General features: G+C 27.5%; 3 protein-coding genes and 1 long non-coding RNA gene across 6 annotated transcripts in view; all 4 read left to right on the top strand.

Annotated features, from left to right (window-relative positions):
- Nucleotides 1–8,955, top strand: part of LOC107441223 (uncharacterized) — a 14,154-nt gene extending 5,199 nt beyond the window's left edge. The window contains exon 2 of the long non-coding RNA XR_001583713.3: nucleotides 6,843–8,955. This is a non-coding gene — a long non-coding RNA (uncharacterized lncRNA). The remainder of the gene's footprint in view (nucleotides 1–6,842) is intronic.
- A 9,661-nt stretch (nucleotides 8,956–18,616) lies between these two features.
- Nucleotides 18,617–19,072, top strand: LOC107441226 (nuclear receptor subfamily 4 group A member 3-like). The gene has a single exon (XM_071178128.1). The coding sequence runs from the start codon at nucleotides 18,617–18,619 to the stop codon at nucleotides 19,052–19,054; it is 438 nt and encodes a 145-aa protein (XP_071034229.1). The 3' UTR covers nucleotides 19,055–19,072.
- A 13,064-nt stretch (nucleotides 19,073–32,136) lies between these two features.
- LOC107441224 (uncharacterized) lies at nucleotides 32,137–49,577 on the top strand. The gene is made up of 2 exons (XM_016054400.3): nucleotides 32,137–32,494; nucleotides 48,659–49,577. The coding sequence occupies exon 2, from the start codon at nucleotides 48,668–48,670 to the stop codon at nucleotides 49,130–49,132; it is 465 nt and encodes a 154-aa protein (XP_015909886.2). The 5' UTR covers nucleotides 32,137–32,494; nucleotides 48,659–48,667; the 3' UTR covers nucleotides 49,133–49,577.
- Nucleotides 49,578–68,285: 18,708 nt separating this feature from the next.
- Nucleotides 68,286–72,089, top strand: part of LOC107441220 (spidroin-1) — a 10,672-nt gene continuing 6,868 nt past the window's right edge. The window contains exon 1 of one of the 3 annotated variants that reach the window (XM_016054392.4): nucleotides 68,286–68,441. The gene's annotated coding sequence lies outside the window, so the exon portion shown is untranslated. Of the gene's footprint in view, nucleotides 68,442–69,965; nucleotides 70,079–72,089 lie in introns of those variants that run through there. The other 2 variants (XM_016054391.4, XM_016054393.4) reach the window with 2 other exon arrangements.

Here is a 72,089-nt window from a genome sequence, read left to right as displayed (position 1 = left end):
TTTTTTTTTTTTTTTTTTTTTTTTTTTTTTTTTTTTTTAATGATTACAAGAAAAAATGTTCCCTTACGACTCATTGTGCGCCAGTGTTGGGTCTTACAGTTGCGCATCGTTCGCTTTTCACTTCCGATCTGAAATTGAGCTGAAGTCTTGCCACCGTCGAGACCGAACCTCAGATCCTTCTCGCGTCTCGTAAAGTTCTTATACCCCTTTAGTTTATATGAGATTTCTTTTAGAATAATAATTTTTCTGACAAAGAGATTATCCTAAATACCATTTTTCAGTGATTATAATTTTTTTTGACTATAAAAATTGTCTGTTAAAAAATATTTCCATGCTAAGATTTATCTTGAATAAGAAGGGACATAAAGGATAGCTTTGTTCTTTGATTTTAGTTAAAAAATTTTTCTTCGAAATTGATTTTTTTATTATAGCAGAGTAGATTTTAATCTTGAAAAAAATTTGGCTTTTACTATCTTACTACAATTATTTTAACTGACATTGTAAAAAGAATAGTGTAATAATTTCTATGAAATATAGTTTTCTGCGTTTAAATATTTGTGTAAAGCATTAATCAAAAATAAATAATAGAATTACGTATCTAGCTACAACGGAATAAAAAAGATTGTTTTAATTTTATTTTGATTCGCAGTAATTGAAAAAGAAATACTTATTTTTTAAAAAAAACTTAAATTTTAAAGCTATGGTGCTGCCATCTATTAACGTATAATTTAAACTATTTTGTCTCATGTTATCACCATCTGATGAATATTAATGGTGGTTAACTCTACACTAAACTTAAACTTTCAATAAAAAAAGGATTTAAAAATTAGAATATTTAAATAAAAAGAAAAATTTGCCTAATTTTAGATACTGGTAGTTTTGGAGTTTACTTATTTTAATAATTTATTCGAAATGATTTTAATGCAAAAATTGTAATTGATAAAAATAATATAATTTCTTGAACAGTATCACTCATGTATTATTACTTTATTTTCATGTAAAATATAAATAAATTGATACAATTTTGCTTTAATAATTATTTAGGAAAAAAATTAAAAGTAAATAGTTTGAAAGTGTTTAATTTAATCGTAGTTAGTGTTTGAATATGACAGAGCAGCTGCTAATAAATCAATCATATTTGACAAAAATTCCTAATTTACTTCTGTGAGTTTAATTCTTTTGATATTCATTACATCAATCATATAATGAAAATTATATTCTCGATGTATTGAGTGTTGCTAGTAAATGTACATGAAAAATACCAGTGCTATTTTTGTAAAACTATATGATTTTACCAGCATAAAACTTGTGCTAATATTGTTCAGTCTTTTGTTGTTTGCGTGGGAATTCTTCCTTAATAAACAGCATAAGATCACCAAACAAAAAAAAAAAAAAAAAAAAAAAAAAAAAAAAAAAAAAAAAAAAAAAAAAGAAAATAGTCAACTCTAAAGACGTCATAAATAATATCATGTAATAGAAGTCGGGTGTGATTATAGAGGGGAGGAATTTTTATTTTATTTTATTTTCGATAGAGTCTGCTAAAGAATAGTAAACAAATATTTAAACCAGTTTTAACCAATATTTAATCAGGTATTATATTGAAAAAATTTATAACGATATATTTAACTGCAATGGGATAAAAAAGTATAGTTTCATTTCTTTTTGCTTCTTTGATTTTAATTAACTGTAATTGAAAAATATATGCTTATTTTATTTAAAGAATTTTTGTTTTGTCGTGAAGTTTCAACGCTGCCACCCTTAGCAAAGCATTTAAATTAATTTAGTTACCCTGGTGTCGCCATCTATTGCACATTTAAGCTAACTCTACAATAAATTTTATTTTGTTCTCCTCAATAAACAAATGTACTAAAAATGGAAATATTTAATTTAAAAAAAAAAATATATATATATATATGTTTATTACAAGTTACTGCTAGTTTTAATAAGGACCTCTAACAGTGTGATGATTTCAAAAATTTGGATGATTCAATGAATCTGCAGCACTAATTTCATAAATCCAAAATTGTCACTGACCTCAACTCAGTCAGACAGAAATTATTATTGTAAGAAATCATCCGAATCTTACATGCATGTAGCAAAATTTGAAAATATAAAGACTTAAAATTAATAAAAAAAGCTTAAAAGCACTAAAACTTGATGTTTTTTTTTAAATTTAAGTCGAATTTTATGCAATAATACTAAAAAAAAACAGGAATACTCATAAATCATTAATAGGTTAAGCTTGTAATTAAGTAAGAGAAAGAAAATATTCTTTACTTTGTTCCTTGCGGTATTTTCTGAATTCGCATTTTTTTTTAAAAATATTTATTAGAAAAACCATTAAAAATGTTTTTTTTTTTTTTTTTAAAGGAAAAAGAATTTTCAGAAATTTTTTTCTCTCATTTTGTTTGTTTCTTTTTAAAAACAAAAATAAAACTTCGATCAAAAATAATTTCAAGATACTGTAATGATCTCTGCTGAACTTGCTCACTTATTGGTGGGTTTCTGCTACGGGGGTCTGCAATATCTCCCGTCTTGAGCACAACAGAAAATATGTGAGACATTTTCGAACATCGAACAAATTATCAGTGAGTAAATTACTTAGTGGATGCGACAATTTTTTGTCAGGGAAACTTATTTTACGATTCTAAGCTCCCCTAAAGTTTTTTATATCTCAAGACGAACCTTTACCCAGAGCTTCAAAGCAATAAGAGATTTTATATTTATTAAAATGATATTATATTTATTGAAAAGGATATTATAGTTATTAAAGCGTTAAACATACCAATTTTAGAGTAAAGCGTTAAACCAATCAATTTTAGATTAAGGCTACAGTGGACGTTCAAAAAAATTTTTTTTAATTTTTATGCTACACTAAAACTTTTTTTATAACTTATGTATTCTATCAAGATATGCCCTTGCAAAAATTTTTGTAAAAAATATTTGGACCATTTTTGAGAAATTTAAAATTTTTTAAAAAAAATTTCATCAATTTTAAAATGCTCCCAGCGGCTTAAATTAAANTTTAGATTAAGTGATTAAACTTTTTAACGTTACATGCTCTTTTCATCTGATACACAGATTGATTAAATTCGCAGGGTCAATATCATGTTGAAAAGGTAAAAGATTTGATCTTCTCTTGCGTTCCTTCTCCTTAAAAATGAATAAATAATTAAACTAAGAAGGAAACTGCCTTATAACAGTGATATCTATTAATTATAATATTATAAAATAAAAGTTTTAAAGCTTTAGTTTTTCAAATAGACTTGAGATAATATTTCGATGGATCTCTTATGAAAGGTGGTGGATTTCTTATAAACGGGGGGGGGGGATATTCATCGACAATCGGAGTTAATTTTGGATATGATACACCCTAGGTTTTTCGTTCTAAGTGCGGAAAAATCATAATTATTTTCTCCTTCGTCTACTTGAAAAACGTAGTTTTAAAATTTTTATTTTATTTTATAATTTTTCACTGTTTAATTTTAAGTCTATTGATTTGTTTCGGTTGGAAAAAGAGTCCAAATACATTGGCACAAAAAATAGTGATTATATTTACTTGCCTTTTCATGGAAACGGTTGAAACTTCGAGGAAATGAATGAAATTTTAATGTCAGCCAGCACAGTATTCTACCTCAGTTTTAAGCAAGCTGACTATTCGTAAAGTGGGGGAAATTTGTATTGATGTTAAATTTTTAACGGTAAGTATTAGTGATCGAAAATCGTTGGTATTTGCATTGTCATTTGGCACAACCTCTAGTTAAAATTTTGAACACACTATCTAATTCGACAAAGCTTTGATTGACAATAGATTTCTTTTAACACTAATAAAGAGAAAAAAAATTCAATTGTAGCAGTCGGGTAGCGAATGAAACTTATGCTATCACAAGCGCAGAGATTCGGTTGAGTTTCTATAACTCTAGTTAGTCGGAAAATGGTTGGAGTTTTGAGTGCTTACAAACTCTATTTGATTATACAAACGATAATAAATTCTACTTGAAAGGGACAGGAAATTATGTATATTTTCATTTTTAAAAGGTTTGAAACAACTGTAGTGATTTAAGCGCTGTATCTAGTCGGAAAGTGGTTGAAACTTCGAACCTAAGATACCACCCATACATACAAGAAGACAATTTATTAAAAATTATTGAAAATATAAGCCTTCAGTATTAAATGAATAAAAATAAAAAGACTTATTAGACCCGAAAATATAAAGTTCGCTCATATAAGTTCTTTTGTAAATTTAATGACTTATACTAAGAATATCAAATACCAAATTAATTTTTTTATCCTCATCATTTTCGCCCATATATTTCTTTCTAAATTCTTTTCTTATCACCATAAAATAACAATTCCAAATAATTGCATTCTTATAAATAAACAATTCATACAATGCTTTACAATCTACGATAAGATATAAAGATACATTTAAACAAGTATTTCCATTGACATTTTAAAATAATTGCTTACTATATTTACACACGATTTCATTTTTTAATTTTAATAAATAAAGATCCCTTAATAATCCATTCAAAGAATATTTGATATCAAATGTATTTTTTTATCCTCATTATTATTTTCGCCGAGATTGTTTCTTTTTTTTTTTTTTATCAACATCCCTGAGTTACCGCGCAACGCTGCTCAAAATACGACTATTTCTCATAATTTTCTTCCTTAAACTGAGAGGAAACGTTTAAAAAAAATATATTTAAAAGCCAACCGTTTTATTATGCTGGGAGAAATGTTCACAAAAAAGAATTGTACGAATTGTCCCCATCTCCAAAAGGATAAAGAGTCGAGTATTTTGCGTTTGGCATGTTTTACCTTAGCAAGCCTCAAAAATGTCCGATTTGCGACTTGTGTGTCCTTACTTTTCCTTTTACGCTTTGTTTAGAATGAAAGTGAATGGGGTTCAACGCCCACACGAGCTCGAGATTGGCTTCGTTTGTTTGTCTTTTTTTATTTAAAAATATTTGAGTGAATGTCTGGAATTAACTTCTGACTTGTCGCCTAAGGGGGATTGCTCACTTTTTGCTTGTGTTTTCTTTTCTAGATTTGTGATAAATGAGGATAAAAATCAAAAATGATAAATTTTTTGGACAATTTTTTTTAGGTTATCTGTTCTTGGGAGTACCCGGACGTAAAATAAATATTGATGAATGATTTATTTAGAGATTGGGTTGTTGTTGTGAATATTAAAACATTTAAAACACATAATTATTGTTTTTTTGACTTTCATTAAACAGAAAATTAAAATAATGAATATATATATTGAACTATAAATTAATAATGTATTCACAGTTTCTAGTAATGGGTCGAAAATGAAACACTTTTTTTAAGTTGACAAATATTTTTAATTTTTTTGTGAAACTAAAAAAAAGTATATTTTAATTTAAACCTTCAGGAAACATTTGTAAAATTTCAAACGCATTTTGTCAGTTTCCCGAAGTCCTGCTGTAACATTAAAAATTTAACAGCTTCAAAGACATTATCATTTAACAATATTTTTATAAAATTTTGAAAGTATTTCTCGAATTTGTATTATTCTAACGCTAATTTGATTCGAATAAATTAAGGAAATAAAAAGAATGAGCATATTTTAAATTTGTAGTTTATAAATCTAATGTTTCGTTACTGAAAATAACATTGATTTAAATTATCTAAGATTAAAACATAATTATTTTTTTAAACGAATGCTCTTAAAACTTAATTCTTAACTTAATTCTTTTTTATCCGCAGTTTCGAAATTTATGTAAACATTTAACTCGTTTTTGCTGTAAAAACATATTGCCTTTAACATATTATTTAACAAGTAAGTTTAATTTTACTTACATTATGTGTATTCCTTTATAAAACACAAAAATAGATGAAATTTCTGTTTCTTTTTAATACATTTAAGTCATTAGAATCCTTCTAAGTTTTTTTTTGTTAAAATTTCGCCATATCTTTGGATCCAAAAAAAAATTATTTCATTTATAAAACCTAGTAATCCAAAAGATAAATCTTTGTTGAAAGTTATACTTTATTGTCTTATATTATTTAAATTTCATTTTGAATTGGTAAAATTTTATTATTTAAATTTTGTTATTTAATTTTTGAATTTTATCTTAAATTGTTGGATTCTCAAGTTGAAGCTGAGCTTTTCAAACCATATTATTTTGTATGACAAAATTAGAAAAATCGAATAGTTTTTGAGAAATATAGATTTAAAAAATTCATGATTTTCGCTTAACTTTTGCAATTTCTCATTCAAAATTACACAGTGAAAAATAAAATAAAACTTCCTATACAATATTATACAAAATTGTTTTAGATCAAAATTGAGTTAAACAAAAAAATTATAAATTATTATAAAATTCTTTTACGTGAAATTATTTCGAATAAAAAGTTTTCTAACAGTGCACACAAAATTTTTGGATTATTTACATTGTTTCAGATACATGGGAAAATACGCTAAGAATTAGTATTACGGACTTCATAATATAAGAACATTTATAAACTGATAAACATGTACATTTATAAAAATAAAAAATTACAAAAAATTTATTTCATTAAAATTTACTTGCTAAATTTCTCAAGATACTTAACCTACTTAAAGATTGGCATATGACCTCCCTTTTGCAACTTTACCGTCTTTGACTACCTCAGATCGAATTTTTCGTTTTCTAAATAAACTTTATCAGTCTTACTTTAGTCATGATTTTGCTTCATTATGTTTACATTTGGTTGTTTTTTTTTATATTGGTTTAAATAAATCCAGTTTAAGGATTGCGAGTTCGAAAATTTTATGCCAATGTATAACCCTATAGATTTTAATTTACTGAAGATATATCTTTTTCCAGAAAAACCATGAATACTTTCAAATTGTACAGTGCTATGATAAGCATATTTCTGCTTCTATCAAGCGAAATATGGATAAGTGTTAAGGCAAGGCACCATGGTCAAGGAGGTGGCGGCAACTCAGGTATAGAAATGCTTCTAGCTGCTGGAATTCTCGCCAAGTTGTTGAACAGGCATCATGGGCACCATCAGAGTCATCCGATACCTATCCCGATTCCAATTCACCATCACGGTGGACATCATCATGAAATTCACCATGGCCACCATGATCATCATGGTCACCACAGTACTCAATATTATAATTATGCTCCAGCATATGATCCACAATATTATGCAGCTTCATCATATTTACCAGTTTATTATTAACTCATAGTTAATTTTTGTTCTGTTATGTTAACTTGATGTATTATTGTTATGATTTAATTTTAAGAAAACAGCAGATTCATCTGCAAAATCTCTGATAATTATAAATTAATGAGAAGCTGAGATGATAACAGAATTGGGTACTTGCAAGCGGCGTCACGCGTGGATCAGCCATTCAGGTTTGACACGCACGCGTGATGTCTCAGGTATTAAATGAAATATGATTCGAATATTGATTCAGAGGGATAATAAACCCAAATTTTAAAGCTGTAATGTTAAAACATCATGCACAGCCACGTGATTAGATGAGAGTATCCAATTGTTAAGCTAATATGAAAATAATTTTAGTTAACGAATTAATTATAAGGTTATTGTTTGTTCACACATAAATAGCTTCTGTATTAGCTTGAACTTATACACTAAGGAAGCAAAAGTCATTGAATACATTTTAATACCTTGTTGGAACTCCGCTAACTCTACGAAATGAAATAACACGAAATGGTATTGACACAACAAGTAGTTGAAAGCCTCTTGCAGGAATATTCAGTCACGCAACCTCAATAGATGTCCATAATTGCGAAGGTGCTGCTGGTGCAGGATTTTGAGCATGGACTGGTTCTCTGGAATTGTTCAGAATGATCTTCAAATCAATCTCGAACAATTAAGACCCGGTGACATAGCGCATTGTTCTACATAAAAATTCCATCGTTATTTGGGTACATGAAATCTATGAATGGCTGCAAGTGGTCTCAGATTAGCTGAATATAACCATTTCCAGTCAATGATTGGTGCAATTAAACCATAGGACCTAGTCCATGCAATGAGAAAGCAGTCCACCCTCAGATTATGGAGCCACCATCTGATTCCACAGTAAACCGTTGACAACTTAGGTACATTGCTGGGCTCTGTGAACTCTCTCGAATTCTCGAACACTTCTATTACCATTTCCGGCCCCACATAGATGCTTGCGGTTATTTCACGCAATGTCTGTTAACACTGACAAGTTTGTGCACACATTGGTGGCCTGGGTCCTTAATTGGCCGGCTACTATGTTTTTAATAGTTACCATGTGGTTATCTCTGAAATTAGGTATTTTCGGCACATTCTTGACATTGTAGATCTAGGCATGTTGAATTCCCTTACAATTTCCAAAGAGGAATGTTCTATCTATCTAGCTCTTATTACCATTCCTGTTAATTCTCGTCTTGCTCTTATAATTGCATCAGAAACTTTCTCAGATGATTCACTTGACCACAAATTAAAGTTCTCTCAGTGCCCTCCTGCCTATAAAGAGTTTACACGTGATACTGCTGTCAGTTGTATATGTGCACATAGTTATCTCTTGACTTTTGTTACCTCAGTGCATAAAATGATTCAATGTTTTTAGATAAACCTATAAAGTATTATAAGAATTCATATAAATATACATTTCTAACTGAAAAAAAAAGCTGAACTGATAGCTGAGAAAAAAATATTGTTTCGCATTTAAAATTAACTAGTCGTTATTTCCTGAACTTTAAGCTTTATGATGATTTAATTATCAATCGAAACAATATGATATAAAAATTTTAATAAGGTATATTTCAAGATACATATACATGTGTATACATTTATTTTATCATTTTACTTCATTACTAGCATTGAGCAGCCATTACATTATGGCTCTAATGTTCAGTGTGTAGACGTTGTAAAAATTGTACATAATAATGATTAGATTATTTTATCATTTTTGTAATAAAGATTTTAAAAATATCTAAAGCCTCGTAATATTTTTTTTCTTGTTAATTAGGAAAAATGAAATATTCAAAAGAGAAAAATTTTACTAAGTACTTAGAAATAAATTTTTTTTAGTTACATAGAAGTTAAACAAATAAATACGTACAAGAATAAAACATGTTGCTAAATATGTGGGTAATCTGAGCTACAATATTGAAAAGCAGAATTTCTGATTAACTGTAATTCTTTTGGTTTTCCCAAGCAGGTTTGTTGATTCAGCTGGGGAACTATTCACCATTGCAAAAACCTAATTCAACTACACTGAGAAAAAAGTATGGTTAAAACTACCGGAATGTGGTCAAATTTACAATGTTTCGGTACTTTTAACCGAAGTGCTTTAGTAATAATTTTGCTAAATTAACGATAAAATAAGGTTTCATAATATGTGACAAAGTTTGATAAATGCTGTAAAATTGGTTACTTTTATGATGATACCTTAGTATGAAAACAGTTCTTTTGGTTCAATTTAATTTTCAATTATGTACTTTTTCTTATAAAATGTGTAGTAATAAGAGCAATAATTTTGAAAACCATAATTTCCTGCAAACCATTGCCATATTTACGGAAAAAATTACAAATGAATGGTTTAAAAACAATATATTTAGGTTCTAATAGTCGGACATTTTTTTTGCCTGAGATTTTACTACCACACAATACAGTAATTTGACTAGAATTCTTTTCTGCGTATGTATAGCAGTTGTCTGTGTTCTAGGACAAGAGGTAGAGCGGAAAGTTAACTCTGGATTATTGAACAACCGATTTCTAGATCCATGAATCATGTTGAAATATATTGCATGACGATGGCGATGCTTCGTAAAATAGATTTTTTTTGGTAGATATATTCGATTTACATTATTCGACCCTCCACCAAAAAGAGGTCGATCATTTAGGATTAGCTGGAAAACATTGGTAACTGTTACTTTAGAGACATTAAATGGCTTACAATTTTTTTTCTTCTTAAGCGTTTTTTGAAGCTCAATCGTCAAGGAAAATAAAAAAAGCCATAGTTTAAGTGCCTTACACTTGAAGCAATGTGATAATAAAAAATTTATATCATCTTGCCGTGAAGAATATTTTGAGCTTTAGAACGAACCAATAACTTAAATATTTAAAAAGTTATTAAACTTTCTTTGAAATCTCCAATTTAGCCGCATTTTTTCACATAGACTTTCGCTAATTTTTATGAGCCCTGGTATTGTAGCGTTGGAGCAAGATTTTAAATATTAAAGAATTAGATCACAAACGTTTTTCACTTTCACAAAACTGTGGTTTTTCTCCATTTCGACGTTATGCGCCATTTTCAAAATAAGCGCTGACAGCGCTGGCTTTAGAGAAGCTAAACTTGACCTAACAGTTGCAAATTAGCGGCAGTTATGAAAATAACATATTTTTCGCAAGAAAAGCATCATTTCATCTTACGACGAAGCCTTCAAAAAACAGATTTAATCTTTCCATAGATAACGTGGAACCATTGCCCTTTATAACGGAACAGAAAAATGTATTAAAAAACAAGCAAGCATTAAATAGGGACATTTTTTTCTGAGTTAAAATATTATGCACTATAAGTCATCACTGTAAACCAAAAGATATCAGAATAAAAAAAAAATATTTTTCTTTGCAATTTAGAAGTAAAAAATATTGTAATTATCATATCTTTTTAAGTTTTATAAGATTACTAAATTATTTTAATGTGATGGAATCTTAAACTTTACAATTTGATAAAAAATTATGGTTTTGTAAATCCAAATCTGTCTAAGATGGATCGAGTAATTTTTTAAGAGGGACTTATATAATTTGCCGAAATTAATTTCAAGTTTTGATTGAGTAAAGGCAAGTAATCATTTCGACTTTTATTAAATGAATAATGAATGTATTTATGGGAACTAATTGATTTATTTAATCGCTTCCTTCTTCCGAGGATGTGCATTGAGCATAAGATTATATGATGCAGGGAAAGTATAATGATTGCTTTAATAAAAATTCTTATAAAGGAAACGCATTTCATCTAATATCAATTAAGGAACAAGGGAAAGGAAATGTTTCAAAACGCGTAACAAATACTTGTTTAACTAATACAAATAAACGTAAAATACATTAGAAGACCCAATATTTTCCCATTCTGTATATTATTCAAAAAAAGTTATATGATTTTCCTACAGTCAGGAATCTTGACCTTAATTTTTAACGTTTTAAACGCGTGGTAAAGTTCTGATTTTCAAAAATTATTTTTAAATCTGGATTTTTTAAAAAAATACTCCTCCCCGTTTAGGTTTCTTTTTCTTTTCTTTTCTATTTTTTTTTTTTGGAATTATAAATAAACCTTGCCTCACACTATTTCTCAATACAACTTTGAAACAACAAATTCCCTTCGATAATCAAAATCAAAACTAGTTAATTTTTACGCTAGCAATAATTAGAAGAAATTGTTAATTAGCAATAAATAAAATCTTTATTAGAATATGTTAGATTTAACTGATTTGAGAACTGTTAAAAAAGTAATATTGAAACAATACTTTAGAGCATTACATAACTTTACTCTGAGAAAAAAAATACGGACAATAGTCAAAACTGCCAGAATATCGTCAAATTTCTTGCGTAACTCTCTATGGGAATGCAAAAAATAAGGTAATTTTTACTTAAGGGCTACGGTAATGATTTTGTTGAAATTAATAATAAAATATAAGTTCATTACATTTAAAAAAATTGGTAATTTATCATGAATCCTTAGAGCATGGCATAAAAACAGTTTATTCGGTTAAATAAAATATGATTTTTATATCTATGCTAATTGGTAAATGAGGTAAAATTAGGTAATTTTAATCGATAATTAGGTAACTTTAAGGCGATAATTTAAACAGTGCTAATTAAGTTTAAGATAACGTAAAATTTTTTATCTTGTTAATATCCATTTTATTTAGTAAACACTTGTTAAATTATTTTCCTTCATATAAAGTTTTTACTATATTCTTCTTTACTCTAAAAAAAAATCTAAGGAATACAGATCGTATGACTAAAGTAGGTAGAAATAACAAATTAGTAATTTTACTCGTGAACGATTCTTACAACAGCTCAAATAGCAAACGATTTTGATTCTTTTGTGTTTAGTTCTTTTATTTAATAAAAATTTCAATACAAATGCCAAGATTTATATTTGGCAACATATAATATCTTTCCTTTTTGTTTCTTTTACCATCAACTCAAGCGAGAGCTTATAAAATAAAGATTTCTGTAGAGAATAATGAATTTTTCTACCAAAAAGTTATATGGAATATCATATATAAATCGTCTATACTTATACTTAAAAAAGATCCGGGAAAGCTCAGGGGATAGAGCCTTCGCCTTCCAATGAGAAGAACCGGGTCCGAATGAATCCCGGCGATGGCTGATCGATACGAATTCCGCATCCAGCTTGCACAGACCGCAGTGCTGTCGTAAAATGTACTCAGTGGTAGATGGATCATGGGTTAGAGTTCCCTTACCATCAGGCTTACCGTGGGAGGTTCTCCTGATCTTCCTCTTCGTGTAAAGCAAATACGAGTTAGTTCCATCAAAAAGTCCTTCATGAAGATAATGTTCTCTTATTACTTAATCCAGGCAGTTCTCTTGTCTTCTGGATTGGGTTCAAAATTGCAAGGCTAAGTAGTTGAACATTAGCAGTCGTAAAAGGAAAAAATCGTGTGTAAATGACTTCATTAACAAGTCAAATTCCATCGCTACAATTACATTTAATTGGGCAGCAGGTTTACTCGCACTGTATGTTTTGCTACAAGTTTTACCATTGATAATTTTCCAATGGTATATTTATTCCGTCATAATCCTTGTAAATTTTTCTACAGCTACATGTTTTTAAAGCATTTCTGCAACAGCCCGTAGTGGATCAGGGGGAGTTACAATTCCTCCTAAAGGCTCCACAATTTCAAGACCAACGGCATGATTATGACAATGTGATCAGCATTGCCTTTAATTCTCAGAATAGCTGGTACTCATCTCTCAGAATCTGATTAGACTTCAAGCCGCTACTAGAAATTGAAACTGAGTTTTTTAGTATGATAGTTCAGGGCCTTTCCCTCTGAATCCTGGTTTGTGGTTTGCTTATTTTTTCTGACAAGGTGGAAAAGGGATGTGAGCAATGCTTAGAAATAAGATACTGAAATCCTTTTTTTTCAAAATGTAAAAAAAAATGCAACTAAAAGAATTAAAATTTGAAATTAAAGTGAAATTTTAGAAAAGAAAGAGTCAAAAAAATTTTTTTTAAGGATTTCAGAAGTCAAACTTTTTCAATGAAAATTTATGAAACACTTTTTCTTCTTGCCAAAATTTGGATTGGCTATGAATTTTGTTTCTTTCTTTCTGCTAACAACTATAACTTATAATGGTATCGTTTACAGAGCTTCCATTCAAATTTGAGCATTGCAACTAGTAGGGAATTAGGCAGAATTTCATGAAAGATAAATTTCAATTGGCCAATAATATCTCAATCAAATTTTTTTCTAGCACTCAGGAAGCTATTAAAACTGTTATTGTCATCCAGCACAGATATCCAGGTAAAATTTAAGCACTCTAGCTAGTTGGAAAGTGATAAAAAATTTGACAGACAATAAGCTTCCATTGTAGTAATTTGGAGATAAATTTTTACTATAGCAGTTAGAAAACGATTGAAACTAGCATTTTCCTCAGGTAGAATAATCTGGAGGGATTTAGGCTCTTTAACTAGAAGGAAATTTATCAGAACTTCTATTATAAGATTACTAGATCAAAAACTAGTTAATAATATTGGTAAAGTTTACGATGGTTATCCAAACTTCTTCTTAGAAGTTGAAATAACATTGAAAGCTCAATTTTTCTACTTAAAGTTTTATAAACAATTTCGTTCTTTACATCATGAACTAGCTAGTTGACAATGTATAGTAAAATTGTTGATAATTATTCAAGCTTTTCTTACTTGCTGAAATAATATTGAAATCTCGTTTTAACTATCAAAATCTCTCTCAAATATATCAAAAAATAATTTAGGCTCTTAAACTAGTTAATAAAAAAGTAACAAAATTATGACAGGTATTCAAACCTTTCCTACGTATTGGAATAATATTTTTAAACTCATTAAGACAGCTAAAAATTTTAAAAGCAATGTCGTTTTTAAGAACCCAAACTAGTTAAAAAAATGCAGTAAAATTGATGACAATTATCGAAACGTTTCCTACTTTCTGAAATAATATTAAAAATTCGTTTAGTCCCCTAAAAATTTAATAAACAGTCTTGTTTGTGAGCATATAAACTAGTTAATGAAAATATGTAGTAAAATTGGTGACAGTTATTAAAAAAAATTTTACGCCTTGAAATAATATGGAAAATTCGTTAATCTTCTAATAATTTTATAAACAATATCGCTTTTAAGCACATAAACTAGTTAATAAAAAATTTATTAAAATTGATGACAATTATTTAAACTTTTCTTATGTGTTGATATTGATTTAGTCAGCCAAAAAACTTATAAATATTGTAATTTTCAAGCACTTAACAAGTTAATAAAAATGTAGTAAAATTGATGACAGTTATCCAGAAGTTTCTTACGTGGTGAAATAATATTTTTAAACTCGTTTACACTACTGACAATTTTATAAACAATATCGCTTTTAAGCAGATAAAATAATTTATAAAAAATAGTAGTAAAATTTATGACAGCTATCCAATGACATATTTTCCCAATAAATTTTGTAAACAACTTAATTTTTAAACACATAAAATAGTTTAAATTAGAATTGATGACAGCTATCCAATTATACATGCTGCGTATTTCTTCAATAAATTTTATTAACAATGTCATTTTCAACAAATTCTAGTTAGAGGAAACACACTTAATTTTTATCTATAAAATGCATCGCAGGACAATCTATAACACGACATTTTCTCACATAATTTATTTCCTGAAAATTATCTTAAAAACGCATTCCCCTTTTATTTCGTTTCCCATCAATATCTCATAAATCGATTTAGGAAAAGTAAAAACACCGAAAAGTGAAAGTATTAGCATGACATGTCGTTCTAAAACGTATCTACTTAAACCCTTTCCTTAATTCTAACAATTCCCAAAAATAGCGTTGGGTGAAGTGTAGCCGACAGATCGGAACGTTGAGCACTTATGTGGCCCGCGGGTTCGCTAAATAAGTTACTAACTGGTATCTAAATCCTCTATTCAAATCCCTTTGTCGTCTAAAGACCCGCAATTTAACACTGCACCTTTCCTTAATAAGGAGTGGCATGTATTTTTAAAGAGGAAGGGGGAGGTGTCGTTCATATAAATACTACTTTTTAAACTTTTGAGGGAAAAAAACTTAAATCAGTTTTCATTTGGATATTTGTGCAGTAGCCAAGTTCGGATAACCTTTACAAAGTAAGTAAATATTTACGAACGAATGTAGTTTTAACTAAAAGTGAAAACAAAGAGATAATCGAACTATACTTGTTCAATGTTCATAAAAAAAATCGGTTCTATTTAAGGCAATCAATTTTTCATTTTATTGAGCCTTTAAAACTGTAATGTATATAAAAAACGTGGTAATAAGGATATAATTTGTTTAAAACATATAAATATACTCGCTTCTGTAAGGCACACTAAACAATCAAAGATTTCTTAAAAGTTTCTCCATTTGTTTCTATTACTTTAATAAACATGTCTTCAAAAAGCTAATATTTTTTTTAAAAAAAGAACATTAATCTTTAATTTGTTTGGAGTATTACATATGACAAATTTTGAATTTAAAATAAATAAATACAAAATAATACTTAACTATTCATTAAATTATTCTTGATATATGTTGTTACCCAACAAATGAAATACAAGTGAGAATCAGGCTTTTAATTTTAAAAGAGATTAATTTCATAACTCAAAGTTTTTATTCGAAATATATTATCAAAACTTCATTCGTCAATAACGTTTAAATAAAATTTTCAGTAGAAGTTTGGAATTGTCGCAACGAAATGCAATTTTAAAACTATTTTATTAAAACAATAAAGATATTTTCGCATTACAATAAAAATAATGCTTTAAATTATCATAATAGAATATGTCTCTTTTTATAAGTTTCTGAAAACTCTTTATTGCAATGTAATATCATCAGACTTATGAAAAACAAATGTTTTGCAGTTTTTTTATCTCAATTAAATATTTACTATTTTAAAATTATTAATTAATTTAATTACAAAATAATTGACGTTTTCAGAAGCACTCAATTTCTTTATTTATTATAGATACGCTATTAGCGAAATAATTTTCTTCCCTTTAAATTGTAATATTTTAGAACAAATATAAGCATAAAAAAAGCAAATAGATCTTTTTCAACAATGAATAAAATTACTTTTTTAATTAAATTTTGCGGGACCAGTATTACTTAGAAACGAAACTATTTTAAATATCTGGACAAAAGTTTAAGATACTGTAAATTGCCATCTGCATTGTTTTTAAATGATCGCAGTAATGTTTTTCTTAAAAATAAGAGCACTCTGTATTACCTGAATAATGTTTCGAAATGTGTTGTATTGAAAATAACAGTAATATTTTGCTATAGAACGTACATATTTACTTACAACTACGATACCTAATGATATGCACGGACAGCTTTCATTTCAAAAGATTATTTTCTTCATCATAATTATAGTAGCATTGGCGATTTTTTCTCCAAAGTGCCACTTGTTCAGATGGAGCTGCATTAAGTTTCCTTATTTTTTATTTTTTATTGTATATTGCGTTTAAAAATAGTCAATTATAAACTTATTCCTATACATTTAAGCCAGTTTATACATATTTTGAATGGGAATGTACTAAAAAAATGATTTGCGTAGTTAAATTAATATGTAATTTAAAACCAATTGTTAGCATTCTGGAACAGGTGTGCAAATTAGAATTTTTCTCTCAGTTTTCACTTTCAGTAAATAAATCTATATTCCGAAAAAAATAAAAAAATTTGAAATATTTATTTGAAATAATATGCAAATTTATGAATTTTTTATAATTAAAATTTAGGAGACTGATCACTTTTTACTTTTTGGTTTACTATCAGCTTATTTCAAATTTATGTGCATTATCACTTTAAATTCAACTTTTGTTTGTTACATTTACAAATTTTCTTAAAAAACTGTATTTTGCTGCATGTTTGATGCAGCTAGTAATCGTACATTGAATTAAAGTTTTAATGAATCGAAGACAACTGATATTTGAATTATACAAAAATTTCATTAACGGAGTTTCAAATACTGCAGATTGACGGTATTTTCCTGGCTGTCAAATTTTAAAATATTTTCTATATTTAAATCAGTTAAGTCAACATCTTCTAGATGAGAGAAGGCATCTGCACAGGGTACCATTAGCGAGAAATCCAATCCCTCAGAAGTGCGAACGTATTGACATTTTTCACATAACGCTCACTGTCCAGTTTAGTAGGCTGGACGCAGTGACCTTTTTCAATATCTCTCATTGCGTAGTTTATGTCCGTTACGTCGGACTACTAGATTGATCCGTCCAACCAATTTAGCTTGAATTATATCATTGTAGTAGATAAAAGCATAAAATACCTAAATAAAAATGTATACGTCTTTGTAAAATGTTTTTACAAGTAATACAAGTACAAATAATTGATTCGTATGAAAAATTAATTTCAATTCTTTGTTGTTCTGAAACTCAAATTTGTTTCGAAGTTGAAAGTAATTTTTGTTCATGAGTATTTAGATGTTGTTTATTAAAATCCTGGAAATGACAATGAAAATTGGTTTTATATAATGTCAGTAATTGAACTTAATTTCAATATCAGCAACTATTCTATTTTGATGAAATTAATGAAACTAAATATCTTTTACCTCCAAAAATTAAAGGAATTTAACTGATTCTACTAAAAAGAAAAATCTATTTCCACCAACAATTTTTTGGAGAAAAAAAATAATATAAATACATAGATTGTTCCAGACAGACTGTCCTATATGATAAGAATTACTTAAAGAAACAAAATTAACGCATACTCATTAGGGGTTGCTGTTTAATTTTAAAAAGGGAAAAACGCTATTGAAATCTGACAGATAACTATTCAGAAAAGTGGGTGTGCAAAACAGCAAAATATTTCAGCAAATATTTAACTTTGATCTGTTATTTTATATGATCTATATATTCAGGTAGAATTTTGGCGTTCTTTCTAATAAAACTCTTTTAAATCCTAATTGTTTTTACTAGCAATAGAACTGTTCTTGGTGTTTTGTACAACCGCTTTTCTTATCATAATATTTTAACCCTTTTTTTAACGTGATAACACGTAATAATATTTTTTTACCATAACGTACTAATCATAATGCGTTTTTTGTTGTTTAAATATTGATCTATTATCCCTAATATACATACTTTTTTTCTTCATTTTTGATAAATTAAGTGCAACTATTGAGAAACTTTCTGTGCTTATAAACTTTTCCTTTCTCGTTACATTTTTGATAACTTATTCCATACACAAGACATTTTAATTTATATTTGCTCTTGCAAAATATACCGATGCATCAAAAGTTATAAAACGGCTGAAACAACTTCTCCAATACAGATGTTTTAGTGAAATTTAAAGAAAAGAATAATTAACCTTTTTTCGTTTCTTTTGCTTAGGAAAAAATGAACTCCAGAACTTTATTCGCTTTGTTAGTAGCTTGCTGCGTTCTCTCTGGAGATTTCATCACTCAGGTTATGGCCGGACGACACCATCACAACAATCAAGGTATTGAACTTTTGTTAGCTGCTGGTATCCTAGCAAAATTGTTACGTAAAAAGCAGCATCACCATCACCATGGACATCATCATCATGGGCACCATCACCACTCTGGATCAGGAATTGTTGAAATGCAAGTACCCGCTCCTATGGCTGGATACACCGCCCAGACAGCTGGAGCCGCAACAACCTATTCCTCTTCTGTGGAATATCCTCAAATGTACCCTGCTTCCTCTCAGTCCATCCCTGTACCCCCAATGCCTTACGGAGCAGCTTCAGCAGCTGGTTATATTGGATTCGAACCTCAACCCATGGCTTTTGTACCACCCATGATGGGCCCTTGAGCACTTATTTGAGCTGAATTCAAATACATAGATATATATTTTTCATCCTAGCATAGGTTTTTACGAATTGAGTCATTACGCTTGGCTCTCATTGCTTCTTAAAAGCTATAAACTGAATTAAAAGATATAATATTAGAGCAATAAGGTTTAAACATTAAGCTAGTTTGGAGTAAATCGGCTCATCCTTGCTCTTTAATCTCAGTTTTAATAATTTAGTAAATCTTTTAATTGGGATATATTAAGGTGAAGCGCTAATTAGTATACATATTATTCCTTTTAGAGAGAATTAAAAAATTGGTAATTAATGCTTAAATTATTTTTTTTTTATTAATAATCGTTTTTTTTTTTTGACAGAAAAAAATATCTTTTTCACTTCTTACAAAAGTTGTATGTTCTAACACATATTCTCAATTTTTATGTTTATTTATATATATGAATAGAAATATCTATTTTTAACATTGCTCTCTATTGAAATTTATGTTTTCATATCTATTTGTGACAGAAAAAAAACAGGTCTCCCGCTTTACTCGAAAGGTCAATGCATATTCTAACTTTTTATATCCTTTTTGTATAATTTCTTTTTTTCTTTTTCTTTTTTTTTTTTTTGCATTTTTTTTTTTTTTACATTTCTTTCTATTTTTTGTATCTATATTTGACAGAAATATATATATATCGGGTTTTTTTTTATTAATGTTAAAGAAATTTACTCGGATTCTAAATTTTTATTTCTACTGATCTCTCTTAAATCAGTAATTAAATAATTTAAAATTTCACAATATCTTTAACACGTTAGGAAAAGCATTTTTGTAATTGAATTAAATGGTCAATAAATATATCATATTGAAAACTTATCATATTAAATAAAAGTAGTTGTAAGAGTTGTATATAGTAGATCTGTAAATATGCTCTTTTGTGAGTTTGTAAATATAAAACTTCGCAATTGTAAATAATTCACATGTAAATTTATGCAACTATGCATGAGATGGTGATTTGGCATGTTATAATATATATGGTACAAATATTATTATGATAACAATGTTGTTTTTATAGTTGCATTTAGTTTGTGTATCGAAAAAATATAATAAAATGAAAAGAGAATTTCTGTTGTCTCTTATTTTTAGGCTATTAAGATACCAAAGTTTACTACAATACAGAAAGCAATATTTATTTTACTATATGGCTATTCAAATGTTCCTCCTTATTACTTATTTTCGAAATTGCTTCAAAATATCCATTATTTTTCTCTGAAATGTCGTTGTTTTTAACAAAAAGAGGAAAGAAAAGTTTTAAGCAGAAATATCTTTGTTAATGAAATCGATTTATTCGAAGAAAAAAGACAGTTTCACAATCATTTTCTTTAAATATACTTCTAATTCTCACTTCTATTTTATGAATATAGTTCATATCTCTCATTTTATCATTTTGTATATAATTTAGATTTTAATTGGATGCCTGCAAGTGACATCATTGTAGATAAATTGGGGCATTTGCTGATTTAGAAGCCAATTAGGTTCGACACACATTTTTGAAGGTATCCGAATAAATCTGATTTAAATCTCATAGTTAGGCATAATCACTTCATTTCCTCTCGATTTGCAGTTTCAATAAACTTTTATGTAATTTATCAGTTACAAAGACAAACTTATCTTCTGTACTTTGTTGATGTCAGCATTTAGAAGAAGCAGCGTCTTTGTGCAACTCTTTTTTCAAAGTGTTACATAACATATTTGTCAACTTTTTCCAAAGGCATCAAGACTCTAACCTTTGATTTATCTACCAGTAAAAGCAGTTTTTTTTCAACATCACAGTTTTTGGCAAACTAAATTTCTATATTTAGGGTAGCACAAATTCTACTCATTATTCTCATAAGCAGAGAGCTTAATCCTGGTACTTTCGCATTTCTTTAAGTCGAATTTTTATATTTTACAAAAAAAAAAAACTATTCTAAATCGTTGACACTATCAGCACATTTAAGTTAGTTGAAAGAAAATTTATAATCCTATCTATTTTTCATAACAACACTTTTTGCTTGGACAGATGATTTGCAAAATAAACCTTGTGGCATACCGTTTAAAATTTTTCGCCAATGAGATGCCTGCAAGTGACGTAGTGTGGGTATTTCCATCCTGATTGGTCGTTGAAACGTGATATTTATTTACGCTAGCAACTGTTCTCTCCATTCTATTTCGAAAAAAACTAAGCACGCCAAGTATCAATTCCTTTAAGTCACACATTCTATATTCTTTCACAAAGATTCTTCAGCAAAGATTTCAATTCTTTCCCTGCATATTTCTTGCTTAACAAAAAGACAGGCACGAATTCATGTAGACCATAAACTAATTATGCATCGAAGTTACCAGGTACACAAAACAGAAATATATTGCAATAAAATAAACAAATCTAAATAAAAGACGTACACAAGAAAGAATTATATTTCAATGAATTCTGTGCGTGATACGGCACTGTATTTAGTTAACAATCTAACTTATGTGAAGAAACGTAGCTCAACTTCAACGCACCATTATGCTTATAAACGATCAACTAGCTCTGGCGTCATAGGGCAAAAGGGTGATTATCTGTAACCTTCTTCTTCTTCCTGCAGTGCAAGTACCCAATTATCTTCTGATTTATTTGTTTATTACTTTCAATGCGATACCTACAAATGGCGTAGTGTGGGTATCTTGATTCTGATTAGCTGTTGAAACGGGGCATTTGTTTATGTTGGCAACTGTTCTTTCCATTCTATTTCGAGTAAACCAAGCTCACCAAGTATCGATTCACAAAGATTTCAATTCTTTCACTATACATTTCTTAGTTAACACAAAGACAGGCACAAAGCTATGTAGAACATAAACAAACTAATTATGTATTGAAGCTGCCGGGCAATTTAAAAGCAAAAATATGTCACGGTTACAATAAAATTCGCAAACAAAAAATAAATCTAAAAAGAGATGTAGACGAGAAGGAATCACATTTTAATACATTCAATGTGCGACAAGGAGTTTTACTTAATTATTTTAATGTTAATTGACATTGTAACTTATGTGGAGAAACGCAACTTCAACTTGGAGAAACGTCGACTTTAACACACCATATTGTTTATATACGATCAGCTGGCGCTGAGATCATAGGTCACGTGTCTGTGTATAAGTGATCGTCTTCTTCTCGAGTTGCAAGCATCCAATTTTGACAAAGAAGAACAAGCTTATAAAAGCAAAAATTTCGTGAAATGAATACAGTTTCCTATTTCTCTTGGTATTATTATTATTCTATTATTATTATTATTATTCTATTGCTATTATTATTATCCTATGAGAGGTATAAAATAGCAACCATCAGTAATGTTTGCGAGCTATATAGTTCTCATTACTCAAAAAGGAAGTTTACATCATGTTCTTTAATATTTAAATATTTTTAATTCGTTATGTCTGAAGTTATCTGAAACTACGTGTCATGTTTATAGTTATGCTTTTAAAACACGTTTCTATAAAACTAAATAACTTAAAATCAAAGAAAATTACATTAAAAAAATAAATTATGTACGGGGAGGCAAAATTAAGGCATAAATGGTATTAATTCGTTTAGGAGAAGCGTGAAAAATATCCAAATTATTATTAATGCTAATGACGGTTAGTTAATTATTGAAATAAAAAACTATGTACTTAATGGCAAAACTGATGGAGAAATGGTATTTATTTATCCAGGGGAATGGTAAAAAATTGCCTCCAATGATGATTAAATTACTTTGGCAATGTGTACTCATCGAAGTAAAAAAAAATTAACTATTGCTAAAAGCAAAATTAATGGAGAAATATTACTATTTCTTTTAGCGAAACGTAAAAATTCTCCATTGCAATACCATCATTGCGTAATCACCATTACGCCAATGATGTTCAATTAAATTTGGAAAGGGGTGCTAACTGAAATTAAAAAAATATACTGAGGAATTTTTTTCATTAATTAATTATTATTCGAAATTAATACAGAAACTGTATTAAACTGTTTAGGAGAAACATAAAAAATTGTCACGCTATTATTGTCTCCAATGATGCTTAATTAATTTTCATAAGATGCACAACTGGTGCTATGGGAATTGGTGCAGTAGTAATATGTACAAATTACACTAATTCAAGTATTATATGTTATATTAGCATGTTTGGTACTGTTTAAAACTGCAATGCTTTACAGTTTTAATATATATACTGGGGAACTAGGTTTTTAGGTTCCTTTAAAAGGATAAATACTGGAGTAAAATTTGTAGATAGTGGTAAATTTTGATCATGGATCTCGAGGAAAAGTATTACGCCAAATAATACTGCATACAGTTTTTCTTTATTTTGATGCGATGAACTTCTAAAAACGTGTTTTGCTGATTGTAATAACGCAAAGTCACCTGAAAAGAAGCAATTAATAACTAAAATAAATAAATAAACACTTCAACAGTATTAATTGGATTTCAGTTCTGCGCATGTTCAGTGTTCAGTATTGATTTAATGATTATTTTCCTCCTTTTTTCAACCTGTAGGAAGAGCGGATACTCAGCTACTCTGTAATATTAAAATGAAGAGTTCGTGTGTGTCTCTCTCTGTCTCTAACTACAGAATCGTTTGTTCTATCGTTCGAAAATTTAGAAAGTGACTGCAAGGGGAAATTTTAACACTCAGTCATAAAATTCGTTCAAAAACAGATCGTTCAGAAAAGACATGTAAAAAATGGAATTTACACACTGATTTAGCATTACTCATTGTTTTAAGTAAACTATGGATGGTTCTATTTTATTTTCAAATATTTGTAACATCATTAACATTTGCTAGCTTACAGCTCTCATGATTAAAAAAAAAGAAGTTAATTGTACGTTTTTATAATATTTAATTATTTGTTATTCGCAAAATTAGTAGAGAAATGGTGCTCATTAGTTTAAAAGAAACATAAAAAATCGCCACGCTATTGTTGTCGCCAATGATGCTTAATTTTTGTGAGAGGTACTACTGGTCTTCTCAAAATTTACTCCAGCTTTAGTAGCTACCAATATAGGCACAAAATATTATATAGATATATTTGGTGCCGATTAAAACTACATCAATACTATGAAGTTTTATAATAGACACTGCGGAATGAGGATTTTTAATCCCCTCGAAAGTGATAAAACCGAGAAAAATGGCTTGATTGAGGCAAATTTTGGCTATCATGAGTTAGGCTCGATCATGCTATCTGAATAATATTGACCCCAATGATAATGAATACAGTTAATCCTCATTTTGATTGGCTGAATTACTAAGCATATGTTTTACTCAATCTAATAACGTAAAGGTAACAAACGTATGGACAAAAAACAATAAATTAATTCAATTGGAATTATTTTAGCTTCATTTACTGCGTTGGTATAAGTCTGTCAGTTTTGAGCATTATTTAAGTGTAATTAGTACTGATTTACAATTTTTTTTTTACCCCGGATGAAGATCGGGAATTTAGCCATCATAAAATAAATGGTTTACATTACTTTTAAAAATGAAGGTATTTCGCTAATTTTCCAGTGAATGTTTATACTAATCTAGTTTTTCCTTTTTAAGGAAAGTCATGATTTAAATTTTCAGAAGTACCCTGAATTTTAAAATTTTTACTTCCGAAATTAAGTATAAAATTGGGGACGAAGATTAGGAATTCAATTGTTATTCAATTCATATTTATAATATTAGACATTCATTTTTGCACTTTTCGCTGTTATTCTACAATATTCGAGTTTGACATGCACTTCATATAAGATTTTAACATTCAAAGCTTCAAATCGTGCCCTATGAATAAATGCTAAATCGGGCATAAACACAAATCACATTAAAACCTGCGATTAATCTCGACAGTACCAGCGTAAAACTCATGAGCCATTTGCCACATTTACTGCATTTGCGCCGTGGTGACTCAGGAGATAGAGCGCTCTCCTCCCAATGAGGTGAACCGGGTTCGAATCCCAGCGATGACTGGTTTATTCGAATTCTGCACCCGGCTCGAACCAACCACAGTGCTGACGTGAAATATCCTCAGTGGTAGATGGATCATGGGTTAGAGTCCCCTTGCCATCTGGCTAACCATGGGAGGTTTTCGCGGTTTTCCTCTCCATGTAACGCTGGGTTAGTTCCATCAAAAAAGTCCTCCACGAAGGCAAATTTCGCCCAATAGTTGATCCAGGAGTTTCCTTGTCTTCTGGATTCGATTCAAAATTACACGGCTATGGAATTGAACATTAGTAATCGAAAACCCAAAAATTGTGTCAGTTCAACGACGGTTATAAAAGTAAATAGTATAAAATTTACTGCGCTTGGTTCATCCATCTTTAGTCCATAAATAGTCAACAAGCAAGTATGTTACATCTGCATTACCCTTTGTAGGGCCATTCTTTTTTTCTAGTAATATTAGAATATTCTTGTAGTGGAGATTGAATTATATATAAAATAAAAAAAATTTAACTTTATACCAAAAATTAATTTCATTTTTAAGACAATTTTTTGGTAAGATTTTCAAAATGTTGCCTGCTGTTAAAAATTGATCATACACTTGTATTTCTGTGCTTATAAATTGCCGAATTTAAAAACTCTGTGTTAATAATAACAAGTAAACTCGGTGAGGAATTATCAAATAAATGAACGCATAAAGCACAAGTACTTTATTGATATTTTTTATGTGTTTTTTGAAGCTAAAAGTACTTTTGCTTCACAAATCATAGTTGGAAAAAAAATTTCATTGACATTTAAAAATTAATGAAGTTGGTGGAAATTATGCTTATCATGGCCTCATAAAAGGCTAATTGGATATGTTTCTTGTTGATGAGTAAAGAACGTGAAGTCTTTTAGCTTGTGTACTTTCAGACAACCATCCTTCAGGATATTTTTCTTGACCATTGGCCCAGAAAGGGATTCTATAGTCACCGCAAATAATTTTTTTCCATTCCTGGTATATTTTGCTGTTGTAACATAATTGCACATTCATTAAAAAGACTAATATAATTTGAATGATAATACGCTATATATTTGTAAAAGTTTTCTTTTAAACAATCAATAACGAATGATTAGTGAGTATTTATAATCTGTGAGTATTTATAATCTAAAATTCCAGTAGAGCATAACTGGCAGCAGTCTGTCATTCAAATTAACAGTTAAAGTTTATAGTTAGTAGCATTTTTTACCTTAAAGGGTTTTAAACCATTTACAAAAATATCGTAAATACGAAACTACTTAGTTTTGTCATCATTTACAACTAACATGGATTTCAAACCGTAAATTGGATGAACCCGATTTCAGAGTTCCGTTATGCAATGGAGTTAGGTTGAGGTAGAGTTATGTTTTGTCAAATGAACCGTGGAATATGGCTAAATTAGTTTATCTTGGTGTCATCTATCGTCAGAGACTGTTGAGGAGAGCAGGACACAGTAAACTCCTTATGTGTTAAATGAAAGGAAAAAATATTGTGGTGTCAACGCTGGGATTCGAACCCGGTTCAGTCGATATTGAGATTGACTTATTAGCCCTCTCGGCTGAAGTATAATAACTAAATAACTTCATAAAGTGTTCACTACACGTATATCACTGTAAGATTATTGGCCATCCGCTGTTGTGTTAAGCATCTAATGATAGAAAAAATGACTTAGCTTCCAGCTTTCTATGAACGCGCTCTCTATTTTCATTGTCTTTTGACTTAGATGGGGTCTGTACTGGCGGAAGATGTTTTCACACCCGATCGATGCTAAAAATGGCTTCCTTAATTCAATTTTGCCATAATTATAAAATTCATTAACTAAAAAAAATAATTATGTCTATTTATTTTTTTAGTTATTTTATTTAATATGATAGTCAAAATGCTTTTGAATTGATTGCAATCTGTTGCTTCATTTTAAAGAGTGTAGTTTTATATAACGAAATACAAAATTTGAATGAAATCGGTCGAATTTGTAATATATACATTTTAAATATATGCAATATATTTTACATATATACGTTTTTAAAATTCGATATTCAATTTCTAAAGACTTTTATTTCGAAAAAGAAGGAGAGAAAAACAAATAAGTCCAAATATTGGAAAATAATGAAGGACACATTGTGATATAGCGTCAAAAAAATCATCCATTTGCAATTTTTCTTTCATTCTTTGATTGAAAAGCAAAATTTTCTGATTGCTTACCCATATTACAAAATGATGTTTCAATTAAAAAGAATTTCTATTTCTTTTTTTTAAAACTAACTTCATAAAACTAATATGACATAACTCACTAAATTGAAAAGAATAAATTCCAGGGTTAAATAAAAAGAGACGCAAGTCCACATTTTCACTCTCTAAGATCACTCCTCCCTCTGTCTTGCATTAAATCTTTTACATGGAGAACTTTTAACCATAAAAAAGTTTATCTTGGAATATCTGAAATAAAACCTATAAATATATTTTCCAAACAAAAAATATTTGAAGAAAAGAGGAAATCAATAGTTTAGTGAACTATTATTATTATTATAATCAATAGTATTACCATTAAATCTGGATCTCGTTCAGCACCCCCGTAACTTGGCACTCTGGGTGATTACCACCTTGCCCACCCCTTCCATTTCTCTATCATGGATGAAATAAAATACCTATATTCATGTGATGGAAAATTATTAATGTTTAGGTACAGTTCAATACACTATAAGTTTGGATAATTGTATATTATTACTGAGTATCGTAATTAAAAAATGTATTATTAAAGCATTAGTCATGACTTTTTAAATTTTTTTTTTTGGTACAGTGTAAGAAAATTAAAATAGGTAATTTAGTGCTGTACTAAATTTCAGCTAAAAGAAAACTATGTTTCATAAAATATAATAACTTCTAAAATATTAAAATATTTAATTTGTTTATTTTTAAAAAATGATTATATTTTCTGCTGTATTGGCTCTAGACTTTAAATACTTTGATTAACAATCTCTACAATTTGTGCTATTTATCAAAAGTGCTATTTTTATGCATAAAGTATCAGATATTTTTTGGGCAGCATCTTTCTATTTAATTACAAAAATTTATTATCGCATTAATCTTGTCATCAAATATATTTTTCTTCAATTTATATTTTATGTAAATCAATAAAATCTTTGATCAATTTAATGTACCTTTTTTCAATAGAAGTATGAATATTAATAATTATTAATCCCCTTTTATGATACTTTATTTTAATTCATATAGAAAATTCAGGACTTATCAATACAAATTTTTGCTTTAATAAATGTAATCTCTAAACTAATAAAAAAAATGGCTCTCATAAAGCCTCGCTTGAATGATAGCTTACTTTCCTACTTAAATCAAAACAGGAACGATGAACACACGAGTTTCACACGCATTGCGATCTGAAGATGAGTCAATGTACAAAGAGATTAAGATCACAATATTAATAGGATTACCCAGGCTTATAAATACTTATTCACAAATATGAAGCAGAAAGATTATTTTTTTATTTATATAAAACAAATGCTTATTATTAAAGATTTTATTCAACATAGATAAAATAATTTTGTTAAGTTGAGAGAAATTATCATGAATTCGTTGATAAAACCGAAAACACAAGAAGTCCATAATCCTGATAATTATATTAAATTTAAAAAGGAATAATGTCAGCAAATATTAAAGAACTCAGGAACACATTTCCGGAACTTTTTTTGATTCACCGTTTCAAATTTCTTTTACTGTTGCATTGCTAGACGCGTTTAAATGCTACTTTGCAAAATCGACTTCGTGAATCGTTGTAGATGGTCGCTCTGCTGCGAGCAACCCCTGTAAGTGCTTGGGTCGTAGCTGGGGGTAGGCCGTGAGGCGTGCCCAAAGGAATTGGACATAGCTTTCTTGCTTTTTCAGTGGATGTTAGGTCTCGTTGCCTGAATAGCGTGGACTTTCTAATTTGTTATGTATTTAAAATTTGTATGCCTTAATATTAAGATTTTAAGTTTAGTTTTAAATAAAATTATCTCCACCATTTTCAACCATCGATAATTTGAAAAAAGATTGGAATTTCTCAAACTGAATGTAGGAAAACGATATTCTAATACAAAAAAAAAAAAATTACTTTTAAGTGATAAAATTTTCATTTTTTCACAAAGCCTTCATTCACTGTTTCATTTGCTTGCTTTTCCTAGAATGCGATCTTGTTGGTTAAAGTCATTTTAGGAATCGGAAACAAATCTGATGCTGCTGTTATGTTCTCAGAATTTGTAAATATCATTAGTCCCAAGTGTTTCAAGGTACAAGACTTTATCAAAAATTCTTTGCAATTAGTTCGAGATAAATATTTAATAAGAAATATTTTGCTATAAAATTATATTTTGGTGTCAGTAAATAATATTTCTACTTCAACTATCTTCAGTTGCACGAATAACAAATGTTTTTTCGTACTATTTCGTTAGGAAATCTCACGAAAAATGAAAAAAAATTCTATTTCTATTCTAGAAAAAAAAAAAAGCCCAAAAATTATCTGTTAATACATTGCATTATTATAATAAATTTTAATACTACTTTTAATCAGTTTATACATTTAATGTTTTTTAACTGAAAAAAATGCTTCTTGACACAAAATTACACTGTTAAAAAATTTCAGAACAAATTACTGTATAAAGTTCCAGCACTTTGGGTGCATCATCCGTAAAATCCATTTTTACCATAAAATATTACAGCATAATTTTTACAATAATATTTATTTCATTTGAGTAATTCAGTGATTTTAGGGTAATTATTACTGTAAGAATTACGGTAAATCAGATTTTTTTGTTTCGTAACAAGTTCCGGTAAAAAGTACCCGCACCATGAGTGCCGGTATTACTTACCGTAATTCGATCCAAAACTTTTTACAGTGTACATGAATTTCAAAAAAAAAATTCAAATTTTCAAAATTATCTCACACGGTAGCTGTTATTTTAATTGAAATTTTGAAATTAATTGATTTTTTCCTTTCCTTATAATAACCATAAAAAATCAATTAATTGACATCTTTATTTAAGTAATAATTTTCTAAGACGGAAGTAAGCAACAATTGAAAACAACACAGAATTTCCACACTATTTAATTTAAATTTGCCAACAATATAATAATGTTCAAGAATAGTACTCATTTTAATTTTATTTTGTTTATAACTTTGTCTTAATTTTTAATACGTAATTATTATTTCTTAATTTTAAGATATCTATCTCATATCTTTGTGAGATATAAATTTTACTTATCTTTCTGAGATCATATTTAACTCATATCTAAATTTAGTTTGTTGAATTTAATTTTTTTAAATTTAATTGTTAAATCGTTTATATTAATATATTGTAAAATACCCGTCTAAGCGGTGTTCGAGCTTATTTTGCAACAAAAATTTATAGATGAAAACTAGCTCAGCAGAAACTACCCTTTATCTTTATAAAGGAAAAGGGTATTACATCACAATTTAAACATCACAAAACATCACAATTTATTTAATTTATCCATAAAATAAAATAAATTGTGATGTTTTACTAAGATAAACAATAATTTCTTAAAGCAGAAGTAAGTATTTGATTAACAATTCAGAACATCAAACAACACAAAATTTCTCCACAATTTATTTTAAATTAGCCAACAAAAAATTAATGCTCGAAAATATGTACTCATCTTAGTTTTAATTTGCTTTTTATTTTTATCGTACTTTTTAAGTTACGTATTTCATATTTTAATTTTTAAGATATCTAAATCATATCTTCCTGAGATATTAACATCACATTATACTCATATCTTAATTTAATTTGTAATTTTTAATTTGTTTAATTTAATTTGCAACTTTTTTAGATCAAAATATTGTTAAAATAATTTCCTTCTATGCTATGTTGTATATTATGCAAAAAAAATTTAATGATAAACAAAAAAACTTTCCGGAAACTCCTCATACAAATAAATTAATTGAGAAGTTTATTTAAATAATCAATAAATTTTAAAAGCAAAATAACCATTAAAATAACAATTCAAATTATCAAAGCAACACAAAATTTTCAAACAATTTAATTTAATTTACCCAACAATAAATTAATGCTCGAAAATAGTACTTTTCTTAATTTTAAATTGCTTTTTACTTTTATCTTCCTTTTTAAGATACCATTCTCATATCCTAATTGTTAAGATATCTATTTCATATCATAGTGAGATATTAATGCCATATTTAACTCATATTTTCTTATGTTTGATGTGTTTATTTTAATTTGTAATATTCCTTATAGCAAAATATTGCTAAAATAATTTCCGTCTTTGCTATGTTGTATTATTATGCACCAAAAATTTAATGATAAACAAAAAAACTTTCCGGAAACTCCTTATAAAAATAAATCAGTAGAGAAGTTTACTTAAATAAACAATAAATTTTAAAAAACAAAGTAAGCATTAAATTAACAATTCAAATGATCAAAACAACACAGAATTTGCAAACAATTTTATTTAACTTAACAAAAATAAATTGATGCTCGAAAATAGTACTTTTCTTAATATCAAATTGTTTTTTATTTTTATCTTAATTTTTAAGAAACCCATCTCATATCTTAATTATTAAGATACCTATCTCATATCTTAAGGAGATAATGTCATATTTTACTCATATTTTATTTAATTTCTTGTGTTTAATAAGTTTAACTTAATTTGTAATATTGCTTGCAAATAATTTCCGTCTTTGCTATGCTGTACTATATTGCGCAACAAAAATTTAATAATGAAAAAAAATGTTCCGGAAACCCTTATTTCCTTATAGCAGTCATAAATCTAAATTAATTGAGATGTTTGATTAAATAAATAATAATTTCTAAAAACGGAAGTCATTTTATTAACAACTCAAAACATCAAAACAACTCTACACTTCCCAACAATTTAAATCAAATTAGCAAACAATAAATTAATGTTGGAAAATAGAATTCATATCTTAATTTTATCACATTCGCTCAACTCATGCATACCCAAGTGCCACCCCCTTCACTTCCAGTGATGTAAAAAAAAAGATATTATCTGGGATACATTACGTTAATCTTCTGTTAGATATACTAAATCATTTTTGAAATGTCAATAGCTCTTGGATAATGTTCAAAACGCGCGTGTCGATTAAATCTTCTCGTGCCTAGGGTTCAGGAAATTATTAGGGGACCATTATCAGTGAAAGCGTTGTGCTTCCTTTTTCGAAATCGCACAAACGCGATTAAAAGTTAGTTTTACTTTTTCCGTTTTGATGAGGTTTTCCTTTTGCTTGAGAAAAGCCGGAATGATGTATTTATAAATCGTAAACAGATAATAACTTGGAAAATCTTGATCTGGCTAAGAAAAAGGGGAGGAGTCAACATTTTTTCTAAAACTGCTAAGTATAAAAAGACTTTCGGTTTCTTAAACCTCAGACATTTCACAAAAAACCAAAGTTGGAAAAAGAGCAAAGAAGGAGCATTCATTAAGGTAACGTATATCTTAAAGAAAGTAACAGTTACGAAAAATAAGATGCGTATCAAAAATTTACCTCTTCTTTCCTAGTTACAAGTAACTAAGAAAAAGAAAAATTTTAATACTAGTCTATAATAGTTCTATTATTAAAAGGAAATTAAAAAAATTGGAATAAAAATGAATTTCTTATAAATTAATTATTATAATTGCTGATTAATCAAACTAGTTATTAGATAAAATAATTATTAGTTAATATAACTTATATAATGGATTTTCTTAATATACTCTGCCATATATAAAAACTCGGATACACAAAGTAATAATTCAAAATTACAGTAACTTATAAATACAGCAGTTTTGAAATGCCATTGAAAGATGAAATGAAATTAAAAAGATGTCAAAGAAATTTTATAAATAAAGTTTAAATTTTGAAAATTTTTTATTATTATTAATCGTGAAGAAATTTCCTGGAATTATATGAACCATCAAATTGATAAATATCTATATATTATTTTAGTAATTTTAAATAATTTTTTATAAAGTTATGTAAAGTTTTTGCAGAGAAATAATTATAATGCTAATGTATTTAATGTTGTACTGAAGTAAAATATAACAATTCCATTCAAAATAAGCTAAATATGTTGAATGTCATTCATTCGTTTGCAATTTTGTATTTATAAGGAAAGAAGTTCAGTTTAGCTCCTTCCAAAAAAATATTTCTTAATTTCTGCAAAAATATTATTTGTTTTTAAGCAAGTAAAGATGGTGAACAAACGAATAGGGGTTCATAAAATTATTTTATCAAAATTTATCGAGATATCTTAAAATAACCGATCTCTTTATTAGTAACATTTTGTATTATATATTTTCTAATTAAATTTATACATAGTCTATTTTCTCTTTTATGTATATATATATTATTAGTAGTAGTAGTAGTATTAATCATATGAAACCTTTGAAAATGTGAAAATGTTAAATTTGATTTACAAACTTGTTTACAAATCTAAATAAACTTAAAAGTGGTTCTTGTTTCTAAAAATCTACTTAAGTTACATTACAATGTATAAAATCCAACTATATTGCAATAGTTTTAAAACATAAATTTTCCAAGGAAGAGTTCAAAAATATTAAATGTACAAAGCATCATTTTCTTTAAAGCCTAAAAAATTTTTGTAATATTGAACCTTCAGATTTTACTTGGTACAAAAGAAAGAAAAAATAATATTCCTGCTTCCGAACAAAATTTATAATAATTTTTACTTTCTCAAAAAATAGCAAAGTAATTATTAATTATAATATAATACTTAATATTATTTAAGAATAACAATGAAATTAAAAATAATTATAGAATTAATGAAAATAATATAATTACGCATAAATAATTTAAAATTTAATGCTTTTATTTTTTATTTTACATAAAGGAAATTAAAAAATTTTGATACTGAAACGTTTTAAAAATATTTTAAAAAACGTGTTCGTTGTGCGATATGACGAATGTTTACAGCGCACTGGAATAATTTTTAAATCCCTCTTAACGTGATAAACTACGTTAAGCTATCCCACCCAAGGAGCTGACTTTGTGATACAGAGACAATTTTGAATTAAAATTTTCAAACAATTTAGGATAAAATGTTACTTATTATATTAAAATGAGCTATAGCTTGCTAGATATTCAGACCTCTACAGTATACTTTCAACAAAATATCTTTATTTAAAAACATTTAATCTGACCTGAAGTAATCTAATTTTCGGTACTATATTTTCTTCAATACTTTATTTATTCAACTTTATCTTATCTATCTTATTCTATCCTATCTCTTATTCACTATATTTTAATATGAAGCAAAAGGGAACAATATTTGAGAGAAAAAAAATGTATACTTTTCACTGTTATTTCAGAGTGTCAAATAATAAAAAAAAAATAATAATCGGATTTTAGAGAACTTGGAAATGCTTGAGGGCCCAATCTTAAATATACTTATATATAATGTAAAAAATATTTCAAGATATTTTAAGTTAGAAAAGCACAAACAAAAAAGTATTTCTCTGAATAAGCACACTTTTTTTCAACGGATTTAAATCTGATTTTTAAAATATGGAGCGGGACCGCAGCGTGGAAAATATAGTTCTAATAGTTTAGACAGTAAGATGATCAAAGGTTTTAGTCCCTTAAAGTTGCCTTCACTTTTGACTTTTCTAGAAAAATCTTAATACAATATGAAAACTTTTTGCAAACAATTATTGAATTTCATTCAAATAATATTTTTAAATAATTCTTTATTAAAAAGTATTCTTTATTAATTTAATTTATTATTTGTCGAGACATTTTCAAGTCAAGCAAGTTTTACAATATTGTAATAAATGATAAAATACAAAATTTGAACGATATTGGTAGAATTATCAAATTTTGAAAAATTCTTATTTTTAAAATTGAATTTCTCAAGAACTGTTCCACTGATGTCATTCAAATGTTTTATTTTATTACCACTTAAAATTGCATTCCTTAAAAATGATCTAAAAATTTGTGCACTTTGCAATTTAAAATGTTTTATACTATTAATGAATAAAATAATAATAAAATAATAAATATTTATTAGAGTTATTTTTTCTGTGGCATTTCCTTTGGATAAACGAATTTTATAATTGTGAGCAAAAATTTTGCGTTTCTCTTAGTAAATTCTCAAGATATAGAGAAACTCGCAAATAATAATAATAATATTCGAATTGTTCCAGTTAAGGTAAAAACTTTCGACCCCACCCTGGAACAAGCAATCGGGGCCATATTTGTTTATTCCCTGTATTTTTTTCAATGTTATTACCACTCATTTAGTAAAATGTACAAAACTGAAAAGTAAATTTAACTGTAAGTGGTTTTCATGCCATCTTTTAGGTATCATTATAATTTTTCCAAATTTTATGATATTTAACAAATTTTATGCCAAATTATAAACAATATTTCATGGTTAATTTTTTTCAAAATCATTTAAAAATTACCGAGCTCTTTGGTGCTCTCATTGAGACCAGAACGCTCTAAGTTTTAGCATATTCTGATAGTTTTGACTATACATTTTTTTTCAGTGTAACACGTGAAAATACAGGGTCGCCATTCAAAGTCTTCGCTTCCTTATTTTCTTCATGTTACTTTTAATTCTTTGACACGCTAGTGGTATTTTAAATTTTCTGAGTGACATTCACAAAATATTATGGGGACCGGAAAATAATGTCATTTCGGAGATGGCTTTCGTAAAAGAGGAATAAAATAAGGAGGGGTTAGAAAATGTAAGAAAAATGCATGTGCAGAGCGATTTATATTAATATTTAAAAAGTCAGAAGTCGCCATACCTCAAATTTAGGAAACTTTTCTAATAAAAAACTAAAATAATTTCCTTGACCTCTGTCTGCCATGAATTAAAAACGAAATAATGTTATTCTGAAACACCATTTATAAACTCTTTAACAAGAATAAATTACTTCTAACGAATCAATTCTCTTATGAAGACAATAAAGGCATTTTTGCATAATTTTCAGCAATTTTTAGAAGTGGAATTAACACCAAGTTCTTTTTTTTTTTTTTTTAAAGAATATAAAAAAGCTGCATACCTTCAACGTTTGATGAAAAAATTCATTATAATTAATTATGCATGAAGAAACATAATCTTAATCATCAAAGATTTTCCAATTATGAAACTAGGGAGCTAAGATTTTATTCTAAAAATAAAATATTTATCTAATGAAAGATAAGTTTAATAATTTTTTCAGCTCATTCAAAATTAGTTAATTAAGGCAGGAGATTGAAAAATATTAAAGTATTAATTTAAATCTAATTTAAATTCTGAAATTGCGGGTAGCAGGTTTGTATATCTTATAAAATATTTTATTCTATAATTTACTTATTTAATTATCGCTTAAGAAAAACTATAAATAATTAGTTTTGTAGAAAAAAAATTCATTAACTGTATGCAGTTAAACTATTTATATTTGTTTTTTGTTTTTTCAAATTATTTATACTTGTTTTTGAGCCGTGTTGACTTAGAGGTTAGAGCACTCGCTTTCCAACGAGTTGAACCGATTTCGAATCCTAGCGCTGACTGGTTGATTCGAATTCCGCAGAAACCAGAGTGCTGGCGTAAAATATCGTCAGTGGTAGACCGATCATGGGCTAGAGTCCCCTTGCCATCAGCCAATTCGTGGAAGATTTCCGTGGTTTTCCTTGTCATGTAATGCAAATGTAGGTTGGTTGCATCAAAAAAATCCTCCACGAAGACAAATTTCTTCCAATACTTGACACTGGAGTTCCCTTGTCTTCTGTATTGGGTTAACAATTACAAGGCTACGGAGTTGAACATTGGTAGTCGTAAACCCTAAATTGGGTAGGCCGTTCAATTACGGTTATAAATAAAAACATTTTTTTGTAAAAACATTTATTTTAAATTTTCTTTAAATTTATATAAGTGTCTAAAAAATTTATGTTCTATTTACACTTCATATTTATAACTTTGAAAGATATCAAAATATTTTCGAAACAATTAATACACATTTTGTGTATAAAAATAAACAAGTAATTCAAACAAGGAAATGGCACGAGAACGCTTCTAATTATCTTTATGCGTGCAATAAAACTAAACATCGATTATTTTACAGTTTAAGTGCTTACCCTGCTTATTATAAAACTTAGTATCCGTAACTTTTTTCCGTATATCTGAGATAATTTATTTAAATTTATATTTCTCATATCGTGTTTCCTGAACATAAGGTAAAAAAGAAACCAAAATGTTGGTTTGCTGGAAAGTTTTATTTCTAAGGAAATGTTTTTACTAATAACATCCGTTACTTTAAAATAATTTAAAAATAGCTTTAAACAGTATTTAATTTTTCCTATTTTCGTTTTTAAATTAAACAGACAATTATTAATTTAAAGACTTGTAGTTGTAGAGTTTTTATTTCTAAGAAAATGCTTTTGCTAATAACATCCGTTGCTTTGAAAGAATGTAAAGATAGCACTATACAGTTTTTGATTTTTCTTATTTTCGTTTTTAAATAAAACGAACACTTATTAATTTACAGATTTGTAGAGTTTTATTAAAAAAATGCTCTTACTAATAACATCCGCTAATTTAAATGAATGTAAAAGTAGCTCGAAACAGTATTTAATTTTTATTATTTTCGTTTTTAAATTAAACAGACAATTATTAACTTAAAGGTTTGCAGTTTAAGAGTTTTTATTTCCAAGAAAATGCCTTTACTAATAACATCCGTTACTTAAAAGAATGTAAAGATAGCACTAAACAGTATTTAATTCTTTTGATTTTAACTTTTTAACTAAAACGAACAATTATTAATTTGAATATCTGCAGTTGTGTATCTACTGTCCATATTTTATATTTAAAAGCATATCTTATATGTATGCATGTTTTATATTTTAAAAATACATAATTTAATTGATCATTCAATTTTTACACTTGGTGCCAGAACAACAATGAATTAATGTGTTCTAGTTTTCACTAAATAGATTACTTAGTTTTTAACATTTTAATCATGCTATTTAATTTTCTTATAATTGTTTCCAGAACAACAATCAATCAATATGTTTCTAATTTTCGTCGAATGAAGAAATTAATTTTTAATTTTTCTAATGTCATTTAATTCTTTTTACGAATTTTGTCATAATAACAATGTCGAAATAAATTTTTAATTTTCCTTAAATAAATAAGTTAATTTTTGATATTTTATTATAATATTTATTTTGTTTTAAATTGTTGCTGGAACATCAATGAACAAATCCATTTCTAATTCCCTCGAAATAAAGAATAACTGTTCCCAGAACAAGGCGGAATCAATATGTTTCTAATTGTCATCGAATAAATGAATTAATTATTCTTTTTTTAATATTATTAAGTTCTTTTTTACGAACTTTGCCTAAACAACAATGAACGTGAGTTTCTAATTTTCATTAAATAAAGGAATTCATTTATAATAATATTTATTTTGATAAGAATAATTATTCTTTTATCATTGTCGCCGAAACAACAATGAACAAGCGTGTATCTAATTTTTAGGCAACAAATGTGTTAGCTTTTAATATTTATGTTATGTACTTTTTCACAATTATTGCCAGAACAACAATGACCAAATGTTCCAATTTTTGAGAAAAAAATAAATTAAATTTCAATTATTAATAATAATATTTAACCTTTTTGATACTGTTGCCAAAAAAATTTCAAACGTGTTTCGAAGTTTCGGGATATAAATAAATAAATTCCTAATTTTTAATAATAATATTACATTTAATTTTATAATTTCTGGTAGGACTAAATGAATTTGCTTCTTTTTTCACTCAATAAATGAAAAGTCCAGTGTTAAATACAGCAATTTAGCAATCAGTTTGATAGTTTTGATATGATAGTGATGTATTTAAATATATTTTTTCGATGTGGTATATTTACAATATTGTAGTGTTTAGGTCACAGAAATACTAAATCTTTCTTCTTTGCAATCCGATGAAAGATAATTTATATACAAATAATTATATTATGCTTTAACGAAAATTTGTACTTAATTTTTTCTCAAATTTCATACATTTTTACTTAATATATTTCATATTAATCTTAGCCATTTCCCATTGTTTGTGTAGTCGATATATCTATAAATAATTTTTAACAATTGCAGCCAAATTATTAGTATTTATATAACTGCAGTGTGTTTTGTTAATCATCATCAATTTATTTATTAGAATCCTTGTCAAATTAAAGTTAAAAAAATATGCAGAATAGGATTTGCAAACTATTTTTTTAAGTAACAAAGAAACCAAAATGCTATCAAACTTAAATGAATTACTACTGTAGAAGGCATTTCTGAAAGAGAGAATTTTTATGCTAAAAATGTAGTTCCAACTCTTGTTTAAGTTCTTATGGATAACTTTCATAACATATGGATAACTTTCTGAATGTTAAATATGTTTTTATAATTTTTTGCGTCTTAGGTTGTTTTTTAAAGATTTTTTTTGGCCAAGAAAAAGAAAAAAAAGCAACCCTAATGAAAACTAAATAAAACTTTAATTTTAAACTATATCAGCTTGAATACTTAATTGCGACATATTTCCAAAATGGCGAGGTTTTTCCTCCTATATGAAATAAATGAATAATTCTCATTTATCGCATATAGTTATAGTTATACTAACAATTTAAATCACAAAGTTTTTTATTTCTACAAAAAATGTAGCCTATATACATTTCGGCTTTTTGCAAAGTTTTCATAATTAGCTTCGAGGGACTAAATTCAGCAGTCATGGCCAACTGTTAAATACTCAGAACAACAATAATTTAAGCATATCATTAACAAAAAGCTTTCTTTTTAGAGCTACTAATTTATTACATATGTAATACTACTGATTTCTTTAAACATTTGAGACTGTTCGTCGAATGTTCAGTCGTCATGTCAAACAAAGATTTTTATTCATTAAAAATGATTATTTTAAAGGACGACTGAGTCTTCCAATAACAGCCTTAAATGTTTAAGGGTTTAAACCTGTTCATCAAGGACTCAATCATTGTATAAAATAATGATTTTTAGTGCATAATATGCTTCGTTTAACTGTTATAAATTTACGACAGCAATAAAAAATCTTATCATTCATAAAAAAGCTTTATTTTATATGAAAATTGAGACATCGAAGAACGACTTTAAACATTTAAGGTTGTTATTGGAAGGCTCAGTGGTTTATTAAAATAATGATGTTTAGTGAATATCAGCAGATAATTGCCTCTCTGTATGGTAATGGCATTTATGATTTAAAAAAAATTCTGGTTAACAAAGCAAAAATGCACGGAATAAAAATTATTTATTTGTTAGCTTTCCCTTACCATTTTATATGGTGATGATTTACCGGAAATTCCGGTTTTCAGAATTATAATTCTCAATGCCACATGTTCAGTAAACAATACTAAACTAAAAAGTGAATTTAATCAAATAAATGGTTGTTATGCCATGCTCTTGGATGTTATGGTAATATCACGTTTTACACCACATTTACCAAATTTTACTACATAATATAGTAAAATATTTTATTGTTAATTTTATCAAAATCGCTGCCAACGCACTTCAGTTAAAATTTCCGAGGCTTATGGTGCTCCCATCAAACCAGAAACCTGGTAAATTTTACCCCATACTCTGGAAGTTTTGCAGATGCATTTTTTCTCAGTGCAAAAAGCGTGATTTTATATTACAGCTGAACAACCTTGAATTTTTTTAGGTTTGAGCATTTAAAATTTCAATAAAGAAGAGCGTATTATGAATTTAAATATAAAAATACTGTACATTGGTTGCAAAAAGAAATAAATAAAAAAAATGCGATCAAACGCAGCTTTATTATAAATTATTTCATTGTGAAAATTGCTCACTTTCACTGGACACGCATCATAAATTTGGATTCAGACGGATTTTTTCTTCATCTTATTCAAGAATGTGAAATGGCATCGTTATCTAAAAATGATTAAGATAGAAGTCTAAAAGAACACAGAAAAAAGGAAATTAGAGCAACAAAATTGGGATGAATTGCAGAAGGAATTCTTAAACTGTTGCTAAATATAAAAGAAAACAATTTTTTTATTCTTTATCGTGTATCATTAAAATAATTTTTATAGGCTTATTAAATGGTATCTTTAAGCAAGATTTCTTTCGATAAGTATTTCTTAATTCTAGCATTTAATTATTTGCATTCATTGCATTTGTATTCAATGCATTTATTGTACTTGAATTTAATGCCTTTCGTATTTCTATTGCTATTTCACTGAGTAGATTTCAAATAAAGATTGTGGCTAACCTCGTTGCTTCCTTTATATTTAAAATTTAATTTTTCTTTATATTTTCTTCATATCTTTTTCTTTATATTTCAGTTGTTTACTCCTTATTTTTTGAAAAAATTCTGTGCATTTTTTACGTTTTTAATTCATGAATGTGGAAATAAGTTATAAGAAAAATAACAAATTTAATTTGAAAATAATAGTCTTTTTAAATTTATATTATTTAAATAAGAAAGGAAATAATATCATGATATGCAAACACTATTTTTGCTCTTTTAATAACAGCATGGTAAACATATTTATAATTATTTAGGTGGTCAAATTTCAAAGGTGAATTATGTCATATTTTGTAGCTTTATTTTTATTTAACAAACTTTTAATGCGAAATAAAATTGATTTAATGACATATAATTTAACAATAAATGAGTTAAGGAAAAAAATTAAATTTAGACAAAATCCTGATTTTGCTAAAAGAAACCAAAGTATTTTAATATCTATTACTTTTAGATTTATGATTAGAAAACTTGATAAAAAAAACACGACATTTTTTGTAAACATTAGTATTAAATAAAATATGATTAAAAGATGCAATCGTATATTTACATAAAGGTAAATTTTTCTTATTGAAAGTCGAATCAATTTAAAACAAACGATTTATTTATTTTATATGCAATAAACTGTTGCATTAATATCTGCTTAATAACAGTAAGTGTTCTTATATGTGTAATGTTCTTTGCGTGTAATTTGCATATTGATTTTATATATTTGTATGTGTCTAGTTTTCTCTTATGTATGCTATTCTTAAAATACATAAATAAAATGCTAATTCTTAAAATACATAAAGTCGAAAAATTACGTCTAAATGTTGCACAAATATTTTGAAACAAACAATTTAAAGCTTGTATGCCTTTAGTATATAATTTTAAATTTTTTTATAAAGATGAAGACAAAACTGTACACTTTGAGGTTTTCAAATAAATATTTATTCAAGGTAAAAAGTCAGGAAATCTTACAAATCACAGTTGAGGGAAGCGAATGTAGAAAAAACCAAAACCTGTTAGAATACAGGGGAATTAAATATTTTACATAATTTTATCTATAATTTTGAGAGTCAGAATTTACAGTAAACCATTACTTTATGAACTGAAAAATTACCAAATGAATGAATACAATATATTTTGGTTTTATTAACTAAATTAGCGTTTTTTTTCTCTAGAAACGTCATTACCATTACCATAATTTCGTCAGAATCTTTTTCTCCGAGTAGCTTTATAATTTTAATTTTAAAAAATTTATATTTTCATTCCTTTTCTTATTTTATTCTTATTATTCCAGTTTTGATTTTAAAAAACACATTGAAACCAACGAATTTCATTCTTTGTTATCCTATTAGTTTTTATAACTCACTATTGAAGTAACAAAAATGTTTACGTTCGTAAGTTTAAACAAAGTATTAGCGGGACCGGAAAGTAATGTCATTTTGATGCATTTTATATTTGTTATCACGATTTTATTTTTAATCACTAATGTATTCTCCCACGTTGGCAGCAACCTTTCAATGCTGGATCGAAAATGAATCGAAATGGATCGAAAAAAATTAATTGGTTTTATGCCGAAACGACATTACTTTCCGGTCCCTCTAATACAATGTAATTAAGTTTTACAAAAAGTATTAGGCTACTTCAATTTTACTGATACCTCTAAGCAATTCTTTTCACGTAACAAAAATTTATTATGGTGATAATTCATATTTAGTAATAAATAACGATTTATAGATAAATAGAAAAAAACTAATCGTGACACCTGATGTTTCAAATATAAATTAGAAGCAAGATCTCTAAATTGAATACATTCGATAGTTGCCCATTCATCTGAGAGTGTGAACAATGTAACACAAGAGCTGTCTTATTTTACAGAACCTATTCTTGTGGATCAGTCAATGAACCGAGAGAAGATCCGGAATTCATTTAAGCGTGACTCTCTCTCTTGTTGAGTTAGCCTTTTCAATTTATTGAACGGCTTATTTTTTTTGTGATCCGAGAAAGTGTGCTCGGTTTTGTAGGGCGATCTGCTTATTAAATTTACGGATCTTATCATGAGAACTGATTCACATTTTTTTAAAGGGAATTTTATTTCTTTTTATTCGTCGATATAATGATAATGTTTTTTTTTATCACAGATGTATGGTTTATGAAAGGAATTTGATTGTATTTAGTATATCTGTCAGACTTGTATTTAGTATATCTGTCAAAATATGAAAATGGTTCATTTCTTGTTTTGTACGACTATGTATTCGCATTCCATTTACGAGACAGCACGTGGTATAATTTAAATTTGAGTCAGTTCTTTTTTTATCTGAAAAACTGCTCTTGGCTTTGTCAGGTGATCTTTTTATTGAATTAAAGTTTAGGAATCTCAGCATGAGAACCGATTCATACTTTTTGTATAATGCATTTCTCATTCATAATTTATTTCTCATTTAGATAATATATTTTTATTACAGTTCATGAAAGTTACTTGATTTAAGACTTGTATTTTGTATAACTGACTTAATGCAAAAGCAGATTTTTCCTAATTTTGTACCAATCTGTATTCACATTCCATTTAATTGACATCTTGTGATAGAATTTGTAGTTGAGTCGGTCTTTTTTTTCAGTCTGATTAAATGCACTTGGTATTATCTGCTTATTTAATTTACGGACCTTATTTTGAGGAGCGATTAATAATATTTGAAGAGAGTTTTTTTATTCTTTGATACTCTGATAGCCAGTTTTGCATTTGTATTTTTTAGCTTTCAAATAGAAATGAAGGTAAAGTTTTATTGATTCGTTTTTCCGAACACAATGCGGAGTGAGTTTTAATATGCATTTCCATTTAATTAATGGCTTATTTTTTGTAGTCGGAAAAAACGCGCTTGGTTTTTTCGAGTGATTTGCTTATTAAATTTACGGATCTTGTTGTTGAGGGATATTTATTCATTGATATAGGAAAATTTATTTTTTCATGACAGACATCGTAAAAAATTATAGTTGTGAAAGGTACTTAAATGTAGACTTTTATTTAATATCAATACTTTTATTTAATAACCATCAAAATGCGAAAACAGATATTTTTTTAAGAATTTTATATGAATCTGTATCCTCATACTATTTATTAGACATCGTGTGGTAAGTTGTAATTTAGTCAGTCTTTTTTTTTTCTTTTTGCGAGAAAGAGCGCTTGGCTTTGTAGGGTGATCTGTTTACGGATACTCCTTTTTATTCGGTGATATAACGATAATAAATTTTTTTATGACAGATGTATAGTTTATGAAAGGTACTTGTATTGAAAACTTGTCGTATAACTTTCAGAAAATTGAAGCAGATTTCTTATTATTTTGTACTAATGTGCATTTACATTCCATTTACTAGAAATCTTGTGGTGCTAATGTGGTAGTTAAATCAGCCTTTGATTTTTTTAAACCATATTATTTATGTGATCTGAGAGAAGGAGTTCTGTGATCGGGTGATTGTTTTGTAGGGTGATCTGCTCATTCAATTTACGAATCTTTTCATTAGAGCTGATTCACACTCGTGAGAGAGAAGTTTACTTTTTTCTATTCCTATGTAAATTGATAACGTCTTTAGTATTAAAGATTTAAATTACTTCGTAAAAGGTTTAAATTAAAAAAAGGTAAATTTTATTGATTTTGCAAAAATTTAAGTTCAAAGTTTTCAACTAAACATTTTGTCATTCAAAGTTAAAATTGCACTCCAAGTTTTGGAACGGCAGTTTTATAGGGGATTTACGGATTTCCTCATTGGAACTAATACATGCTATTTAGAGAGATTTTTTTTAAATCTATGATAAAGAAAATGACGTATTTCTTGCGATAAATGTATTGTAAATTTATCATACTGGTAAACTTACTTGTTAATTCACAATTTGTGAGAAAAAAAGTGTAATTTTTCTTAGTTTTACACATGAAACTCATTTCTTAAACATCGAGTGGTGAAGAATGGAACTATTTTATTTCAATAAAATTAATTGGAAATAAATTTATTTTAATGCATGTCCTACTAGAGTAAATCATGTTTTTATTGGAAATATTGTTATACATCAAATTTATTCTACCGACACCATATTATCATGATATTATACTGTCTCCCATATAAGAAAACAATATTTTAGACGATATTTTAGTCATACTTCTCTTTACAGTATTTCTTTATGTTATCAAATAATTGTAAGTAGCAAATCTCAACGAAGGGTGCTAATTGCAAATATTTGTGTGTTTTTAAGATGGTTTGAGGTTCGAAATACATTATAAACAAGCAACCCATAATTAAATATGGAAAAGCAGCACTTGTCTTTTGGAATCAAGTCAAAATGCAAGGAATGCAAACGCTCTGACGTGAATAAGTAATAAAAATGCGAATAAGTAATAAGTGCACGCGCGAATAAGTAATAAAAGCACGGCGCGATTTAATTCCTATTATCAACATTAAGATTAGAGGAAAGATGGTTATAGTTTAAAAAAAATTCTTAAAAGTGAAATAAAAACAACCAGTTAACTTGTCTGAATGATAAAAATTTTAAGTACTGGTGTTAATAAACCTTTCGTAATGGTAACATTATTTATAACCTATCAGGAGAGCAATGGTAGAATTATTAAGAGTAACAAAAAGCATTTCCATTCTTCATAAAATAATATGCATAAAGTATAATATGTAATCATCATAAAATAATATATTCCTTTTGATAGTTGCTACTATCTTTAATTGTTCATAAATTTGAGAAACAAATGCAACAAAGCGAAATCCTAGCTGATTTTGTTTTTTGGCTATTTTGTGTAATATATTTATTCTTTTCTTCAATTCTCCAAAAACTGACAAATTATGCTTCCTTAAATAATACAAAATTGTTTATATTAACCTCATTAATCATTTCATCCATTTTTTAAGTCATCAATGGCCTAAATTACTTCAGATTTCTTCATTAATCTGAGAAAAAACTTTTATACAAGATGTGAAATTTGGTATAGAATTATAAATTGACAACAATGCATTCAAAAACTCAAGAAATATGTTAATTTCTATTTCTTTCTTCGCTGTATTTGATGAGATGATCTGTTAGGCCGTGAGAAAAAACCTAAATACTTATGTGAACCTGTTTATTTATGAATTCATCCGATTTCTTTCTTATCATAACATGTGAACAAATTTTTGTTACTAGTATCTTATTATGCCCGATAGTCCTTGACAATGAATTTGCAAAATTTTTAAACTGATTTTTTAATTTTATTTAAAAACGTTGTGATTTTTGCAGCAGCAGCAGCCCTTTCAAATGTTTAAATGCAATTTTTTAACGCTTGAGAAAAAGAGTTGCTTTTTGTATTTTTTGTTATTTATTTCGCTAGAATACGTTTACAATGAGACTGCGCAAAAAATGTGAAACAAATGTGAACGATAAATTAAGAAAATTTTCTGGGATTCACGTAATGTATTTATACGCTTGATAAAAATCTTTTACAATATGTTTGATTTGTTAAAAATAACAAAAAAATGTTGAGACTAAATAATAGTTAAAAATAAATAAATTTAAAAAAAAAAGATTTTTCTCTTGATCAGATGCTTTTAACCATTTAACTTTTTAAAGAACAAAATCTTTCTTAGCCAGATACAAGGATCTCAGAAGATTTAAAAATATTTTTATAATAAAAGTATATTTAATTTTTCATGCTTTTCCTTAAGTTTCGAAAAAAAATTTTTTTTAATTTTTAAAACTTATTTACTATATTTATTATTCCACTTGTATTTAATATTGTTAATATTTACTACTTTTGGGAATTTGGTTAAATATATTCCTTTGTTTCGCGAACTATAAAATAAGACAAGCACAAATATGTTGTTCTCTTCAACCAAAATTAAATAATTGCATTTAATTCTTATCAAAGCCAGCACTGTACACTGTCATAAATTTCTCGGAAAAAATCGATAAGTAATAATTTATTTAACTCTTTGTTTACCACATTAACAAAGCAGTCAAATAATTATAATAACAAATATTACAACTGTTGACTGTTCGAAAAACCATTTATTAACTGCTCTCACTTAATACAGTTAAACAACGAGACTTTTATCGCATCAACTAGGCTCGCCTAATGAAGCCACTTAGTTTCTTGCATCTGCGTACATATTAAAGCGGACAGGGCTAATCTGTCAATCTCATGACCAACAAAGTAGAGGTTCGAGTCCTAGCATTGACATCACAATATTTCCTCCATTCTTTTCAACACATAAAGAGTTTCCAGTGTCCTGCACTACCCAATTTAAGAGCCTGAAATATTAAAATATGGTACTTTTATTTACTCATTTATGGTAGCGCCATGCTCAGTTAAACTTTTTTTTTAACTTTTGGAACCATGTTAGTAGTAAATGGTTATGAAAACCACATGGTTTTGTATTTATAGTTTTTTAACCATATTAGCTGTAAAAGGTATCGAAACCATAAAGGTAAAAAATGTTCTTTACCGCTAATTTTACGGTTGATTGGATGGACAGACTGCTGCCGGTTGTTTTACAGTAATTTTAGAATGAAAATCCTAACAGTGGATAAACCCATTTAATACAAATTTTTTTGACAGTAAAAATCATCTTATAACCTAACATTAGTTTAACATGCATCCAAAAGCTTTACACACCTAAAGTTTTAAATACACTGAATAGTTTTAAAGCTTGTAATAAAAATAAATAAAGGTTATTTAAAAAATAAGTAAATTCTTAAAATGTATTTATCGATAAACGTTTATGTAAACTCAGTTACGCGGATTGGCGTTATCGGTCGAATCAAATTTTCCTTTTCTTTTGAATTAGACATCGCATCCCGTGATTGCGTACTGTTACTATGTTTTTCAATACCTTCGTTACTACTGTTTGTAAAAGCTTACAGTTGCAATTTTTCCTTGATTATTTTTTACAATAAAGATCCAAATTCTGCCAAGTAAGATGTTTTGTTACCGATATACAAACAACTGCTGTTTTTTAATGCCGGATGTATTTATCCAAATTTAAATATTTGAAAAAAGAGTTAGAACAATTCTGCGGAAATTGTTTCAAAATCACAGTCTTCCATTATCTGCAACTGTTAAAAAATTTACTGTTCAACTTCGGCTCAATCAATCAACAACAATCAAAAAAATTATCAAAATGGTATTTTTGGAGCGTTTTCATAGATAAAAAAATTTCACTTACAATAAGAATAAACAATCGCATCATATAAATATTATGTATAGCCATAAATTACTTTATGTAAACTTTATAACTTCCACTTATATGTAAATAAAATGCATGTTAAGTCGGGTTTTTCGACAAAAAATAACACATATGTATGCTTTTTTCAGGCAATCATTATGTCAAACAAATACCATTGCTTGATTGTTGCGTTAGCAGTATTCTCTTGCCAAGTATTCTTACCGGTCCATTCTTACAAACACCAACAGAACAATGATGGTCTAGCAGTGCTTTTGGCTGCCGGATTGCTCGCCAAGATCCTGCGCCATAAGCATGAAGAGCACCATGTACACATCCCAGTACCAGTACACCATCATGAAGATCATCATGAACATCATGAACATCACGGACATCATGGTTCTGGATCTGCAAGGATTCCAATGCAACACCCAGCAGGAGTACAAGTACCAATGCAACACCCAGCTGGAGTACCAGTACATGCAGCAGCATTGCCTATGCAGCATGTATATGGTGGTGCCATGGTTGGAGTACCATCTCATGCAATCATCCGACGTATCATATACACAGCACCACAACCGCATATGCAACATGCTGCTCCCAATCCACATGCAATGCCATATTAGAACTTGGTAAATCGAATTTTCATTTGCAGCAACTGCCATTATTTCACGATCACTTTACATTCAGAATTGCATAATTGACTGTTCATGATCTTTTGTTTAGCTTACTAATTTTGCTTGTTTTTTAAAAATTTCATATTTGATTTGAACATATTCTCAGCAAATTTAAATTTAAATTTTATATTGCTATTGCAGTTTTTACAGTGAGTATTTGTACATAACACTTAACTAACTCAACACTGGATTATAAATTTTGGAAAACCATCAGAATGCTTTTTAGCATGCTGCATTTTTATTCTGTAAATAATTTATTTTGAAACATTCAAGCTGTGATTCTGTAAATTTCGCTAGTCAAAATAGTTATTATTAATGCTGAATTTCAAACAATTTATTTCAGCAAACATTTACGATGCAATATGAGTTTGTTATTATTTATTGATATAATAAATATTTTATTGTGTATGTATATGAAGTGTTCTTTATTTAAAAAAAAGTATTAAAATGCTAAAATGCAAAACTACAACAGTGAAATTGTGACTAATGACTAAATGATAGTTAAAGTCACAATCGAAGTTTATATTTACTATTTTTACGATGCATAACAAAGCTCCAAGACGCTATTTATTCGAATAAAATATAGAAGTTATGGAGGTCATTTGAAGAATTATTTAAATTAATATTATATAAAAATTTATTTATAGAGAACAGTTAAAAGGAACGTTATTATAAAGTAAGCCTTAAGGCAATGCTTTATGGTTAAATAGTTCCAGGAATGATTCATGAATAAAAAAGTGCTTAGGAATAAAAAAGCGTGTTATACACACTTTTTTAACACAAACAATAGTTTTACAGTAGAATTTTTTATGGTCGAGACTGAATTCTTTGCGATCTTATTGAAATAATTAAGTAATTCTAACAATGTGTATTGTTATATTAATCATTGTTCAAAAAAGTAATATAGAATTTTAAGAAAAACATTTAAATAAAAAATGTATAAAATTTACAAAAAAAGCGTTGCATAATTTTAACTTTATATTGTTATGTTAAGCATTATTCAAAAAAACTAATTAATATAAAACTCAAGGGTAAAAATGCATTTCAAAGTGCAATAATGCAAGTACTTCATAATAATTTCCCGTTTCCAAGTGTTATAATTGCTACGCAGTAAAACTCTAAATGAAATGCAAAATTAAACACCCGAAATAAGAATGAAAATGGAAACAGGTCTAACATTTTTTCAATATATAGAAATATGGTAGCAAATAAATTTTTGATTGTAATAACCAGTTTAAAAATAAATTAATCAAAGGTAAAATCATTGTTAACAATTTATGCAATGTTATAAAATTCGCGTTCAAAATGGTTAAATAACAATTTATTTAGAAGTTATTTTACCATATTCAAACAAAAAAGTTCAATAACCATAAAAAAAAGTTGGTATTCAAGCTATTAACAATGAGAAAAACTGTTTATTAATTGCGTTCAAATAATATGGTTGAACAACTAGAATTGTATCGCATCAACTAGGTCTACCTAATGAAGTCATTTAGTTCCTAGCAGCTGAGAACATTTTATAGCCGACCGGGCTAATCTGTCAATCTCATAACCGACACCTAAATATTTCCTCCATTCCCTTCAACACATTCCCTTCAACAAGTTCTCTCCAACACAATCCCTTCAACATTCCCAATTTTTGACCCTGGACTGTTAGAATATGATTCTATCATTCAGCTATAGACGGCAGCACCATATCTCCAATGCCCATTACACAACGAAAAGCGTAACACAAATGTCCTGCTAAATTTCATTTTTAAGGTTTTTAAACCATACTAGTCGTAAATGGTTAAAAAAAACTTTGTTTTGTATTCATGTTTTTTAACCCTACTAGTTGTAAGTGTTTAAATCAGAACCCTCTTAAAGTATAACCAGCATAATTTCTAATACAATTACAGTAGGGACAAATCAAATAAACTTAATTCATAAAAAAAGAAAGTTGGCAGCTAAATTAAATAAACCTATCGATTGTATGCTAAGAAAAAAAGTATGTTCAAAACTATATGGTAAAATTTACCACGTACATGGCTCTCTGGGAACACCAAAGACCTCTGTAATTTATCCGAAGGGTCTTGGTAATGATTTTGATAAAATTAATAATAAAATGTGGTTTTATAATATGTGATAATTTTATGCATGTAATTGTGATAAATGTGGTAATTTTATCATGAGAACTTAGAGCATGGCATAAAAACCATTTATTCGGTAAAATTTACTTATCCGCTATGCATTTTTTACTTAATATGTGATAATAAGAGCTTTAATTTTGAAAAAAAATGCTTGTAAACCATTACAAAATGAATGGTTTAAATACCTTATATGTTTTTATGCATTTATAATCAGAATCATAGATTTAGTTGTTTAAATGGATTTAGAGAAAATAGTTTCGGCAGTACTAAAGGCGTCTTTACAGTAATTAATTGATCTGTACATAAAAGTAAATTATTTACAATATGTTAAAAACTCTTGAATTAATATTGCTGACATATATTGTAGAAATAATTTATGCTTAGTATTCCGTGATGCTCACTCTAAATATACATTTTTAAAATTCTTCTCTAAATTAAAGTGAAGAAGTATATGCAATAGGAGTCGCATATTCATATTTAAGTCAGGAAAAAACTTTATTGAAATCTAATAAATTAATAACTGAGAAACTTGCTAGAATTTTTAACAATATCCTTTCCAGAAAATGCAAATTAATCAGATATATTTAGATGTGTATACTTTAAATGTAATGCAACATATTAAAACATTTAATAAAAATTTACAATTTTCAAAAAAAAAAATAAAATTATTGGTATTTTTAATTGTTATTATACATAAGGAAACAAAGCGAATTATAATAGGAAAATAAAGTTAAGTTTTCAATTCAGCTTACATATTTTCATCGTTTTATAAACAAAGAAGTAACCATCAATATAACTTTAATAAAATCTAAACTACTTAGTCATTTTACCTCTTTTAAAGAAAAAAAAACCTAACTAACTATTCCTTGTTATTTAAATAGCATACTTTTCCGAGAAAACGTACGCAGTCAGACGTAAAAAAAATATGTTGTTTGTTTTAAACTTTTTTCCGCGAGTAGTTAAACAACTTTTCCTCGCATAGCCAGAAATAACACTCACATATCGTGTCCATTCATCGAATGCATTGAAATGACATATTTGGTTCATCTTTGCTACATTATCATTTATTGACGTAAGCACGAAAATAATATGCCAAAGAAATATAATATTCTTTCGTACAAAAATTGTAATAAATAATACATTTGTAATCAAAACATGCAATATTCATTTTAAAAAGAAATTTTAAAAATTCGAGTACAATACTTTTTTGAATTTCTTAAAATGCATATCTTCTCAAAAAGCTAAGCCTCCTCCAATAAAGAAACTGAAAATTATTTTCTGTCTTGGCACAAAACAAAATTTTAAGTTTTAAATCGTATTGACATAACATCCAGAAAATTTCTGCATTCTAAATGGTTGGAAAGTGGCATATATTCTCAATTGACAATAAATTGCTATTGGTGACAGATTGTGCTAGTAACTACTTGAAAATTATTAAAACTTGTATTGTCTTCAAGCACTGAGCTTGAACCTCGGCGACTCAGTAAATAGAGCTCTCGCCTCCCAATGAGGTGATTCAGGTTCGAACCCTAGCGATGGCTGGTTGATACAAATTCGACTTCCGGCTCACACCAACCACAGTGCTGTCATATAATATCCTCAGTGGTAAATGGATCATGGGTAAGAGTCCCTTTACTGACAGGCTTACTATGGTATTTTTTCACGGCTTTCCTCCCCAAGTTTTTCCCCTTAATTTGCAATGTGAAGAAACGAATTAAATTTTTTTTAAAGTAGAAACTGAAAAAAAAAATAAACAAATTCTCATATTTTTAAATTTTGACATATTTTTACACCCCTAAACACGTAAGAATTATTCAAACAAAACAATTTTCTACAAGATCTATTTAAATCATTTTCCAATTAAAGTAAAGGAATAAACTACGCTATTTCCAAGGTGAGACTTTTACACGGAACAGTTCTTTAATATTATTTCCAGTCAGGTAATTTACCAGTTCCTGAAATTTCTACGAGATAAAACCACTCAATATACAGAAGTAATGCCTTGTCTATATAAAAATGATTTATATAATACTAAGGTATCGTTCTATGAAGAAGAATAAAAATGAATTTGAAAAATATATTTGATAATTGTCATGGTCATAGAAAATGTTTTCCAAATAAAATAATAAAATTAAATTCTTGAGTTGAAATTTGGAAATTGTTTTAGCCACAACTTGAATCACAAATATCAATTTTAGAGTTAATATTGTAAGAAGAATTTTTTTTTTAATTTTTAAAATTGAACAAGATTAAAAATACTAATAATTCTTTCCGAATATTTATAATTATTATTTTGTAGCTAGATCCTACAGTTTTAGAGTTCAATTTACTAAAAGCTACAGATTCGGCTTTTGCTACTAGGAGCTTAGATTAATATTTAATTAAGTGTAGGATCAAATTCTTCGAGCCGTGTTGACTTTATGGGACAGAGTGCTCGTCCCCCGATGAGGTGACCCAGATTCAAACCCTTATGGTAGCTGGTTGGTGCGAATTCTGCTCCTGGTTCACACTGACGACAGTGCTGACGCAAAATATCCCCTTTGGTAGATAATTCATGGGTTAGGATTCCCTTGCCTTCGGGCAAACCATACGAGGTTTTCGAGGATTTCCTCTCCAATTTATTTAAATGAGAAATTGTTCCATCAAAAGTCCTCCACAAAGGTTGGTTTGTCTCACTGCTTGATTCAGGAGTCCCCTCGTCTTCTAGGTTAGGTTCAAAATTACAAGATTACAGGGCAAACACTGATAGTCGCAAACTCAGAATTGAGCTGTTTAACACCGGTTATAAAATGAAATAATTAAATGCACTGGAAGATTCTTCTTCTTTTCATTGTTTTAAATATAAATAATGAAACTTTATTAAAAACAGGCCTTAAAGACATGTATGGGAACATTTTTCAAAACTACGTTTTGTACGTAATTGAATAAGAATATTTAAGAGCTACAAGTTAAGGGAGGAGCTTCAAAATTCGGATCGAAATAAGTATGAAAATTATTGAGACACTCTGAATATTCTATACCAATATGCTGATAGATTGTCTAGATTAATTGGAATGAAATTGAAGAAAATCATCAGTCATTAATTTTTTGGAATCTCTTCTGTCAGCTAATTTTAATATTTTTCAAACTGTGTAGGAAAGACTTAAAGTATATATATGTTATGTTACTGTGAATGACCGAAATTGGTGGTTTTTGACTTCCTCCGGTGAATGTTGACAATCACATAGTCGCTTTGGTAAATGTCCGAAATAAATACTACAGGTCTAGGTAAGTGCCACTGCCCGGTATACATTTGCCCGGTATGCTCTACATCAATGTCATTTTAAGGTTCAGTGCCACTGCCCAGTATGCATTTACTCTGAACATTGATGTTTCTCGTAATCTATTTTCAGCAGATCTTAAAATATCGAATAAATATAATACTATCAACGAATAAATTACTATCAAATCGGATATGACAAATATTTTGGACATTCACCAAAACGATTATGTGATTGTTGACATTCACCGGTGAAAGTCGACATTCTTTTGATTTCGGTCATTCACGGTAACATATATACTTCCATTTTTTGTAAATTATTTTTTTAAAAAATGCAAGCCCTTTTTTAAATATTCACCAAGTTGTTTTCCTTTCAGCATAAAGAATTAAATAAAATTGTTCTTCAAAAAGCGTGCGAAAGGGCAACACTGTTTCTCAGTCACGCAGTTTATAAATGTCTCTCATGAATACAAACAGTATTTCATTTTAAAAACGAGTATTCGAACGAAAAGGGAAAGCGAAGATAACCGTTTGATTTTGCTGAATCAGGCGAGCAAACGAAAGTCAAATGTGTCATCACCAGAGGCTACACTCGCAAGAGCTCTTTTTTTTTTTCCTCAATCGTTTTCTGAGACAGGGGCCTTGCTCTAGCCTCAATAATGAGAAAGAGATTTCAAATCTAACTTCATCCGTAGCTGATCATTAACCTATTACATAGCGGCACGCATTTTGAGAAGAACGTTGCCATTGGTTAGAAGTCATTACCGCAGACGATAATCATAATTATTGTTCGGTAATGTATAACATCCATCGATGTCCAACAAGATATATGCTCATACCTGGCGACAGTTCATTATACTCTTTAATGAAGGATTTATTGTATTTTCACGAAAGTGGAATAAAATAGTTGATAGTGTCTTTTAAGAGGTAGGGCGTGGTGTTTGAACGCCCAGTTTTTTTTTTTTTTTTCATTTTGAGTAATCATTTTTTTATCGAAATTCGTATTGCTAAAACTGCTTTGGTGACTATATTACTGCGGTATCTTAAAGGGTCTAAGATTAAGTAGCACTATGAAAATTTTAAAGAGAAACAAAAGTTTTAGAACTTGTTTTATTAATCAAAAAAGATTTAGAATGGTTGAAAAATTTAGCTCATATCCGTATTAGAATGCAAGATAGAATTTAGTTTCATTTTTCTCCTGTTGAACTTCAAATGTTACTGTACATTTGAGTTTGCTTGTTTTTTCACATTTCTTTGACAGCTTTAAAGTATCATATATTGCATATAAACTATTATATAGCGGCACGTATTTTGAGAAGAATGTTGCCATTGGTTAGCAGTTATTATTGCAGACGGTAATCATAATTATTGTTCGGTAATGTATAACATCAGTATCAATGTTCAGCAAGATTAACAAGCAATATGCTCATATTTGGCCACAGTTCATTATACTCTTTAGTCAAATATTTTTATGAATGTGGAAGCTTGCGATTTATTGTATTTTTAAGAAAGTGGAATAAAATAGATGATCGCGTCTTCTAAGAAGTAGGGTGTAGTGTTTGAACTCCCATTTTTTCCGATTTCAGTAACAATTTTTGTAATAGAAATATGTATCGTTAAAAACAACTCGGTAATTATAACTATAGTATCTTAAAAGGGACCACTATGAAAATTTTAAGGAAAAACAAAAGCTTTGGAAATTTCGGAATTAGTTCTATTAATAAAAAAAAATATTAATTATTGTTAAAATGGTTGAAAACTACGCTCGTGTTTGTATCAGAATGCGAGATGGAATTTCGTTTCATTTTTCTTCCGCTAAACTTCAAGAGCAGCTGTACTTTTGAGTTTTTTCTCACGTTCTTTTACAACTTAAAAGTAGCATATAATGTTTATATTCTAGATAATTTACTTTAATTAGTCCTCGAACCAGAACAAGTGGTTTACGGAATTCTCTTTTTAGTTTAAATATATTCCATTAAAAATAGTCAACAAAATAAATATTAAAATACTTGCTCCTCGTACAGAATAAAAAAAGGAAGCGATCAATATATCATTACTGAACAGCATTAAAATTCTTGCACATAACTGAAAGATATATACCAACACAACTAATAAAGTTAAAACATTCAATTTTTTAAAATTTATTATTATATTTTGTCCTTCCACCGGGCTTTACGTTATTTGATTAAGCAAAAAAAAATATAGTAGTTCAATACATCGAAGTAAAGATTAACTGTATTCAGAATTATTTGAGATGATGCTGTTGCTCGAACCCAACTCATGATAGACAAAATTTACTACAATCATGAGATTTTCTGCAGTTCTTCCCTTTAGCAAAATTAATAGAGAAATTCCCTTTAGAGGAACCGTAAGAAATTACTTTTCATGGTATTTATTTTAAAGCTTCCCAGTATTGATGCAGTTTTATTTTATTCCAAATATATTATTATAACACGTTGTACTTATATTTGTACATTTGGTGTCCATTAAAACTGCACCAATGACCATAATAACAGTAGTGCATATTACCAAAATTAATTAAGCATCATTAGCGTCAATTATAATATAGCAATTTTTCACATTTCTTCTAAGTAAATTAGATCCATTTCTATATTAATCTTGATTTATAGTACTTAGAATGTGTAGTTTCGTTTTTATTTCAATTATACTTCCCATCAAAATTAATAAAACGTCATTGGCGTCAATAATAGATTGCCGTTTTTTACGCTTCTGTTAAACGGTTTAGTTATTCATTAGTATTGTTTTTAACATAGCTCATTTTTAATTTCAATTAATAATTATTGCAGAAAATTTTCAAGCGTTATTAATATCAATAATAATATGGCAATTTTTTTAAGATTTTTCTAAACGTTTCAGTGCTATTTTCCTGTTAATTTTGCTTTTTAGCACACAGATTGTTTTTTATTTCAATTCGTTCATACTACCGAAAGTAATTAGGCTTCATTGGAGACAATAATTTAGTGCCGATTTTTTACGATTCCCCAAAACGAATAAGTATCGTTTCTCCATTATTTTTTCCTTCTAGAACATAGCTATTTTTGTAATCAAATCATTACGTAATAACAAATTTAATCAAGCATCATTCGCGTCAATAAGAGTACTCATATTTTGTACGTTTCTCCTATACAATTTTAAATTATTTAGATTTACAGATTCACGCTTTAAAAACATAACTATAAGTAAAATAAACGCGTGTAATCAAATAACTTTAAAAATGCTAATTTGGTGATGTAATCCACCAATTCTATAATGAAGATCATTGAGTTTACCCGAATGATAAATAATTATAATAGAAATTAATTAAATACTAAAAAACATGCAAAAACTATATTTTTAATAAAAGCTATAAAATAGCAAATATTATTAATTTAATCTTTAAAATATTTGAAAGGATGAAAATCGTCTGCATTCTTATTTTTATCTATGTAGAGTCCTAAGACTATAAAACAAATATCTATTTTTCATGTGGCTCTACCGAACGAACCAATTAAATATTTCGAACGAATTTTAGGATCGCGAATTAAATTAGCCCCTTGCAGCCGTCAAATATCTAATCGAAACTGAAAGGGAACATTTTACTTGATAGAAAAATAGACTGAAGGAACACGATATGTAGATATATAGATAAATCCTCAAATGCCGCACATCGTTGGAATTTCAATCTTCGACAACGCTTAAATCTTTTTCGGAACTGTCACTTCAACTCATCCTAATGTTTTGGAATCATGTTTCATTCATATTAATCATTTCAATTACCTTGTTAAAAGCATGAGTTTCTCACAACCTTTTTATAGAGCGTGGAAATGCCTCTTATTCTTATTTGCCTCTCTCGGCTACTACTGTTTGCTAGTTTTGTTTTCCTCTTTATGTTCGATTTTTTATTGGCAACTTCACTTTTTTCCTGCTTTCATGTCGGGCAAGTTCATTCATGTCTTGAAACATGTTGACTTTTATTATCTTTCTACATTACATGTTGATTTTTATTAGCTTTTTTATGAAGTATATAATGCGATGCTTATTATTTTTTGCACCAAATGATTTCACCTAAACACAGACGCTAAATTTCTTTTGCCCTGTATAATGAAAGCATGTTTTATAAGTGTTTACTTTTAACTAAATCTCTTTTTTTTTCAAATTTTAAGCAAAGTTTTCTTATTTAGTTTCATCATTAACACAACTTTATGAAAGTTATGAATAGTTTCATGCCATGAAAGGAAGGAATGGCGTGTTTTTCTCTGTTAATACGCTATGCAAGCTACTGCTGTAAATGTTTTATTTAAGTTGTACAATATAATGAATCAATTTTTTATTAAAAATCTACAACTAGTCTTATATTGATGATCCGTAAAATCTAAACGTGCTAAGTTAAATTTTCAGTTTTTTTTTCTCTTCATTTTTTGGTGTCAACTTTTTTGCCCGAAGAAATAACCGTAACTTGACTTATTTTAATCTCGAAACTTGCTTTTCTTGATGCATATCAATCAGTGTTTGGTTCTTATGTGATGATATTTAATAAAAATGGGCACTTTGAAGTGAATGATCTCTATGAAAGGAAAATTCTAAAATAATTAAATCTCATCTCTGAAGATGATTATGTAAGCTATGAATTCATATCATATGATGATGATAAAAGATATGGATGAGACATCTTGTTTTTCATTAATTTATATTTTTCATAATAAACATTAATTGGCTTAATAAATAATAGGTCAAGTTAGCACACTTATATTTCTTTGTGAATTGTCGCACGCAATATGTAAAAAAAAAAATATGTTCTTCGCAAAACTATAAATGCTTAAAATATTCTAATGAAATTTTATTTAATATTACGTAGACAGGCTGCTTGCTGATAAAATGCTTAAAAATAGGCATTAATTGTGTATATCTAAATTCAATAATTAAGTTCGGAAAAAAACTCAAAATAGATGTTATCTCATGTATAGTGTTAAAAAAAAACAGATACGGAACACCCTGAATATTTTTTGATTTTATAATCAGATTTTCACGCACTACGACTCATTCGTAATGATACGAAAAGATCACCTCTAATATGCTAATCAACTAGTGCTGGCTATATTTTAAGCAACGAAATCAGGCACAATAACGTACTTTTTCTGAATAAACATGATTCATTTCGACGAATTCGGATTTCTTAACCCTCAAAATAAGGAGGAACGAGCCAATCTCGGCAATCTCGAAAATATGGTCCCAATAGTATGATCAGCAGAGGGGTAAAACTTTGGACCTCTTAATGTTAATTTTTCTTTTTGCGTATTTCACTGTATCTCGATAATTTTTTTAATAATTTAATTTTATATGGTAAAATACAAAATTTGAACAAAATCAGTCAAACACCTCTTGAAAAATAGAATTTTTAAAAGGTCATATATTTTTAAAGTTCGACCTAGTGCGTGTAAATCCGATCATTAGATCAAAAAATACTGTGGATGTTTTTTTGTTTTATTCCACACTATACAACATTATGTTAAGTCAATTTTTTTTAAGTCAAAAAATCTGAAGTTTGTATATGGCAGCATTAAAGAGTTCTATCTATATCAAAATGAATATATATGTATAGCAAAAAGAGTATGAATCACGCAAGCATATGTATCACACAAAAAGTTCAATATATGTTCTTTGAGTAATTATTTTCTGCGTTAAAAATAAGAAATAAATAAAAAAAGTAAAAGCACTAAAAAGCATAAAAGCACAAAAAACAAAAGGAAAAACACTCCCTCTTTATCTATTCCAAACACTTACACATTTCGTGCAACAAATTTGAAAATTTAATTTCTAAAATAACTTTTTTTAATTTTTAAATTAAAAAAAAAGTAACTCATTTCATGTTACAAATTTAAAAATTTAATTTCTAAAATATTTTAGAACAATACTTTTGATTTTTGAATTTTAAAAAAAGTTACAAATTTTATGTAACAAATTTGAAAATTTAATTTCTAAAATAACTTTTCTAATTTTTAAATTAAGGTTTTAGGCATATTTAAAAAAAATTGATATTTCAGATCTTGTATATGAACAGATTCTCAGTCTAAATCCGAATTTCATGTTGTAACGTTAAAATTCAATTACATTTGTATCCCTACAATATAAGAATTTTATTGCCACATTCAGGCAAAATTGCAGTTCAAATCCTAAACATACGGCACCAATATCGAGTATAATTCCAGAAAAAAAAATTTCAGTTCTAAAATAATAGGTTTATTGGTGAAATTATATTTTTCTCTTTTATGAAAAATTTATGTCCAAATATAATACTTTTTATGAATATTATGAATTTAAACTAATAAAATTAATTTCTAAAGTGTCTCTTGCTACGTTATATTCACATTTTATGACATCCAGTTTTGGAAAATTTACCGCTCAGAAAAAGAAAAAGTCTTAAAAATGGGGGTGTTTCGCCGAGCAAATTTTCGAAGTCAATTTTGAAAACTTCTCACTTTCGGTATCAACGTTGCTTAGCTACATTCAACATAACTTTAAAAAAAACTGACATTGGACTATCAATTTTAAGCACATCGTGCAGCTTAAGACCAAAAATTTGACATCATCTTGGAAAATGCTGTTTGAAGGAAATATTTATTCGGTGAAAATATTTTATAGCACAAAATATTTTCCATTGCAATGTGCTTAATTCATTTTTAAAATTTCTCTTTTCAATTCTTTCCATTTTCTGTTCAACAAAAACAAATAAATAATGAAAGAAGACGAAAAGAAATGAGAAATGAAAACTTGATATTAAACTGAACTTAAAAAAAAATTTCTAGAATAGTGTGGAGCCCTATTTTAATCAAATATTCGCGCAGAAATATTTCTGTACAAAATTAAAATTTTTCAAGAGGAAAGTTTATAAAAAAAATTTCTAAATTTTATCTTTAACGATAAAATTTTATCCACATTCACAATGGAAAAAGGGACATCCAAATGTTACTCCTGGAAACATTCCCTTATCAAACTTAAAATACAAAATATTATTTTACAAAATGATTCCATTGAAAAGCTTTTCTGAAAAAAATTTTAGCTGGGAAAATTTGGAACTTCTAAATTGTTATAATAATTGGACTTCTATATTGTTGCTGTTGTTCTTAATGACACTTAGACAAGCTCACCAGTCATAGTACATTTGCGAATTAAATCAGAAAGGTGCGCCTTTCTCTTGACTAGAGAACACCGCAGGGGTGAAAGTAGGTCTAAGCTCAAAACCCCATGGATAGATGGCAGCACCACTCATTCGTGAGACTACTTCCTTAATTTAGACATAGATCTGTAAAGGAAGGAAATTTTCTCCATATTCCTCTACCCAATGACCGACCACAAGATGGCAGACTTTACTAGCTTCGAGACGAGGATCGAACCCTGAGACCTGCGGACTGAAATTCTCTAATCACTAGGATATCATTTCGTTTCTAAGTAATATTCCAAATTCTATGTATGAATCATTCTATGTAATTTTTAAGTCTTAACGTGAGATTATCTCTAATTTTGTTTATTATTTTTAACGAAACTAAAATGCTAAAGCCAATTTAAATTACCATTTAAACCATTATAAAAATTTATCCTTAATTTGAAATAGAATATTAATTAATATGATGTAAACCGATAGATTATAATTCAAAAAACTTTTGCTTGATTAAAAATGGCTCAATTAACTTATCTCATCCCATGGTATCATGAATGATGTTACGCTTTTTAAAATTTTTAACTATAGTAATCTAAAATCAATAAAGTAGACATTAAAATTTGAAGACTAAATGAATGCGAAGATTCTATATTATTGCAATGAGTTTAAAGGTTTCAAATTATTATTAAGTCTATATTTAAGTTCATAGGCGTTGATTCGACTTTATTGGGTCCTAGGTTCCTTCAATAGAATATTAAAGAGGAATAGAATAATAAAATAATTAAAAAAAACTAACAATAGAATAACCTTCAATAGAATAATGAAAAAAAAATTAACCTACTGAAAATAAAGTTAACAAGCATTGAGTATATAATGCAGGAACTATCTAACTGAACATATTTGCATAATTTTAAATTATACCTAGCACTGTTAAAATTAATGTTTCTTTTGGTAAAATTACCATATTTGCCACCCAATTTCATGATAATAAAAACGCATTTTATTTGCAATTTTACCAAACGCCTTTACCAAAGCGTTACGATAAAAATTAATGAACTTTTTGATGTTTCCATAGAGCCAGAAGACATGGTATCCAAGTAGTTTTCTTAACCTTTTTTCATTGTTCAGCTCATTACATAATTGCATAATTAATTATGTAATGAGCATAATTAATTATGTTAATGTACATAATACATAATTGTTAATTCATACAAACCGACGAAATTTTTGTTTTTCTTTCAGCAAATGATTTATTATAGTAATTAACTCATATATATACTTCTTATGATTATTTTTTATTATTCTTATGATTATTTTTATGAATGATAATAATTATTCTTTATTATTATAATAATTAAAATATATTTATATTCAAGTTTTTTATGTAAAATTTCGTTTAATACATTTTGCTTTTCAGTTTGACCAAAAATACACACTAGAATTAAATATTTTTTCTTTCAAAAATTACTAAAATTCTACTAAACAAAAACACAGTTAATTAATTTTATTCTAAAAATTTTAGTTGCAATTCTTATATTTTAAACAATAATAATTGTTTAAGTGTTATACATAATTTCTTCTTCAATAGCAAGAGATTTTTTATTTTCAAAAATTTCTAAGAACCTACCAAACTAAATGAAAACTGATACAGTTAATTCGTATTTTCCTAAGTTTTAGTTGCCAATCTGAAACCTCACACAATAGAAGTCTTGTTTTGCTCTTGCTGCTTTTGGTGCTTCATTTAAAGGGTTAAATAAACAGTGATGAATAAATAAGAACTTTGCCCTATTTTAATGAATGTCATTTCTTAAAAATTTAAACTTTTTTAAAAGGAAAAAAAAACACTTTCCCAGAAATGTTTGGGGAAATACATATGCGCTCTGATTATTCTTATTGACCACATTTTATTTTTTATTATTTTATTTCTGCACTATCACTAATTAGGTGCTTGGTTATTTTTAGTTAACATATGAAAATTAAAAAAGAATTGAAGTGAAAACATATTTCAAGAAAAAACATCCTCATATCTATAAAATTCTTTAAAAAAATTATTTTTAATTTTTACAATTTTTAAAAACTTATTAGTAACAATAACGAAAGGTTCATTTTCCAAGTGTAGTGTCGAGTAAAAAATTTATTTTTGCCTAACTGAATGTAGTTGGGAATAACTGGATAATCTACACAGCTTCTGAAGTTTTCAATGCTAATTACTTTTATGATGTTGAAAATAATTTGTTTCCAATTTCTTTACAAATGCGGATCAAATTACGGTTAAAAAAGTGCACTCAAGGTACACTTTACTGAAAAAAATTGATAAACCGTATTTTCCGTTATTAATTGTCAAAAATTGATAAACCGTATTGATGAACCGTAATTGGTGAACCGCAAATTCATTACTGTAGAATCCCTGAATCACCGTCGTAATTAAATATTTCAATAAAAATTACAATATAAAATTTTATGGATGCTGCGCTCAGGGTGCTAGTACTTCTTACAGTAGCTCGTTTCAGAATTTTATACAATATAAAGAATTTAAGAATCGCGAAATATGAAACTCCACTAATCAAAAAAGAATTTGATCAGAATAAGTATTGCAACTTTCTAAAGGAAAAAAAAACATATAATTTATGTAATTTGTTTATGAGATTTTCATGCAATTCTCAAGTTAAAATGACCTAAACAATTTGTTAAAATCGACCTCAGTTTATTTGATAATTATTTCAATACCTTACTCAACTTTCATCCGAATTAATCTCATAGCAAGTAAGCCTGGTATATTATTAGTAGTTTCATTTCGCACATGATGATGTAAAGAAATATTAGGATTCGTAATTCCGTGATCGACTCCATAAAAATGTAAACATAAACAGATTTTTTTTCGGATTTGCATTTCGCACTTTTTAGAGAATTTGCATATCTTAGAGGACAGTATAGCTGCTTCAATCAGTGCAAGGTCCGAGAACCATATAAAAGTCCTCTCCTCTGTAGTAAATAGCGTGAGACAGACTATACAAGCCGAATAAATGGCTTTTATACCAAGCTCATATCATGACAAAATTACAAATTATTACATTTACCAAATTTTATAAGATATTATAAATGAAAATTTTTATTGTTAAGTTTACTAAATTCATTACAAAAACTTTTCACGGGAAGCTACTGAGCTTTTTGGTGTTCTCATAGAGCCTGAAACACGGTAAATTGTACCAGGTAGGTTTTGTTCATACTTTTACTCTCAGTGCACAAACAATTTACGAATTTCGACGTATAAAGCGGGTATGTGTCAGTAGCAAATCAAGCTACCATTTTAGATAATTAGAAACTGCGGTGAATATGTTCTGTTTTGAAAATAAAAAATTCTAGTAATATATGTTTATACAAAATGATTTTTAAATAGTCAGTAATTACCAGAACTGCCTGGATTTCAAAATATCAGCTAACATTAGATAATTTAAGTAATAAATGTATTAATACATTACGGCACCCGGTGAATTCTCGGCATTGTTAAATTTTTTGTCACAGCAACGAAAAGCAACAGAATGTCATTTATAACATAAAATATCCTATATAATATAAAATTATTTAAGGTGTTAAAAGGCACCTCTTGCTAAAAATAGATATGCTATTTGTGCATCGTTATACTGTAATTGATTTGAAGGAAAAAGATATCACTGAACTAATTTAACAATTTAATGAACTAATTTAACAAATAAAAAAAGCTAAAATTTAGTTGTGTTGGAGAACTAACTATATTGAAAGAATAATTTGAAAATAAAACCTGAAAAATGCCTTTTCATATAACTTGGTAGAAATAGTGTAATTATTACATTGTTTTTACCACGTTTTATTTCGATACAACTTTGTAGAAACAATTTAATGATTGCAGCACATTTTAACGATGCACATTTTTTTCAATGTGTGTACAAATATTATTGTTCAAAAGTTGAGCAAATTCTTCTGAGAGAGTTCCTATCAAAAATGGCTCGATATCCTCACGAATTAAATGTACCTAGAATATTTTATCTCAACCTTAAAACATTTCTAAGTTTTAGACATTTTTAAATACACTGGATTTTTCTTCTTCAATTTCTTGAGAGTTCAGGGTGGGTCTTGATCATCTTCATTATCCTTTTCCAGTCCACCTTCTTCACGCTATTCTTTTCTATTTCTAATTTTTTTAGAACCAAATTTTATTTTTTTATTGCATCAATCAAATCCGTTTGATATAGTTTACATTATAACGATTGATAAATTTCCCTATCTTCTTAACCTGATTTTCTTTTCTTATTCCTCGATTAATTCTTCTTAAGATTTGTTTCTGGGATTCCTAACATATCCGTAAAAACTCCTTATCTAAATTCTTGTAACTAATAGAACAATACTTATCTAAATTCCTGCAATGAAATGCGAAATACTTCTATTTTTATTTTGCTGAACCGATTATTTTTTTAACGATAAGCTTTTGAGCAAGTTGGAGAGTTCATAGAATAAACTTTTGACAAAAATAAAATGTGAAATACTTGTTTTGAAATATTTCTTAATTTTTACTTTAGAAAGTTTTTAAAAATGCTTAGAATATAATAAACAACAAAACACAATATTAATGTTCTAGGCTTTATTTATCAAAATTATAATTTAGATCAATCCAAAATATTTTCTTAACTAAAATGTACAAAGAAGAATTTATCAGAAGACATTTCTGAGACTTAAAAAAATATTTATTAAGAAAAAATCTTCTTCTTTTTTTAGTTACTCGTTTGTCCAGGATGGACATTAAATCATAACAATAAACCTTTTCCAGGCTAATCTTTATACAGCTAAAAATTTTCTTTTTTAGCAGTACAGTTATAAACATTTTAAATCATAAAACAAATATTACTGCAGCTTCGATGGTAATTTTTAGCTGTTTTGAGTGTAATTTTATTTATAATGAATCATTGAAAAATACGTAATAAATATTTACATGGAGAAAATATTCTGGGAGAATTACCGCACTTTATGGCAATGACATTTCTTGCACAGAAAACCATAATTCTGGAATAAAACCAAAATATACGTTATTTAAACCATTCCAATATGGTATTTTTTTCTGTTCATTTGATAACGATTTACCAAAAATTCTGATTTTCAAAATTAAAGTATTTATTTCCTCTCATTTGATAAAAAAAATACAAAACTGAACAGTAAATTTAACCAAACAAATGCTTTTTTTGTTCCATGCTCTAAGGTATCATGATGAAATTACCAAATTTTATCATTTATTACTACACTATACTTTATAGTTAATTTTACACAAATCATTACTAAGACACTTCGGTAAAAATTAACGATCTTTTTGGTGTTCCTATACAGCTATAAACGGGGTTAATTTTATCATATTCTGATAGTTTTGTCTAGTTTACAGTTTAAAACTTTTTATATAAGATCATCTGAAACTTCAAAAATACAATAAAAAATAATTAAAAAATAAAAAATATATCATAATAGTTTTTGCAATTGCCTTGATTTGTTTGAATGCAGTTTTTATTAAGAATTTTAAGAAATAAGTTTCAATGTTTAAATACTGATACACAAAAAAATTAGCAACAATAACTAAAATTTCAAAAATATAATAATAAAAAATTCAAAATTATTAAAAAATCACATTTTAATTTTCCTTTTCCTTAATCAAATTTTTTTCGTAAAAATTATAAAGAGATCTCAGCCAATTGTTTTAAACGCAATTTTCATGATGCAACTTTGGAAATAGGTTTAAAAGAAATTTAAAATTAAGTAAGTATACCAGGAAAATAAATAATGATAATGATATCTAATTCTTTAAAAATGTGCTTGCAAAAAAATAAAATAAAAATCACATGGTGTTACGCACAATTGCTTTAAATGTTACATGAATTCAAATTTTTATAACACTGTAAAAAATTCCAGGTCCAATTACGGTATTAAGTATCGGAACTTTGGATGCATCATCCGTAAATTCCATTTTACCGAGAAATTCATTTTCACCGTAAAATATTATGCCATAATTTTTGCAGTAATGTTCCTTTTATTAGAAGGATTAAGTTATTTTTCGGTGATTATTACTGTAAAACTTACAGTCAGAATTTTTTTTTGTTCCGTAACAATCGATTTTAACTCCGGTAAAAATGGATTTTAATGGTCAGAAGTACTGACACCCTGTGTGCCTGTACTTTTTACCGTGATTTGTTCCAAAATTTTTTACAGTGTATGCAAATTAAAAAATATCTTCATAATTTATCTCAATGGTTTATAATGGAATACATTTACATTTAAAAACTCATATACAAGAGTATTTAAAACTGAGATCTAAGACATCAAAAATATGCTAGTAAGAAATTAAAATTTTTACATTAATTTGCAATGTAGTTTTGAAAAAAAAAGGAAGGGGAGAAAAATGAAGTAGAACCATTTTTCAATAATTTGAAATTAAATTTCTTCTTTTAAATAATGATCTTAGTTCTTTAATTTGTGGATCTTCCCCTAAAAAGTTTCTTACGGTAGAAACGAAGATGGGAGTAAAGCACAGCAATGAACTTGAGCGCATGGCCTATATCGGGAACAGAGTCTGCTGACCTAGAAATAGTGGCCGCGGGCCCTCCACCCCTATTTAAGAGTCCGTCTCATTCACTTTTTCCTTACACATAGTTTGTCTATCTTGGGAATAGCAGGGATTCACTAGTTCTTCGAATTGTCAAGGTAAGTAAGTTACAAATGTGAAAATGATAAGTTTATTTTTTCTTTCAAAAGCGAAAGTTAAAGTCATATTCAGAATAACGAAGTGTACATAAAGTGCGTTCATTAGAATTAATTTATTAATTATGAAATACTTTAAATCATATTTCTTTATTTCAATATACTAAAAAAGAAAAGTGAAAATTTTTAAATTGATTAATATAATTAGAATTTTAATGCCAAGCAGAAAATATATATAAAATTATTTTAATAAATTATTCTTTTTAAATCTTTCATTTTATCAAACCAGTAACTCATGCTAACGAATTTTGTTTTATTGTTATATTTTGCATTGAAATTTATTCCTATTTCCATCTACATTTTAAAAATAAATGTAAAATTATTCGTAGTAGATAAGTTTGACTTTTCTAAACATTTATCTTACTCAAAGAATACAATTTTGTTATAAAGTGCGAAAAATTATAGTGTTGTATCGGCAATCTCCCATAATTCTTATTGCGGATGATTAATAAAACGAGAAAATGTAGATTTGTATTTTAGAGTATTATAAATCTTCTTGTTACATTTCTTTAAGTGATAATAAGCGTACAAGTAATATAACTTATTTCTCTTTTTGAAATTATTAAAAAAATCTATCAAAATCTTTTAAAGTAAAAATGTTTAACTAGAGCAAAATAAAGTAAAGTTTTTTTCAATATGTATGGTGGAACAATAGCAATAATATAAAAAAATTTCATTATAAAATTACAAAATATTTAACTTATTAATTACACCAAATCTTCAACAAATCCTTTATCAGAATATTATTAAATATTTTTTACAGGCTCTAGGTTTTAAATACATTAATTAATCGGTAAATTTTTGAATAAACAAATTTAGATAATAAATGTTTTATCACTGATTCCAATTTTTAGAAGCTTATTTATGCGAAAATTTAAAACTTTATTCCTTTTCTTAAGGCCATGAAACCATGGCGGCCATAAATCGATGAATCCGTGATCGAAATAACGATCGATAATTTAAAACGTTAATGCAATCATGGAAACCAATTTATAAGTGTTTTTAAGTCACAGGGAAGTTTTAATTCCTTTAAATAAAATTCGATACGTATTTTTTTTTAACTTTTCTATAAAAAAATTAAATTGTTAAGGGCATTTTTTTTCTAATATTTTAAACAAAAAAAATTTTGGAAAATATTTCTTGTAATTTTTCTATTTTTCTTTTGATATTTGCATCAGAAATCAGTCACAGAAAAAAAAACAATTAAGATATTAATAAGACAAGAAATAATATTAAACGGCATGATTCTGTTACTTCAAACACAAAAAATGAATTAAAGCCATTTTATCTAGAATAAAAGGTCAATGTCTCAATTAAAATTCAACACATTCGTTCTTCATGGTTGAGTAGACAGAGAAATATGCACAATAATGGATCAATTTTATCAATCTGATAAGATCGATGATTAACTAATCATCTTAGTTGATAGGATTAATGATATTAATATCCGCATTGTGAGAGAAGCGTGCCATTAATAATATCTAAGAAGATAAAATATTTCTTGTAAATAGATAAGAGCTAATCGAACATTTCAGATGCCATGTATAATTATATATCGAATTTTTATTTTTTATCTAAAGGTATGCTGATCTTTATTTTTATTTACTTGATGGAAAGAATATTTTCTAAGAAAATTATTTATTAATAGTTGCAAATTGTTCTAATAGTAAAAAAATATTAGCATTTAAATTACTGATAAAATCAATTGAAATAAATTTGCGATTTCGAATGCTTTCTTCCGTGGTTTTTATTTATAAAATGAATTATTTTTTAATCTATATTTTTCCCATTCAAACTTTATTCATTTTATCAAATTCCATGCACAGTTCAGTTTTTTCATTCCAATTCATTACAGTTATTAATTTAAAAAATTTCATTGAATTTAGAGCATAAATTGTTAAATTTATTAGCATTCCATTTTTATTATACCTAAGAATACGACAATGCCAAAACATGCCGATTTTAATGAATAATTAGTGCTTATGATGAAATTCATATCCTCAAATCAAAGAAGGTGATAATTTTCTGAAGTAAATACTTTTTTCTCAAGAAATGAGATAATTTCTGAATTATGAGTGCTTATTTTTGTAATCCATTCGAATGTATAATGTCAGATTGAGAATTATATGAAATTCGTTAGCTATTTTTACAGTCTTATGTTGATTTAGATGATTTTATTTTCATTGAAATATAATGTGTTTTCATTTTTTTAAATTTAATGAATAATTGTTTTCAAATTCTTAAACATAATGAAGCGCATTGAAATAAAATATTATACCTTAATCTTGTACTATAACTATAGAAACCTATAAAATACTTGCTTTTAAAAAAATTGCTATCTTTTATCAATTTAAGAGAGGTATCAAGCTCTAATACCAAATGATATGTTTCACGTATGATTTTGCAAAATTTTTTCTGAGAAAAGTGTTTCAAAGGTATGTCTAAAGAACATAATTATAAAACAAAATGTTTTAGCTATAAAAAAATCTAAAAACATTAAGTTTTTTAAATATAGTAGTTACGAAACAAACACGATAGAATATTGTTGCTGTTGTTCATAGTACTTCAAGCATTTTCAAAAAAATCCCCAAAAAATATCCAATCAGTGGTTTTTTTATTAAATTAACAAAAAATATCGCTTGCAATATAAGAAAATCGGATTTACTCACTGTTAAGTTCGAAATCGGCAATTAGATTATTAAATTTGTGCAAAACTCTTTTACTTATAATTAGATTCACATCTCTTAGCTTATATACAAAATTTTGCATTAATTGGTTCTCAAAAAAAAGCATCATATAAACATGATGACTGTTTACACTTATAATTACAAAAGTTAACTGCAGCAACTAAAATATTTCTTCTCACAAAGCTTTTTTTTTTTTTAACTAAAATGATTTTTAAGTTAATCATCGATCAATATTATTTTTTTAAAAATTATTTTATTATTTTCTTTTGCAACCCCCAATGAGAGTACATTTTACTACAAAGGATTTTGAAAGCGTATGGTAAGGGAAATCATTAAGAAGTTTGCGATATAAACAATATTATTTCACCGGTAATGTTTGTATTAATTTTCAAAGGAGAATCAGGAATAAAGTGCGTCTCTTTTACCATTAATGCTCAGTAATTACATTTGAAACACTTTATGGAAGTAAAAGGAAATAATTTACTAAGTTTAGGTCCTACTTTGATTAAGTAGAGTCAAAAGCAATTTAGATAACTGTTTTTCTTATATTTTGTTTAATAAAGTGGCAAACTTGTAAGCAACGTTTTCCCAAAAATGTGCTCATATATATCGTAAGTAATTATTATTAATAAATAAATCCTGATTGCATGCATAATATTTTTTTGTGAAAAGTAAAGCTAGTAATGAAAAGATAAGTCTATAATATGCTTTTTATTCTAGCTTTATATTTATTAATTATTATCATGACTTCCATGTCTATTTTAAGTCTTATTTATCATTTTCACGTGGCCTGATGTTAAGCGCATGACATCACAAGAGGAAGAAAATTCTATTTATTAAATACAAAATTAAATTTAGCTTTTATTTATCGCAGAATATAGAAGAAATTGGTCGAATACATGAA

The sequence above is a fragment of the Parasteatoda tepidariorum genome, chromosome 2 (assembly GCF_043381705.1).
Source record: "Parasteatoda tepidariorum isolate YZ-2023 chromosome 2, CAS_Ptep_4.0, whole genome shotgun sequence".
Lineage (NCBI taxonomy): Eukaryota > Metazoa > Arthropoda > Arachnida > Araneae > Theridiidae > Parasteatoda > Parasteatoda tepidariorum.
The sequence above is the reverse complement of the archived record's forward strand: the minus strand, read 5'-3'. Positions and strand labels throughout refer to the sequence as shown.

Excerpts from the sequence above, each read along its gene's own strand:
- LOC107441226 (XM_071178128.1), top strand. The coding sequence starts at position 18,617 with ATGAACTCCAGAACTTTATTCGCTTTGTTAGTAGCTTGCTGCGTTCTC.
- LOC107441224 (XM_016054400.3), top strand. The coding sequence starts at position 48,668 with ATGTCAAACAAATACCATTGCTTGATTGTTGCGTTAGCAGTATTCTCT.